This window comes from Vanellus vanellus, assembly GCF_965231255.1.
Source record: "Vanellus vanellus genome assembly, chromosome: 6".
Classification (NCBI taxonomy): Eukaryota; Metazoa; Chordata; class Aves; order Charadriiformes; family Charadriidae; genus Vanellus; species Vanellus vanellus.
Genome location: NC_138911.1, coordinates 57,161,320 through 57,230,768, shown reverse-complemented (window position 1 = coordinate 57,230,768; position 69,449 = coordinate 57,161,320). Strand labels below are relative to the sequence as shown.

General features: G+C 52.3%; 7 protein-coding genes across 7 annotated transcripts; all 7 read left to right on the top strand.

The window, feature by feature from the left end:
* Positions 1-3,401: 3,401 nt before the first annotated feature.
* LOC309673885 (inositol 1,4,5-trisphosphate receptor-interacting protein-like 1) lies at positions 3,402-4,901 on the top strand (the record flags this gene model as incomplete). The annotated part of the gene is made up of 1 exon (XM_082485767.1): positions 3,402-4,901. The coding sequence occupies one exon, from the start codon at positions 3,402-3,404 to the stop codon at positions 4,899-4,901; it is 1,500 nt and encodes a 499-aa protein (XP_082341893.1).
* A 3,820-nt stretch (positions 4,902-8,721) lies between these two features.
* LOC309673884 (inositol 1,4,5-trisphosphate receptor-interacting protein-like 1) lies at positions 8,722-10,221 on the top strand (the record flags this gene model as incomplete). The annotated part of the gene is made up of 1 exon (XM_082485766.1): positions 8,722-10,221. The coding sequence occupies one exon, from the start codon at positions 8,722-8,724 to the stop codon at positions 10,219-10,221; it is 1,500 nt and encodes a 499-aa protein (XP_082341892.1).
* Positions 10,222-14,015: 3,794 nt separating this feature from the next.
* On the top strand, positions 14,016-15,515 carry LOC309673883 (inositol 1,4,5-trisphosphate receptor-interacting protein-like 1; the record flags this gene model as incomplete). Its single annotated transcript, XM_082485765.1, has 1 exon — positions 14,016-15,515. One exon carries the CDS (start codon positions 14,016-14,018, stop codon positions 15,513-15,515), a length of 1,500 nt encoding a protein of 499 aa, XP_082341891.1.
* Positions 15,516-19,370: 3,855 nt separating this feature from the next.
* Positions 19,371-20,870, top strand: LOC309673882 (inositol 1,4,5-trisphosphate receptor-interacting protein-like 1; the record flags this gene model as incomplete). The annotated part of the gene is made up of 1 exon (XM_082485764.1): positions 19,371-20,870. One exon carries the CDS (start codon positions 19,371-19,373, stop codon positions 20,868-20,870), a length of 1,500 nt encoding a protein of 499 aa, XP_082341890.1.
* A 3,844-nt stretch (positions 20,871-24,714) lies between these two features.
* On the top strand, positions 24,715-26,214 carry LOC309673881 (inositol 1,4,5-trisphosphate receptor-interacting protein-like 1; the record flags this gene model as incomplete). The annotated part of the gene is made up of 1 exon (XM_082485763.1): positions 24,715-26,214. The coding sequence occupies one exon, from the start codon at positions 24,715-24,717 to the stop codon at positions 26,212-26,214; it is 1,500 nt and encodes a 499-aa protein (XP_082341889.1).
* Positions 26,215-30,069: 3,855 nt separating this feature from the next.
* On the top strand, positions 30,070-31,569 carry LOC309673880 (inositol 1,4,5-trisphosphate receptor-interacting protein-like 1; the record flags this gene model as incomplete). The annotated part of the gene is made up of 1 exon (XM_082485762.1): positions 30,070-31,569. One exon carries the CDS (start codon positions 30,070-30,072, stop codon positions 31,567-31,569), a length of 1,500 nt encoding a protein of 499 aa, XP_082341888.1.
* A 2,757-nt stretch (positions 31,570-34,326) lies between these two features.
* LOC309673878 (inositol 1,4,5-trisphosphate receptor-interacting protein-like 1) lies at positions 34,327-36,933 on the top strand (the record flags this gene model as incomplete). Its single annotated transcript, XM_082485760.1, has 3 exons — positions 34,327-34,404; positions 34,520-34,883; positions 35,915-36,933. 3 exons carry the CDS (start codon positions 34,327-34,329, stop codon positions 36,931-36,933), a joined length of 1,461 nt encoding a protein of 486 aa, XP_082341886.1.
* Positions 36,934-69,449: the final 32,516 nt, after the last annotated feature.

The window sequence follows — 69,449 nt, the reverse complement described above, 5'->3', positions numbered from 1 at the left end:
TGGGTGAGGTGGCTCTGACGCTGCGTGAGTGGGTAGCCCCGTGCACAGGGAACAAGTGCCACCACTGCAGAGCGGGGCTCTGGCTGCTCTGGCTTCCGTACGAGCACAAGACTCATTCTCCATACCCTCTCGTGACCTGCAAGCTCAGGTTGCCTCCACCTTAACACGGCAGACGTAACACGTGCAGCAAGCTTAAAGAAAGCTTTTGAGATGTCTCCAACTCAAGGCATGCACGTATGCCGTCCATGCCACCTTTATGAGAAGCAGTGGCCTGGCGGCAGCTCTGTGGCAGGAGACGTCCACTCAGGCCTCTATTTGGGACACCTCCAGTGGAAATCCAATGACGCTATATGGGCAAAGACTTGCCAGATCTTTGATAATTGGCACGTCAAAAGAACTGCCTGTGTTTGAGTGCTAAAGAAGCCCAGCAGTTGCCCACCGCCCGTCATCAGCCCAAGGGACGTGGCTTCTCTGGGCGCTCCAAAGGCGCTGGTGTTACAACACTGACTCTTGCCTTTTTTTGCAGCAGTCTGAGTTGGGGCCGCTCGTGCTCTCTGGCTCTCCTGGCACTGGGCTCTGAGCTGCCAATAACCTCTCCTCCAAGACCAATGCAAGAGCAAAGCTCCACCACCACTCAGTAGCACCCTACAGTCTGTAGCGAGAGGTGCAGTGGGTCACTGAGTGTCTGCCAAAGCCATCGCTGCCCGTGTTACACTGCCAATGGGCCTTCTAGAGAAGTGGCCACCTTCACAACTGCCTTGCACCAACGAGCCACCCAAACCAGCAGTCTGTGCCATCGCCATGAAGCTTCATGCTGGAACTCAGTCGCGTTGCGTGCAACTCATCTCGCAGACGGGCTTCAGCCACTGAAAGCCTGCCACAGCGATTGGCATACTGCTTCGCAAAGGTCTCTGAGCAGCACAGTCGGTTCCCTCTGCCGCCGGGAGGTACCAGGCTTGCGAGGTAGCCCTGGGGTGTGTCTCAGGGGTTTCTGTGCCCCTGACAGCCTTGGGCTGTATGTGGGAGGGACTGGGAGCAGCTTGGCAGGTCTTGGGGCAGCTGGGCGTTCCCGGCTGTCCCCGCAGCCACTTCCAACATGGCAAGTGTTCAGAAACTTTCCCACCTGGCCCGTGCCGACCCAGGAGAGAGGTGAGGATGCAAAGCACGGAATTACAAGAGTGATTCTTTATTTACGTGCATGAGGTGTCCTGTTGAAAGTGGGGCACCCCGGATCCACTTTCACATGAGGTTCCTCTACCTTCCTCTAGCGTCAAATTTGACCAGCACGATTTGACCAATCACCACTTAACACACACACACTGCAATTTACAAAGGAGCTATAATTCTGTAGTGTCACCAACCATCTGCTTCTTTCTTGATCTGAACAACCCTGAGTTGGGCTTGCTGCAGCTTCCTGTCTGTGCCACTCAATTGGAGGGTCACACAGGGGTGTTAGAGGGGTTAGGATGCAGACAAGATAGTCCGGCATTGGAGAATTCGGAGCACGGAAGCAACGGACAGGATCCAGGAAAAGTCAAGCAGGCAAACTTGGGCCACCCAGCCACCTGTGTCAGACCCCGTGCCCCCAGGAAAGCACATAAGGAATTAGCAATTGGACATTCCTGACTGAGAGGCACCAAAGCACCTCTTTCTTGTCGAGACAATTTCTGGAGAGCAGTGTGCAGCCCAGCAGGAGCTCACGCTCGTGGGGTCACTGAGAGGCTGCCAAGCCTGCTGAACCCTGCAGGTTACCATCCAGTCCTAATAGGCCATGTAGGGTCTAACGATACTGTGAGGAGGCAGCATAGAACCATCCAAAGAGACAGCATGTTCCTCACAGCAATGTTCTAAGGATGAGGAGCACAGGTGGTGTTCTCCTCTGTCCTCCCAGTCAGAAGAAGGGGTTCAGGAAGGAGGAGGCGGATTGAACAGGTGAATGCCTGGCTGCCTAGCTGCTACTCAGGGTTTTGGCTTCTGTGATTGTGGATGGACCCTGGAGAAGCTGGGCCTGTTGCAAGGTGATGGCATTCACCTGACCCCATACTGCAGGAAAAAACAGGAGAAGAATGTGGGGGAAGGGAAGGGAAGGGAAGGGAAGGGAAGGGAAGGGAAGGGAAGGGAAGGGAAGGGAAGGGAAGGGAAGGGAAGGGAAGGGAAGGGAAGGGAAGGGAAGGGAAGGGAAGGGAAGGGAAGGGAAGGGAAGGGAAGGGAAGGGAAGGGAAGGGAAGGGAAGGGGAAATCCCCACGCAGCAGCCCTCTGCCGAGAGCGGCAGCGTCTTCCTCTCAACGTTCTCCCCAATGCAGCAGCCAGTGAAGACCGTGGTGGCTACAGAGATGATTGTTGCACTGCTTTCCCTTCACAGTGTCGCGACCATGGTGGCGACTTGACATGGGTGGAGACATTCCCTGGCAGCTCTGGCTGGGCACGGACCAAGCGAGAGGCACCACTGATGGGCCTCCGTGTGCTCACTGTGTCCCAAACACTCCCCAGGGAGTTGGTACCTCAGAACAGAACGTGCTGGACACGGAGAAGCCGGTGCTGTCTCAGCAGTGGGAGTTGCCCACTGGGAAATCTCCACCCGCACCCCCACCACCACCCCTGGGAAATGTCTCTTGGGAAGCAATGTCCTTTCGCAGTGGCACAGCCGGAACAGAGATCCTGCCATGGACAGGCCCCGTCCCACCACCAGGATATACACCACCACCCACCCATGGGTCTCATGAAGGCACCAAGAGCACGCCCACGACCACAAGCTCACAGGCCAGCACCAAGGGAGCGGCTTCCATCTCATGGCATGGGATCTCCAGGAGCAAGCAAAGCATCCATGGGTCATATCAGCCCCATTTGCGGCTTGGTAAAGGTTTGGGGGGGCTTCTGTCGGCTTTGTAAAGACAGCCCCTGGGCACCCTGTCCTGCCGTCTGGGTCTGTACTTTGTGGGTGTCGGGGCTTTGGTTGCCGGGGGCAGCTGTGAGGCGCTGAGGCAGCGTGGGGCTGGTTGGCGGGTGTGCCTGTGATGCGCTCCGACCCCTGTGACATCACAGGGGACGTGTCACAATGGGGGCAGCTAGGAAAGGCGCCAGCAGGCAGCGCTGCCCCAGTAAGGCCTGAGCCAGAGGTGAGTACACATGCGGGGGGAGGCTGGGCTGGACCAGGGCCGGGGCAGAATCGCGGGCCCCCGGGGGGTGGGTTCTCACCCGGCATTAAGGGCCCTGCCACTCGTGGCAGCGCCTTGGGCCGGGCACGGTGCCACCGCCGCCAGGGCTGGAGCAGGCCTTGCTGCCCACCAGCTGCCTCGGCCCCTCTCCTACCTGTCCCCAGCTCCGCTGTCCCCACCGCCATCTATCTCCCTCCCTCCCTCCCAGCCCCACTGAACCCCTTCTCTCTCTCCTCCTGCAGGTCATGGATGCAATCAAATTCTTCATGTTGGTTGTGCAAAGCATCATCCAGCTCCCACAGAAGGTGGGCTATGAGCTGGATGAGGCCATGCGTGAGCGCATGCAGCAGCGTGCGCTGCAGCTGAGCCAGGAGGTGACTTGGCTGCTGCAGGAGCTGCAGCAGAGCTCCTCTGCCTGGAGAGACCTGCTCTTCGCTGCCTTGCAGCAGTGGCAGTTGTGGGCGGTTGCTGGAGTCCTGGTCCTGCTCTTCGGGCTCTGCTGGCAGCTCTGGAAAAGGAGCCGTCAACCAGCCAGCAGCGGTGAAGAGACAACCTCCAGCAGCAACACCGAGAGCGAGGAGCATGAAAGTGAAGGAGTAGGTTCTGATGATGTGAGCCGTCAGTTCAAGATTTTTTCAAAGCGCATCCAGTGGTCAGTGCAGAGCCTGGCCTACAGGAGGCGACTGGTGGAGCATCTGGTGGACGACCTCCTCTCTCTCCTCCAAGAGCGCTTGTCAAATAGTTTCTTCCCCATCCTGCAGCCAGCCATCGGGGTGGGCAGCGTCTTTGAAGGTTGGAGCCACCATGGGCGTGACACAGTTTACCGCCTTCTTGTGCCCCTGAAGCCCCCCCGTGGTCACGCCTTCCACCCGGAGCTGGGTGCTGCGGAGCACATGCCGGCAAAGGACTGCCGAGTCCGTGTGGAGCTGGAGTGTACCTGTGCAGGAGACCAGCTGGTGGAGGACATGCTGTGTTTCCTCCACCACCCCGCAGAGGAGGTGGTGAGAAACCCGGCTGCCACCCTCCTAGGCACCCTCTGCACCGGCTCCTACCTAGACGTGCATAAAACTGCCGAGTGGTTCCAGAACCTGGTGAGGTCAGCCTGGGGGGAGATGCTTCAGTCCTGTCGCTACGGGATGAATGTGCTGCCCTCCAGACGCTCCTGCAAGCTCCAACTGACCAATGCCTCCGGGAGAAGCCTCTTAATTGAGATGGTGTTTGGGGTGCAGCAAGGCGACTCGGACATCTTCCTGAGCAGCCAGCTTACAGAGGCCATCTTTACTCCGAGCACGATGTGGGCAGAGAGCTACGCTGTGGCAGAGGTGAAGTTCTTCAGGCATATTGCCATGCAGGCTCCACATGAAGGCTTACACCTCAAATGCCTGCAGCTCTTTGCTGGCATCCTGGGGGGCACAGGCTTTTCTACCTCTGTCTTGAAGACGGTTGCCATGCACCTCCTGAACACCATACCCCTGGAAAGCTGGAGCAGGAGGGAATTTCTGATGCGGCTGCAGGATATCCTCTGGTACCTGCGCAACTGTCTGGAGGAGAAAAGCCTCGACCACTTCTTCTTTGGCAATGAGAACATGCCCGAGGACATCATCTTGCCCCCAGCCTTCCAAACGGCGGAGCCGATCAACCTCTTCCAGCACCTGGTGCAGGACCCGGCTGCCCACGCCAAGGCAATGCGTGAATTCGACAAACTGCAAGATCGGCTCTTAAGACTGCTTTTCTACGGACAGTGAATGAGCTCCTCTTGCACAGAGCTGTGTTTTTCTGTCCCCTAGACTGCTCACGCCTCTTTGAGAGCGTCCATTCCTTCTGGGCGCTTTACTTTGTACAAAGTTGTCAATAAATGGTGTGTTTGAACAAAGGCTGCCTCTCTGAGTGCCTGTGCATCAGTTCAGGGGGGGAAGGTGGGCATAGGGTGCTGACCACTCAGCTGCCCCAGAGTCAGGGAGCGTTTGACTGAAGACCCGGTGGGCTCTGCTTTCACTGATTGTGTAGCTAAGGCTCCCCCTCCAGTCTGCGCTCCTGCACTGGGGCAATGGCAATAACTTGTCACCCTCCACAGCTGTGCACATTGCCTGCGTGGCTCTGTAGGTAGGGAGCCTGCAGTGGCTTCCTTGGGGGCCGTACACAAAGCATTGCCCTTGGGTGAGGTGGCTCTGACGCTGCGTGAGTGGGTAGCCCCGTGCACAGGGAACAAGTGCCACCACTGCAGAGCGGGGCTCTGGCTGCTCTGGCTTCCGTACGAGCACAAGACTCATTCTCCATACCCTCTCGTGACCTGCAAGCTCAGGTTGCCTCCACCTTAACACAGTAGACATAACACGTGCAGCAAGCTTAAAGAAAGCTTTTGAGATGTCTCCAACTCAAGGCATGCACGTATGCCGTCCATGCCAACTTTATGAGAAGCAGTGGTCTGGCGGCAGCTCTGTGGCAGGAGAGGTCCACTCAGGCCTCTATTTGGGACACCTCCAGTGGAAATCCAATGACGCTATATGGGCAAAGACTTGCCAGATCTTTGATAATTGGCACGTCAAAAGAACTGCCTGTGTTTGAGTGCTAAAGAAGCCCAGCAGTTGCCCACCGCCCGTCATCAGCCCAAGGGACGTGGCTTCTCTGGGCGCTCCAAAGGCGCTGGTGTTACAACACTGACTCTTGCCTTTTTTTGCAGCAGTCTGAGTTGGGGCCGCTCGTGCTCTCTGGCTCTCCTGGCACTGGGCTCTGAGCTGCCAATAACCTCTCCTCCAAGACCAATGCAAGAGCAAAGCTCCACCACCACTCAGTAGCACCCTACAGTCTGTAGCGAGAGGTGCAGTGGGTCACTGAGTGTCTGCCAAAGCCATCGCTGCCCGTGTTACACTGCCAATGGGCCTTCTAGAGAAGTGGCCACCTTCACAACTGCCTTGCACCAACGAGCCACCCAAACCAGCAGTCTGTGCCATCGCCATGAAGCTTCATGCTGGAACTCAGTCGCGTTGCGTGCAACTCATCTCGCAGACGGGCTTCAGCCACTGAAAGCCTGCCACAGCGATTGGCATACTGCTTCGCAAACGCCTCTGAGCAGCACAGTCGGTTCCCTCTGCCGCCGGGAGGTACCAGGCTTGCGAGGTAGCCCTGGGGTGTGTCTCAGGGGTTTCTGTGCCCCTGACAGCCTTGGGCTGTATGTGGGAGGGACTGGGAGCAGCTTGGCAGGTCTTGGGGCAGCTGGGCGTTCCCGGCTGTCCCCGCAGCCACTTCCAACATGGCAAGTGTTCAGAAACTTTCCCACCTGGCCCGTGCCGACCCAGGAGAGAGGTGAGGATGCAAAGCACGGAATTACAAGAGTGATTCTTTATTTACGTGCATGAGGTGTCCTGTTGAAAGTGGGGCACCCCGGATCCACTCTCACATGAGGTTCCTCTACCTTCCTCTAGCGTCAAATTTGACCAGCACGATTTGACCAATCACCACTTAACACACACACACTGCAATTTACAAAGGAGCTATAATTCTGTAGTGTCACCAACCATCTGCTTCTTTCTTGATCTGAACAACCCTGAGTTGGGCTTGCTGCAGCTTCCTGTCTGTGCCACTCAATTGGAGGGTCACACAGGGGTGTTAGAGGGGTTAGGATGCAGACAAGATAGTCCGGCATTGGAGAATTCGGAGCACGGAAGCAACGGACAGGATCCAGGAAAAGTCAAGCAGGCAAACTTGGGCCACCCAGCCACCTGTGTCAGACCCCGTGCCCCCAGGAAAGCACATAAGGAATTAGCAATTGGACATTCCTGACTGAGAGGCACCAAAGCACCTCTTTCTTGTCGAGACAATTTCTGGAGAGCAGTGTGCAGCCCAGCAGGAGCTCACGCTCGTGGGGTCACTGAGAGGCTGCCAAGCCTGCTGAACCCTGCAGGTTACCATCCAGTCCTAATAGGCCATGTAGGGTCTAACGATACTGTGAGGAGGCAGCATAGAACCATCCAAAGAGACAGCATGTTCCTCACAGCAATGTTCTAAGGATGAGGAGCACAGGTGGTGTTCTCCTCTGTCCTCCCAGTCAGAGGAAGGGGATCAGGAAGGAGGAGGCGGATTGAACAGGTGAATGCCTGGCTGCCTAGCTGCTACTCAGGGTTTTGGCTTCTGTGATTGTGGATGGACCCTGGAGAAGCTGGGCCTGTTGCAAGGTGATGGCATTCACCTGACCCCATACTGCAGGAAAAAACAGGAGAAGAATGTGGGGGAAGGGAAGGGAAGGGAAGGGAAGGGAAGGGAAGGGAAGGGAAGGGAAGGGAAGGGAAGGGAAGGGAAGGGAAGGGAAGGGAAGGGAAGGGAAGGGAAGGGAAGGGAAGGGAAGGGAAGGGAAGGGAAGGGAAGGGAAGGGAAGGGAAGGGAAGGGAAGGGAAGGGAAGGGGAAATCCCCACGCAGCAGCCCTCTGCCGAGAGCGGCAGCGTCTTCCTCTCAACGTTCTCCCCAATGCAGCAGCCAGTGAAGACCGTGGTGGCTACAGAGATGATTGTTGCACTGCTTTCCCTTCACAGTGTCGCGACCATGGTGGCGACTTGACATGGGTGGAGACATTCCCTGGCAGCTCTGGCTGGGCACGGACCAAGCGAGAGGCACCACTGATGGGCCTCCGTGTGCTCACTGTGTCCCAAACACTCCCCAGGGAGTTGGTACCTCAGAACAGAACGTGCTGGACACGGAGAAGCCGGTGCTGTCTCAGCAGTGGGAGTTGCCCACTGGGAAATCTCCACCCGCACCCCCACCACCACCCCTGGGAAATGTCTCTTGGGAAGCAATGTCCTCTCGCAGTGGCACAGCCGGAACAGAGATCCTGCCATGGACAGGCCCCGTCCCACCACCAGGATATACACCACCACCCACCCATGGGTCTCATGAAGGCACCAAGAGCACACCCACGACCACAAGCTCACAGGCCAGCACCAAGGGAGCGGCTTCCATCTCATGGCATGGGATCTCCAGGAGCAAGCAAAGCATCCATGGGTCATATCAGCCCCATTTGCGGCTTGGTAAGGGTTTGGGGGGGCTTCTGTCGGCTTTGTAAAGACAGCCCCTGGGCACCCTGTCCTGCCCTCTGGGTCTGTACTTTGTGGGTGTCGGGGCTTTGGTTGCCGGGGGCAGCTGTGAGGCGCTGAGGCAGCGTGGGGCTGGTTGGCGGGTGTGCCTGTGATGCGCTCCGACCCCTGTGACATCACAGGGGACGTGTCACAATGGGGGCAGCTAGGAAAGGCGCCAGCAGGCAGCGCTGCCCCAGTAAGGCCTGAGCCAGAGGTGAGTACACATGCGGGGGGAGGCTGGGCTGGACCAGGGCCGGGGCAGAATCGCGGGCCCCCGGGGGGTGGGTTCTCACCCGGCATTAAGGGCCCTGCCACTCGTGGCAGCGCCTTGGGCCGGGCACGGTGCCACCGCCGCCAGGGCTGGAGCAGGCCTTGCTGCCCACCAGCTGCCTCGGCCCCTCTCCTACCTGTCCCCAGCTCCGCTGTCCCCACCGCCATCTATCTCCCTCCCTCCCTCCCAGCCCCACTGAACCCCTTCTCTCTCTCCTCCTGCAGGTCATGGATGCAATCAAATTCTTCATGTTGGTTGTGCAAAGCATCATCCAGCTCCCACAGAAGGTGGGCTATGAGCTGGATGAGGCCATGCGTGAGCGCATGCAGCAGCGTGCGCTGCAGCTGAGCCAGGAGGTGACTTGGCTGCTGCAGGAGCTGCAGCAGAGCTCCTCTGCCTGGAGAGACCTGCTCTTTGCTGCCTTGCAGCAGTGGCAGTTGTGGGCGGTTGCTGGAGTCCTGGTCCTGCTCTTCGGGCTCTGCTGGCAGCTCTGGAAAAGGAGCCGTCAACCAGCCAGCAGCGGTGAAGAGACAACCTCCAGCAGCAACACCGAGAGCGAGGAGCATGAAAGTGAAGGAGTAGGTTCTGATGATGTGAGCCGTCAGTTCAAGATTTTTTCAAAGCGCATCCAGTGGTCAGTGCAGAGCCTGGCCTACAGGAGGCGACTGGTGGAGCATCTGGTGGACGACCTCCTCTCTCTCCTCCAAGAGCGCTTGTCAAATAGTTTCTTCCCCGTCCTGCAGCCAGCCATCGGGGTGGGCAGCGTCTTTGAAGGTTGGAGCCACCATGGGCGTGACACAGTTTACCGCCTTCTTGTGCCCCTGAAGCCCCCCCGTGGCCACACCTTCCACCCGGAGCTGGGTGCTGCGGAGCACATGCCGGCAAAGGACTGCCGAGTCCGTGTGGAGCTGGAGTGTACCTGTGCAGGAGACCAGCTGGTGGAGGACATGCTGTGTTTCCTCCACCACCCCGCAGAGGAGGTGGTGAGAAACCCGGCTGCCACCCTCCTAGGCACCCTCTGCACCGGCTCCTACCTAGACGTGCATAAAACTGCCGAGTGGTTCCAGAACCTGGTGAGGTCAGCCTGGGGGGAGATGCTTCAGTCCTGTCGCTACGGGATGAATGTGCTGCCCTCCAGACGCTCCTGCAAGCTCCAACTGACCAATGCCTCCGGGAGAAGCCTCTTAATTGAGATGGTGTTTGGGGTGCAGCAAGGCGACTCGGACATCTTCCTGAGCAGCCAGCTTACAGAGGCCATCTTTACTCCGAGCACGATGTGGGCAGAGAGCTACGCTGTGGCAGAGGTGAAGTTCTTCAGGCATATTGCCACTCAGGCTCCACATGAAGGCTTACACCTCAAATGCCTGCAGCTCTTTGCTGGCATCCTGGGGGGCACAGGCTTTTCTACCTCTGTCTTGAAGACGGTTGCCATGCACCTCCTGAACACCATACCCCTGGAAAGCTGGAGCAGGAGGGAATTTCTGATGCGGCTGCAGGATATCCTCTGGTACCTGCGCAACTGTCTGGAGGAGAAAAGCCTCGACCACTTCTTCTTTGGCAATGAGAACATGCCCGAGGACATCATCTTGCCCCCAGCCTTCCAAACGGCGGAGCCGATCAACCTCTTCCAGCACCTGGTGCAGGACCCGGCTGCCCACGCCAAGGCAATGCGTGAATTCGACAAACTGCAAGATCGGCTCTTAAGACTGCTCTTCTACGGACAGTGAATGAGCTCCTCTTGCACAGAGCTGTGTTTTTCTGTCCCCTAGACTGCCCACGCCTCTTTGAGAGCGTCCATTCCTTCTGGGCGCTTTACTTTGTACAAAGTTGTCAATAAATGGTGTGTTTGAACAAAGGTTGCCTCTCTGAGTGCCTGTGCATCAGTTCAGGGGGGGAAGGTGGGCATAGGGTGCTGACCACTCAGCTGCCCCAGAGTCAGGGAGCGTTTGACTGAAGACCCGGTGGGCTCTGCTTTCACTGATTGTGTAGCTAAGGCTCCCCCTCCAGTCTGCGCTCCTGCACTGGGGCAATGGCAATAACTTGTCACCCTCCACAGCTGTGCACATTGCCTGCGTGGCTCTGTAGGTAGGGAGCCTGCAGTGGCTTCCTTGGGGGCCGTACACAAAGCATTGCCCTTGGGTGAGGTGGCTCTGACGCTGCGTGAGTGGGTAGCCCCGTGCACAGGGAACAAGTGCCACCACTGCAGAGCGGGGCTCTGGCTGCTCTGGCTTCCGTACGAGCACAAGACTCATTCTCCATACCCTCTCGTGACCTGCAAGCTCAGGTTGCCTCCACCTTAACACGGCAGACGTAACACGTGCAGCAAGCTTAAAGAAAGCTTTTGAGATGTCTCCAACTCAAGGCATGCACGTATGCCGTCCATGCCACCTTTATGAGAAGCAGTGGCCTGGCGGCAGCTCTGTGGCAGGAGAGGTCCACTCAGGCCTCTATTTGGGACACCTCCAGTGGAAATCCAATGACGCTATATGGGCAAAGACTTGCCAGATCTTTGATAATTGGCACGTCAAAAGAACTGCCTGTGTTTGAGTGCTAAAGAAGCCCAGCAGTTGCCCACCGCCCGTCATCAGCCCAAGGGACGTGGCTTCTCTGGGCGCTCCAAAGGCGCTGGTGTTACAACACTGACTCTTGCCTTTTTTTGCAGCAGTCTGAGTTGGGGCCGCTCGTGCTCTCTGGCTCTCCTGGCACTGGGCTCTGAGCTGCCAATAACCTCTCCTCCAAGACCAATGCAAGAGCAAAGCTCCACCACCACTCAGTAGCACCCTACAGTCTGTAGCGAGAGGTGCAGTGGGTCACTGAGTGTCTGCCAAAGCCATCGCTGCCCGTGTTACACTGCCAATGGGCCTTCTAGAGAAGTGGCCACCTTCACAACTGCCTTGCACCAACGAGCCACCCAAACCAGCAGTCTGTGCCATCGCCATGAAGCTTCATGCTGGAACTCAGTCGCGTTGCGTGCAACTCATCTCGCAGACGGGCTTCAGCCACTGAAAGCCTGCCACAGCGATTGGCATACTGCTTCGCAAAGGTCTCTGAGCAGCACAGTCGGTTCCCTCTGCCGCCGGGAGGTACCAGGCTTGCGAGGTAGCCCTGGGGTGTGTCTCAGGGGTTTCTGTGCCCCTGACAGCCTTGGGCTGTATGTGGGAGGGACTGGGAGCAGCTTGGCAGGTCTTGGGGCAGCTGGGCGTTCCCGGCTGTCCCCGCAGCCACTTCCAACATGGCAAGTGTTCAGAAACTTTCCCACCTGGCCCGTGCCGACCCAGGAGAGAGGTGAGGATGCAAAGCACGGAATTACAAGAGTGATTCTTTATTTACGTGCATGAGGTGTCCTGTTGAAAGTGGGGCACCCCGGATCCACTCTCACATGAGGTTCCTCTACCTTCCTCTAGCATCAAATTTGACCAGCACGATTTGACCAATCACCACTTAACACACACACACTGCAATTTACAAAGGAGCTATAATTCTGTAGTGTCACCAACCATCTGCTTCTTTCTTGATCTGAACAACCCTGAGTTGGGCTTGCTGCAGCTTCCTGTCTGTGCCACTCAATTGGAGGGTCACACAGGGGTGTTAGAGGGGTTAGGATGCAGACAAGATAGTCCGGCATTGGAGAATTCGGAGCACGGAAGCAACGGACAGGATCCAGGAAAAGTCAAGCAGGCAAACTTGGGCCACCCAGCCACCTGTGTCAGACCCCGTGCCCCCAGGAAAGCACATAAGGAATTAGCAATTGGACATTCCTGACTGAGAGGCACCAAAGCACCTCTTTCTTGTCGAGACAATTTCTGGAGAGCAGTGTGCAGCCCAGCAGGAGCTCACGCTCGTGGGGTCACTGAGAGGCTGCCAAGCCTGCTGAACCCTGCAGCTTACCATCCAGTCCTAATAGGCCATATAGGGTCTAACGATACTGTGAGGAGGCAGCATAGAACCATCCAAAGAGACAGCATGTTCCTCACAGCAATGTTCTAAGGATGAGGAGCACAGGTGGTGTTCTCCTCTGTCCTCCCAGTCAGAGGAAGGGGTTCAGGAAGGAGGAGGCGGATTGAACAGGTGAATGCCTGGCTGCCTAGCTGCTACTCAGGGTTTTGGCTTCTGTGATTGTGGATGGACCCTGGAGAAGCTGGGCCTGTTGCAAGGTGATGGCATTCACCTGACCCCATACTGCAGGAAAAAACAGGAGAAGAATGTGGGGGAAGGGAAGGGAAGGGAAGGGAAGGGAAGGGAAGGGAAGGGAAGGGAAGGGAAGGGAAGGGAAGGGAAGGGAAGGGAAGGGAAGGGAAGGGAAGGGAAGGGAAGGGAAGGGAAGGGAAGGGAAGGGAAGGGAAGGGAAGGGGAAATCCCCACGCAGCAGCCCTCTGCCGAGAGCGGCAGCGTCTTCCTCTCAACGTTCTCCCCAATGCAGCAGCCAGTGAAGACCGTGGTGGCTACAGAGATGATTGTTGCACTGCTTTCCCTTCACAGTGTCGCGACCATGGTGGCGACTTGACATGGGTGGAGACATTCCCTGGCAGCTCTGGCTGGGCACGGACCAAGCGAGAGGCACCACTGATGGGCCTCCGTGTGCTCACTGTGTCCCAAACACTCCCCAGGGAGTTGGTACCTCAGAACAGAACGTGCTGGACACGGAGAAGCTGGTGCTGTCTCAGCAGTGGGAGTTGCCCACTGGGAAATCTCCACCCGCACCCCCACCACCACCCCTGGGAAATGTCTCTTGGGAAGCAATGTCCTCTCGCAGTGGCACAGCCGGAACAGAGATCCTGCCATGGACAGGCCCCGTCCCACCACCAGGATATACACCACCACCCACCCATGGGTCTCATGAAGGCACCAAGAGCACACCCACGACCACAAGCTCACAGGCCAGCACCAAGGGAGCGGCTTCCATCTCATGGCATGGGATCTCCAGGAGCAAGCAAAGCATCCATGGGTCATATCAGCCCCATTTGCGGCTTGGTAAGGGTTTGGGGGGGCTTCTGTCGGCTTTGTAAAGACAGCCCCTGGGCACCCTGTCCTGCCCTCTGGGTCTGTACTTTGTGGGTGTCGGGGCTTTGGTTGCCGGGGGCAGCTGTGAGGCGCTGAGGCAGCGTGGGGCTGGTTGGCGGGTGTGCCTGTGATGCGCTCCGACCCCTGTGACATCACAGGGGACGTGTCACAATGGGGGCAGCTAGGAAAGGCGCCAGCAGGCAGCGCTGCCCCAGTAAGGCCTGAGCCAGAGGTGAGTACACATGCGGGGGGAGGCTGGGCTGGACCAGGGCCGGGGCAGAATCGCGGGCCCCCGGGGGGTGGGTTCTCACCCGGCATTAAGGGCCCTGCCACTCGTGGCAGCGCCTTGGGCCGGGCACGGTGCCACCGCCGCCAGGGCTGGAGCAGGCCTTGCTGCCCACCAGCTGCCTCGGCCCCTCTCCTACCTGTCCCCAGCTCCGCTGTCCCCACCGCCATCTATCTCCCTCCCTCCCTCCCTCCCAGCCCCACTGAACCCCTTCTCTCTCTCCTCCTGCAGGTCATGGATGCAATCAAATTCTTCATGTTGGTTGTGCAAAGCATCATCCAGCTCCCACAGAAGGTGGGCTATGAGCTGGATGAGGCCATGCGTGAGCGCATGCAGCAGCGTGCGCTGCAGCTGAGCCAGGAGGTGACTTGGCTGCTGCAGGAGCTGCAGCAGAGCTCCTCTGCCTGGAGAGACCTGCTCTTTGCTGCCTTGCAGCAGTGGCAGTTGTGGGCGGTTGCTGGAGTCCTGGTCCTGCTCTTCGGGCTCTGCTGGCAGCTCTGGAAAAGGAGCCGTCAACCAGCCAGCAGCGGTGAAGAGACAACCTCCAGCAGCAACACCGAGAGCGAGGAGCATGAAAGTGAAGGAGTAGGTTCTGATGATGTGAGCCGTCAGTTCAAGATTTTTTCAAAGCGCATCCAGTGGTCAGTGCAGAGCCTGGCCTACAGGAGGCGACTGGTGGAGCATCTGGTGGACGACCTCCTCTCTCTCCTCCAAGAGCGCTTGTCAAATAGTTTCTTCCCCATCCTGCAGCCAGCCATCGGGGTGGGCAGCGTCTTTGAAGGTTGGAGCCACCATGGGCGTGACACAGTTTACCGCCTTCTTGTGCCCCTGAAGCCCCCCCGTGGTCACGCCTTCCACCCGGAGCTGGGTGCTGCGGAGCACATGCCGGCAAAGGACTGCCGAGTCCGTGTGGAGCTGGAGTGTACCTGTGCAGGAGACCAGCTGGTGGAGGACATGCTGTGTTTCCTCCACCACCCCGCAGAGGAGGTGGTGAGAAACCCGGCTGCCACCCTCCTAGGCACCCTCTGCACCGGCTCCTACCTAGACGTGCATAAAACTGCCGAGTGGTTCCAGAACCTGGTGAGGTCAGCCTGGGGGGAGATGCTTCAGTCCTGTCGCTACGGGATGAATGTGCTGCCCTCCAGACGCTCCTGCAAGCTCCAACTGACCAATGCCTCCGGGAGAAGCCTCTTAATTGAGATGGTGTTTGGGGTGCAGCAAGGCGACTCGGACATCTTCCTGAGCAGCCAGCTTACAGAGGCCATCTTTACTCCGAGCACGATGTGGGCAGAGAGCTACGCTGTGGCAGAGGTGAAGTTCTTCAGGCATATTGCCATGCAGGCTCCACATGAAGGCTTACACCTCAAATGCCTGCAGCTCTTTGCTGGCATCCTGGGGGGCACAGGCTTTTCTACCTCTGTCTTGAAGACGGTTGCCATGCACCTCCTGAACACCATACCCCTGGAAAGCTGGAGCAGGAGGGAATTTCTGATGCGGCTGCAGGATATCCTCTGGTACCTGCGCAACTGTCTGGAGGAGAAAAGCCTCGACCACTTCTTCTTTGGCAATGAGAACATGCCCGAGGACATCATCTTGCCCCCAGCCTTCCAAACGGCGGAGCCGATCAACCTCTTCCAGCACCTGGTGCAGGACCCGGCTGCCCACGCCAAGGCAATGCGTGAATTCGACAAACTGCAAGATCGGCTCTTAAGACTGCTTTTCTACGGACAGTGAATGAGCTCCTCTTGCACAGAGCTGTGTTTTTCTGTCCCCTAGACTGCCCACGCCTCTTTGAGAGCGTCCATTCCTTCTGGGCGCTTTACTTTGTACAAAGTTGTCAATAAATGGTGTGTTTGAACAAAGGCTGCCTCTCTGAGTGCCTGTGCATCAGTTCAGGGGGGGAAGGTGGGCATAGGGTGCTGACCACTCAGCTGCCCCAGAGTCAGGGAGCGTTTGACTGAAGACCCGGTGGGCTCTGCTTTCACTGATTGTGTAGCTAAGGCTCCCCCTCCAGTCTGCGCTCCTGCACTGGGGCAATGGCAATAACTTGTCACCCTCCACAGCTGTGCACATTGCCTGCGTGGCTCTGTAGGTAGGGAGCCTGCAGTGGCTTCCTTGGGGGCCGTACACAAAGCATTGCCCTTGGGTGAGGTGGCTCTGACGCTGCGTGAGTGGGTAGCCCCGTGCACAGGGAACAAGTGCCACCACTGCAGAGCGGAGCTCTGGCTGCTCTGGCTTCCGTACGAGCACAAGACTCATTCTCCATACCCTCTCGTGACCTGCAAGCTCAGGTTGCCTCCACCTTAACACAGTAGACATAACACGTGCAGCAAGCTTAAAGAAAGCTTTTGAGATGTCTCCAACTCAAGGCATGCACGTATGCCGTCCATGCCACCTTTATGAGAAGCAGTGGCCTGGCGGCAGCTCTGTGGCAGGAGAGGTCCACTCAGGCCTCTATTTGGGACACCTCCAGTGGAAATCCAATGACGCTATATGGGCAAAGACTTGCCAGATCTTTGATAATTGGCACGTCAAAAGAACTGCCTGTGTTTGAGTGCTAAAGAAGCCCAGCAGTTGCCCACCGCCCGTCATCAGCCCAAGGGACGTGGCTTCTCTGGGCGCTCCAAAGGCGCTGGTGTTACAACACTGACTCTTGCCTTTTTTTGCAGCAGTCTGAGTTGGGGCCGCTCGTGCTCTCTGGCTCTCCTGGCACTGGGCTCTGAGCTGCCAATAACCTCTCCTCCAAGACCAATGCAAGAGCAAAGCTCCACCACCACTCAGTAGCACCCTACAGTCTGTAGCGAGAGGTGCAGTGGGTCACTGAGTGTCTGCCAAAGCCATCGCTGCCCGTGTTACACTGCCAATGGGCCTTCTAGAGAAGTGGCCACCTTCACAACTGCCTTGCACCAACGAGCCACCCAAACCAGCAGTCTGTGCCATCGCCATGAAGCTTCATGCTGGAACTCAGTCGCGTTGCGTGCAACTCATCTCGCAGACGGGCTTCAGCCACTGAAAGCCTGCCACAGCGATTGGCATACTGCTTCGCAAAGGTCTCTGAGCAGCACAGTCGGTTCCCTCTGCCGCCGGGAGGTACCAGGCTTGCGAGGTAGCCCTGGGGCGTGTCTCAGGGGTTTCTGTGCCCCTGACAGCCTTGGGCTGTATGTGGGAGGGACTGGGAGCAGCTTGGCAGGTCTTGGGGCAGCTGGGCGTTCCCGGCTGTCCCCGCAGCCACTTCCAACATGGCAAGTGTTCAGAAACTTTCCCACCTGGCCCGTGCCGACCCAGGAGAGAGGTGAGGATGCAAAGCACGGAATTACAAGAGTGATTCTTTATTTACGTGCATGAGGTGTCCTGTTGAAAGTGGGGCACCCCGGATCCACTCTCACATGAGGTTCCTCTACCTTCCTCTAGCGTCAAATTTGACCAGCACGATTTGACCAATCACCACTTAACACACACACACTGCAATTTACAAAGGAGCTATAATTCTGTAGTGTCACCAACCATCTGCTTCTTTCTTGATCTGAACAACCCTGAGTTGGGCTTGCTGCAGCTTCCTGTCTGTGCCACTCAATTGGAGGGTCACACAGGGGTGTTAGAGGGGTTAGGATGCAGACAAGATAGTCCGGCATTGGAGAATTCGGAGCACGGAAGCAACGGACAGGATCCAGGAAAAGTCAAGCAGGCAAACTTGGGCCACCCAGCCACCTGTGTCAGACCCCGTGCCCCCAGGAAAGCACATAAGGAATTAGCAATTGGACATTCCTGACTGAGAGGCACCAAAGCACCTCTTTCTTGTCGAGACAATTTCTGGAGAGCAGTGTGCAGCCCAGCAGGAGCTCACGCTCGTGGGGTCACTGAGAGGCTGCCAAGCCTGCTGAACCCTGCAGGTTACCATCCAGTCCTAATAGGCCATGTAGGGTCTAACGATACTGTGAGGAGGCAGCATAGAACCATCCAAAGAGACAGCATGTTCCTCACAGCAATGTTCTAAGGATGAGGAGCACAGGTGGTGTTCTCCTCTGTCCTCCCAGTCAGAGGAAGGGGATCAGGAAGGAGGAGGCGGATTGAACAGGTGAATGCCTGGCTGCCTAGCTGCTACTCAGGGTTTTGGCTTCTGTGATTGTGGATGGACCCTGGAGAAGCTGGGCCTGTTGCAAGGTGATGGCATTCACCTGACCCCATACTGCAGGAAAAAACAGGAGAAGAATGTGGGGGAAGGGAAGGGAAGGGAAGGGAAGGGAAGGGAAGGGAAGGGAAGGGAAGGGAAGGGAAGGGAAGGGAAGGGAAGGGAAGGGAAGGGAAGGGAAGGGAAGGGAAGGGAAGGGAAGGGAAGGGAAGGGAAGGGAAGGGAAGGGAAGGGAAGGGAAGGGAAGGGAAGGGAAGGGAAGGGAAGGGAAGGGAAGGGAAGGGAAGGGAAGGGGAAATCCCCACGCAGCAGCCCTCTGCCGAGAGCGGCAGCGTCTTCCTCTCAACGTTCTCCCCAATGCAGCAGCCAGTGAAGACCGTGGTGGCTACAGAGATGATTGTTGCACTGCTTTCCCTTCACAGTGTCGCGACCATGGTGGCGACTTGACATGGGTGGAGACATTCCCTGGCAGCTCTGGCTGGGCACGGACCAAGCGAGAGGCACCACTGATGGGCCTCCGTGTGCTCACTGTGTCCCAAACACTCCCCAGGGAGTTGGTACCTCAGAACAGAACGTGCTGGACACGGAGAAGCCGGTGCTGTCTCAGCAGTGGGAGTTGCCCACTGGGAAATCTCCACCCGCACCCCCACCACCACCCCTGGGAAATGTCTCTTGGGAAGCAATGTCCTTTCGCAGTGGCACAGCCGGAACAGAGATCCTGCCATGGACAGGCCCCGTCCCACCACCAGGATATACACCGCCACCCACCCATGGGTCTCATGAAGGCACCAAGAGCACACCCACGACCACAAGCTCACAGGCCAGCACCAAGGGAGCGGCTTCCATCTCATGGCATGGGATCTCCAGGAGCAAGCAAAGCATCCATGGGTCATATCAGCCCCATTTGCGGCTTGGTAAGGGTTTGGGGGGGCTTCTGTCGGCTTTGTAAAGACAGCCCCTGGGCACCCTGTCCTGCCCTCTGGGTCTGTACTTTGTGGGTGTCGGGGCTTTGGTTGCCGGGGGCAGCTGTGAGGCGCTGAGGCAGCGTGGGGCTGGTTGGCGGGTGTGCCTGTGATGCGCTCCGACCCCTGTGACATCACAGGGGACGTGTCACAATGGGGGCAGCTAGGAAAGGCGCCAGCAGGCAGCGCTGCCCCAGTAAGGCCTGAGCCAGAGGTGAGTACACATGCGGGGGGAGGCTGGGCTGGACCAGGGCCGGGGCAGAATCGCGGGCCCCCGGGGGGTGGGTTCTCACCCGGCATTAAGGGCCCTGCCACTCGTGGCAGCGCCTTGGGCCGGGCACGGTGCCACCGCCGCCAGGGCTGGAGCAAGCCTTGCTGCCCACCAGCTGCCTCGGCCCCTCTCCTACCTGTCCCCAGCTCCGCTGTCCCCACCGCCATCTATCTCCCTCCCTCCCTCCCAGCCCCACTGAACCCCTTCTCTCTCTCCTCCTGCAGGTCATGGATGCAATCAAATTCTTCATGTTGGTTGTGCAAAGCATCATCCAGCTCCCACAGAAGGTGGGCTATGAGCTGGATGAGGCCATGCGTGAGCGCATGCAGCAGCGTGCGCTGCAGCTGAGCCAGGAGGTGACTTGGCTGCTGCAGGAGCTGCAGCAGAGCTCCTCTGCCTGGAGAGACCTGCTCTTCGCTGCCTTGCAGCAGTGGCAGTTGTGGGCGGTTGCTGGAGTCCTGGTCCTGCTCTTCGGGCTCTGCTGGCAGCTCTGGAAAAGGAGCCGTCAACCAGCCAGCAGCGGTGAAGAGACAACCTCCAGCAGCAACACCGAGAGCGAGGAGCATGAAAGTGAAGGAGTAGGTTCTGATGATGTGAGCCGTCAGTTCAAGATTTTTTCAAAGCGCATCCAGTGGTCAGTGCAGAGCCTGGCCTACAGGAGGCGACTGGTGGAGCATCTGGTGGACGACCTCCTCTCTCTCCTCCAAGAGCGCTTGTCAAATAGTTTCTTCCCCATCCTGCAGCCAGCCATCGGGGTGGGCAGCGTCTTTGAAGGTTGGAGCCACCATGGGCGTGACACAGTTTACCGCCTTCTTGTGCCCCTGAAGCCCCCCCGTGGTCACGCCTTCCACCCGGAGCTGGGTGCTGCGGAGCACATGCCGGCAAAGGACTGCCGAGTCCGTGTGGAGCTGGAGTGTACCTGTGCAGGAGACCAGCTGGTGGAGGACATGCTGTGTTTCCTCCACCACCCCGCAGAGGAGGTGGTGAGAAACCCGGCTGCCACCCTCCTAGGCACCCTCTGCACCGGCTCCTACCTAGACGTGCATAAAACTGCCGAGTGGTTCCAGAACCTGGTGAGGTCAGCCTGGGGGGAGATGCTTCAGTCCTGTCGCTACGGGATGAATGTGCTGCCCTCCAGACGCTCCTGCAAGCTCCAACTGACCAATGCCTCCGGGAGAAGCCTCTTAATTGAGATGGTGTTTGGGGTGCAGCAAGGCGACTCGGACATCTTCCTGAGCAGCCAGCTTACAGAGGCCATCTTTACTCCGAGCACGATGTGGGCAGAGAGCTACGCTGTGGCAGAGGTGAAGTTCTTCAGGCATATTGCCATGCAGGCTCCACATGAAGGCTTACACCTCAAATGCCTGCAGCTCTTTGCTGGCATCCTGGGGGGCACAGGCTTTTCTACCTCTGTCTTGAAGACGGTTGCCATGCACCTCCTGAACACCATACCCCTGGAAAGCTGGAGCAGGAGGGAATTTCTGATGCGGCTGCAGGATATCCTCTGGTACCTGCGCAACTGTCTGGAGGAGAAAAGCCTCGACCACTTCTTCTTTGGCAATGAGAACATGCCCGAGGACATCATCTTGCCCCCAGCCTTCCAAACGGCGGAGCCGATCAACCTCTTCCAGCACCTGGTGCAGGACCCGGCTGCCCACGCCAAGGCAATGCGTGAATTCGACAAACTGCAAGATCGGCTCTTAAGACTGCTCTTCTACGGACAGTGAATGAGCTCCTCTTGCACAGAGCTGTGTTTTTCTGTCCCCTAGACTGCCCACGCCTCTTTGAGAGCGTCCATTCCTTCTGGGCGCTTTACTTTGTACAAAGTTGTCAATAAATGGTGTGTTTGAACAAAGGCTGCCTCTCTGAGTGCCTGTGCATCAGTTCAGGGGGGGAAGGTGGGCATAGGGTGCTGACCACTCAGCTGCCCCAGAGTCAGGGAGCGTTTGACTGAAGACCCGGTGGGCTCTGCTTTCACTGATTGTGTAGCTAAGGCTCCCCCTCCAGTCTGCGCTCCTGCACTGGGGCAATGGCAATAACTTGTCACCCTCCACAGCTGTGCACATTGCCTGCGTGGCTCTGTAGGTAGGGAGCCTGCAGTGGCTTCCTTGGGGGCCGTACACAAAGCATTGCCCTTGGGTGAGGTGGCTCTGACGCTGCGTGAGTGGGTAGCCCCGTGCACAGGGAACAAGTGCCACCACTGCAGAGCGGGGCTCTGGCTGCTCTGGCTTCCGTACGAGCACAAGACTCATTCTCCATACCCTCTCGTGACCTGCAAGCTCAGGTTGCCTCCACCTTAACACAGTAGACATAACACGTGCAGCAAGCTTAAAGAAAGCTTTTGAGATGTCTCCAACTCAAGGCATGCACGTATGCCATCCATGCCAACTTTATGAGAAGCAGTGGTCTGGCGGCAGCTCTGTGGCAGGAGAGGTCCACTCAGGCCTCTATTTGGGACACCTCCAGTGGAAATCCAATGACGCTATATGGGCAAAGACTTGCCAGATCTTTGATAATTGGCACGTCAAAAGAACTGCCTGTGTTTGAGTGCTAAAGAAGCCCAGCAGTTGCCCACCGCCCGTCATCAGCCCAAGGGACGTGGCTTCTCTGGGCGCTCCAAAGGCGCTGGTGTTACAACACTGACTCTTGCCTTTTTTTGCAGCAGTCTGAGTTGGGGCCGCTCGTGCTCTCTGGCTCTCCTGGCACTGGGCTCTGAGCTGCCAATAACCTCTCCTCCAAGACCAATGCAAGAGCAAAGCTCCACCACCACTCAGTAGCACCCTACAGTCTGTAGCGAGAGGTGCAGTGGGTCACTGAGTGTCTGCCAAAGCCATCGCTGCCCGTGTTACACTGCCAATGGGCCTTCTAGAGAAGTGGCCACCTTCACAACTGCCTTGCACCAACGAGCCACCCAAACCAGCAGTCTGTGCCATCGCCATGAAGCTTCATGCTGGAACTCAGTCGCGTTGCGTGCAACTCATCTCGCAGACGGGCTTCAGCCACTGAAAGCCTGCCACAGCGATTTGCATACTGCTTCGCAAACGCCTCTGAGCAGCACAGTCGGTTCCCTCTGCCGCCGGGAGGTACCAGGCTTGCGAGGTAGCCCTGGGGTGTGTCTCAGGGGTTTCTGTGCCCCTGACAGCCTTGGGCTGTATGTGGGAGGGACTGGGAGCAGCTTGGCAGGTCTTGGGGCAGCTGGGCGTTCCCGGCTGTCCCCGCAGCCACTTCCAACATGGCAAGTGTTCAGAAACTTTCCCACCTGGCCCGTGCCGACCCAGGAGAGAGGTGAGGATGCAAAGCACGGAATTACAAGAGTGATTCTTTATTTACGTGCATGAGGTGTCCTGTTGAAAGTGGGGCACCCCGGATCCACTCTCACATGAGGTTCCTCTACCTTCCTCTAGCGTCAAATTTGACCAGCACGATTTGACCAATCACCACTTAACACACACACACTGCAATTTACAAAGGAGCTATAATTCTGTAGTGTCACCAACCATCTGCTTCTTTCTTGATCTGAACAACCCTGAGTTGGGCTTGCTGCAGCTTCCTGTCTGTGCCACTCAATTGGAGGGTCACACAGGGGTGTTAGAGGGGTTAGGATGCAGACAAGATAGTCCGGCATTGGAGAATTCGGAGCACGGAAGCAACGGACAGGATCCAGGAAAAGTCAAGCAGGCAAACTTGGGCCACCCAGCCACCTGTGTCAGACCCCGTGCCCCCAGGAAAGCACATAAGGAATTAGCAATTGGACATTCCTGACTGAGAGGCACCAAAGCACCTCTTTCTTGTCGAGACAATTTCTGGAGAGCAGTGTGCAGCCCAGCAGGAGCTCACGCTCGTGGGGTCACTGAGAGGCTGCCAAGCCTGCTGAACCCTGCAGGTTACCATCCAGTCCTAATAGGCCATGTAGGGTCTAACGATACTGTGAGGAGGCAGCATAGAACCATCCAAAGAGACAGCATGTTCCTCACAGCAATGTTCTAAGGATGAGGAGCACAGGTGGTGTTCTCCTCTGTCCTCCCAGTCAGAGGAAGGGGATCAGGAAGGAGGAGGCGGATTGAACAGGTGAATGCCTGGCTGCCTAGCTGCTACTCAGGGTTTTGGCTTCTGTGATTGTGGATGGACGCTGGAGAAGCTGGGCCTGTTGCAAGGTGATGGCATTCACCTGACCCCATACTGCAGGAAAAAACAGGAGAAGAATGTGGGGGAAGGGAAGGGAAGGGAAGGGAAGGGAAGGGAAGGGAAGGGAAGGGAAGGGAAGGGAAGGGAAGGGAAGGGAAGGGAAGGGAAGGGAAGGGAAGGGAAGGGAAGGGAAGGGAAGGGAAGGGAAGGGAAGGGAAGGGAAGGGAAGGGAAGGGAAGGGAAGGGAAGGGAAGGGAAGGGAAGGGAAGGGAAGGGGAAATCCCCACGCAGCAGCCCTCTGCCGAGAGCGGCAGCGTCTTCCTCTCAACGTTCTCCCCAATGCAGCAGCCAGTGAAGACCGTGGTGGCTACAGAGATGATTGTTGCACTGCTTTCCCTTCACAGTGTCGCGACCATGGTGGCGACTTGACATGGGTGGAGACATTCCCTGGCAGCTCTGGCTGGGCACGGACCAAGCGAGAGGCACCACTGATGGGCCTCCGTGTGCTCACTGTGTCCCAAACACTCCCCAGGGAGTTGGTACCTCAGAACAGAACGTGCTGGACACGGAGAAGCTGGTGCTGTCTCAGCAGTGGGAGTTGCCCACTGGGAAATCTCCACCCGCACCCCCACCACCACCCCTGGGAAATGTCTCTTGGGAAGCAATGTCCTCTCGCAGTGGCACAGCCGGAACAGAGATCCTGCCATGGACAGGCCCCGTCCCACCACCAGGATATACACCACCACCCACCCATGGGTCTCATGAAGGCACCAAGAGCACACCCACGACCACAAGCTCACAGGCCAGCACCAAGGGAGCGGCTTCCATCTCATGGCATGGGATCTCCAGGAGCAAGCAAAGCATCCATGGGTCATATCAGCCCCATTTGCGGCTTGGTAAGGGTTTGGGGGGGCTTCTGTCGGCTTTGTAAAGACAGCCCCTGGGCACCCTGTCCTGCCGTCTGGGTCTGTACTTTGTGGGTGTCGGGGCTTTGGTTGCCGGGGGCAGCTGTGAGGCGCTGAGGCAGCGTGGGGCTGGTTGGCGGGTGTGCCTGTGATGCGCTCCGACCCCTGTGACATCACAGGGGACGTGTCACAATGGGGGCAGCTAGGAAAGGCGCCAGCAGGCAGCGCTGCCCCAGTAAGGCCTGAGCCAGAGGTGAGTACACATGCGGGGGGAGGCTGGGCTGGACCAGGGCCGGGGCAGAATCGCGGGCCCCCGGGGGGTGGGTTCTCACCCGGCATTAAGGGCCCTGCCACTCGTGGCAGCGCCTTGGGCCGGGCACGGTGCCACCGCCGCCAGGGCTGGAGCAGGCCTTGCTGCCCACCAGCTGCCTCGGCCCCTCTCCTACCTGTCCCCAGCTCCGCTGTCCCCACCGCCATCTATCTCCCTCCCTCCCTCCCTCCCAGCCCCACTGAACCCCTTCTCTCTCTCCTCCTGCAGGTCATGGATGCAATCAAATTCTTCATGTTGGTTGTGCAAAGCATCATCCAGCTCCCACAGAAGGTGGGCTATGAGCTGGATGAGGCCATGCGTGAGCGCATGCAGCAGCGTGCGCTGCAGCTGAGCCAGGAGGTGACTCGGCTGCTGCAGGAGCTGCAGCAGAGCTCCTCTGCCTGGAGAGACCTGCTCTTCGCTGCCTTGCAGCAGTGGCAGTTGTGGGCGGTTGCTGGAGTCCTGGTCCTGCTCTTCGGGCTCTGCTGGCAGCTCTGGAAAAGGAGCCGTCAACCAGCCAGCAGCGGTGAAGAGACAACCTCCAGCAGCAACACCGAGAGCGAGGAGCATGAAAGTGAAGGAGTAGGTTCTGATGATGTGAGCCGTCAGTTCAAGATTTTTTCAAAGCGCATCCAGTGGTCAGTGCAGAGCCTGGCCTACAGGAGGCGACTGGTGGAGCATCTGGTGGACGACCTCCTCTCTCTCCTCCAAGAGCGCTTGTCAAATAGTTTCTTCCCCGTCCTGCAGCCAGCCATCGGGGTGGGCAGCGTCTTTGAAGGTTGGAGCCACCATGGGCGTGACACAGTTTACCGCCTTCTTGTGCCCCTGAAGCCCCCCCGTGGCCACACCTTCCACCCGGAGCTGGGTGCTGCGGAGCACATGCCGGCAAAGGACTGCCGAGTCCGTGTGGAGCTGGAGTGTACCTGTGCAGGAGACCAGCTGGTGGAGGACATGCTGTGTTTCCTCCACCACCCCGCAGAGGAGGTGGTGAGAAACCCGGCTGCCACCCTCCTAGGCACCCTCTGCACCGGCTCCTACCTAGACGTGCATAAAACTGCCGAGTGGTTCCAGAACCTGGTGAGGTCAGCCTGGGGGGAGATGCTTCAGTCCTGTCGCTACGGGATGAATGTGCTGCCCTCCAGACGCTCCTGCAAGCTCCAACTGACCAATGCCTCCGGGAGAAGCCTCTTAATTGAGATGGTGTTTGGGGTGCAGCAAGGCGACTCGGACATCTTCCTGAGCAGCCAGCTTACAGAGGCCATCTTTACTCCGAGCACGATGTGGGCAGAGAGCTACGCTGTGGCAGAGGTGAAGTTCTTCAGGCATATTGCCACTCAGGCTCCACATGAAGGCTTACACCTCAAATGCCTGCAGCTCTTTGCTGGCATCCTGGGGGGCACAGGCTTTTCTACCTCTGTCTTGAAGACGGTTGCCATGCACCTCCTGAACACCATACCCCTGGAAAGCTGGAGCAGGAGGGAATTTCTGATGCGGCTGCAGGATATCCTCTGGTACCTGCGCAACTGTCTGGAGGAGAAAAGCCTCGACCACTTCTTCTTTGGCAATGAGAACATGCCCGAGGACATCATCTTGCCCCCAGCCTTCCAAACGGCGGAGCCGATCAACCTCTTCCAGCACCTGGTGCAGGACCCGGCTGCCCACGCCAAGGCAATGCGTGAATTCGACAAACTGCAAGATCGGCTCTTAAGACTGCTCTTCTACGGACAGTGAATGAGCTCCTCTTGCACAGAGCTGTGTTTTTCTGTCCCCTAGACTGCCCACGCCTCTTTGAGAGCGTCCATTCCTTCTGGGCGCTTTACTTTGTACAAAGTTGTCAATAAATGGTGTGTTTGAACAAAGGCTGCCTCTCTGAGTGCCTGTGCATCAGTTCAGGGGGGGAAGGTGGGCATAGGGTGCTGACCACTCAGCTGCCCCAGAGTCAGGGAGCGTTTGACTGAAGACCCGGTGGGCTCTGCTTTCACTGATTGTGTAGCTAAGGCTCCCCCTCCAGTCTGCTCTCCTGCACTGGGGCAATGGCAATAACTTGTCACCCTCCACAGCTGTGCACATTGCCTGCGTGGCTCTGTAGGTAGGGAGCCTGCAGTGGCTTCCTTGGGGGCTGTACACAAAGCATTGCCCTTGGATGAGGTGGCTCTGACGCTGCGTGAGTGGGTAGCCCCGTGCACAGGGAACAAGTGCCACCACTGCAGAGCGGGGCTCTGGCTGCTCTGGCTTCCGTACGAGCACAAGACTCATTCTCCATACCCTCTCGTGACCTGCAAGCTCAGGTTGCCTCCACCTTAACACGGCAGACGTAACACGTGCAGCAAGCTTAAAGAAAGCTTTTGAGATGTCTCCAACTCAAGGCATGCACGTATGCCGTCCATGCCACCTTTATGAGAAGCAGTGGTCTGGCGGCAGCTCTGTGGCAGGAGAGGTCCACTCAGGCCTCTATTTGGGACACCTCCAGTGGAAATCCAATGACGCTATATGGGCAAAGACTTGCCAGATCTTTGATAATTGGCACGTCAAAAGAACTGCCTGTGTTTGAGTGCTAAAGAAGCCCAGCAGTTGCCCACCGCCCGTCATCAGCCCAAGGGACGTGGCTTCTCTGGGCGCTCCAAAGGCGCTGGTGTTACAACACTGACTCTTGCCTTTTTTTGCAGCAGTCTGAGTTGGGGCCGCTCGTGCTCTCTGGCTCTCCTGACACTGGGCTCTGAGCTGCCAATAACCTCTCCTCCAAGACCAATGCAAGAGCAAAGCTCCACCACCACTCAGTAGCACCCTACAGTCTGTAGCGAGAGGTGCAGTGGGTCACTGAGTGTCTGCCAAAGCCATCGCTGCCCGTGTTACACTGCCAATGGGCCTTCTAGAGAAGTGGCCACCTTCACAACTGCCTTGCACCAACGAGCCACCCAAACCAGCAGTCTGTGCCATCGCCATGAAGCTTCATGCTGGAACTCAGTCGCGTTGCGTGCAACTCATCTCGCAGACGGGCTTCAGCCACTGAAAGCCTGCCACAGCGATTGGCATACTGCTTCGCAAAGGTCTCTGAGCAGCACAGTCGGTTCCCTCTGCCGCCGGGAGGTACCAGGCTTGCGAGGTAGCCCTGGGGTGTGTCTCAGGGGTTTCTGTGCCCCTGACAGCCTTGGGCTGTATGTGGGAGGGACTGGGAGCAGCTTGGCAGGTCTTGGGGCAGCTGGGCGTTCCCGGCTGTCCCCGCAGCCACTTCCAACATGGCAAGTGTTCAGAAACTTTCCCACCTGGCCCGTGCCGACCCAGGAGAGAGGTGAGGATGCAAAGCACGGAATTACAAGAGTGATTCTTTATTTACGTGCATGAGGTGTCCTGTTGAAAGTGGGGCACCCCGGATCCACTTTCACATGAGGTTCCTCTACCTTCCTCTAGCATCAAATTTGACCAGCACGATTTGACCAATCACCACTTAACACACACACACTGCAATTTACAAAGGAGCTATAATTCTGTAGTGTCACCAACCATCTGCTTCTTTCTTGATCTGAACAACCCTGAGTTGGGCTTGCTGCAGCTTCCTGTCTGTGCCACTCAATTGGAGGGTCACACAGGGGTGTTAGAGGGGTTAGGATGCAGACAAGATAGTCCGGCATTGGAGAATTCGGAGCACGGAAGCAACGGACAGGATCCAGGAAAAGTCAAGCAGGCAAACTTGGGCCACCCAGCCACCTGTGTCAGACCCCGTGCCCCCAGGAAAGCACATAAGGAATTAGCAATTGGACATTCCTGACTGAGAGGCACCAAAGCACCTCTTTCTTGTCGAGACAATTTCTGGAGAGCAGTGTGCAGCCCAGCAGGAGCTCACGCTCGTGGGGTCACTGAGAGGCTGCCAAGCCTGCTGAACCCTGCAGGTTACCATCCAGTCCTAATAGGCCATGTAGGGTCTAACGATACTGTGAGGAGGCAGCATAGAACCATCCAAAGAGACAGCATGTTCCTCACAGCAATGTTCTAAGGATGAGGAGCACAGGTGGTGTTCTCCTCTGTCCTCCCAGTCAGAGGAAGGGGATCAGGAAGGAGGAGGCGGATTGAACAGGTGAATGCCTGGCTGCCTAGCTGCTACTCAGGGTTTTGGCTTCTGTGATTGTGGATGGACCCTGGAGAAGCTGGGCCTGTTGCAAGGTGATGGCATTCACCTGACCCCATACTGCAGGAAAAAACAGGAGAAGAATGTGGGGGAAGGGAAGGGAAGGGAAGGGAAGGGAAGGGAAGGGAAGGGAAGGGAAGGGAAGGGAAGGGAAGGGAAGGGAAGGGAAGGGAAGGGAAGGGAAGGGAAGGGAAGGGAAGGGAAGGGAAGGGAAGGGAAGGGAAGGGAAGGGAAGGGAAGGGAAGGGAAGGGAAGGGAAGGGAAGGGAAGGGAAGGGAAGGGAAGGGAAGGGAAGGGGAAATCCCCACGCAGCAGCCCTCTGCCGAGAGCGGCAGCGTCTTCCTCTCAACGTTCTCCCCAATGCAGCAGCCAGTGAAGACCGTGGTGGCTACAGAGATGATTGTTGCACTGCTTTCCCTTCACAGTGTCGCGACCATGGTGGCGACTTGACATGGGTGGAGACATTCCCTGGCAGCTCTGGCTGGGCACGGACCAAGCGAGAGGCACCACTGATGGGCCTCCGTGTGCTCACTGTGTCCCAAACACTCCCCAGGGAGTTGGTACCTCAGAACAGAACGTGCTGGACACGGAGAAGCCGGTGCTGTCTCGGCAGTGGGAGTTGCCCACTGGGAAATCTCCACCCGCACCCCCACCACCACCCCTGGGAAATGTCTCTTGGGAAGCAATGTCCTTTCGCAGTGGCACAGCCGGAACAGAGATCCTGCCATGGACAGGCCCCGTCCCACCACCAGGATATACACCACCACCCACCCATGGGTCTCATGAAGGCACCAAGAGCACGCCCACGACCACAAGCTCACAGGCCAGCACCAAGGGAGCGGCTTCCATCTCATGGCATGGGATCTCCAGGAGCAAGCAAAGCATCCATGGGTCATATCAGCCCCATTTGCGGCTTGGTAAGGGTTTGGGGGGGCTTCTGTCGGCTTTGTAAAGACAGCCCCTGGGCACCCTGTCCTGCCGTCTGGGTCTGTACTTTGTGGGTGTCGGGGCTTTGGTTGCCGGGGGCAGCTGTGAGGCGCTGAGGCAGCGTGGGGCTGGTTGGCGGGTGTGCCTGTGATGCGCTCCGACCCCTGTGACATCACAGGGGACGTGTCACAATGGGGGCAGCTAGGAAAGGCGCCAGCAGGCAGCGCTGCCCCAGTAAGGCCTGAGCCAGAGGTGAGTACACATGCGGGGGGAGGCTGGGCTGGACCAGGGCCGGGGCAGAATCGCGGGCCCCCGGGGGGTGGGTTCTCACCCGGCATTAAGGGCCCTGCCACTCGTGGCAGCGCCTTGGGCCGGGCACGGTGCCACCGCCGCCAGGGCTGGAGCAGGCCTTGCTGCCCACCAGCTGCCTCGGCCCCTCTCCTACCTGTCCCCAGCTCCGCTGTCCCCACCGCCATCTATCTCCCTCCCTCCCTCCCAGCCCCACTGAACCCCTTCTCTCTCTCCTCCTGCAGGTCATGGATGCAATCAAATTCTTCATGTTGGTTGTGCAAAGCATCATCCAGCTCCCACAGAAGGTGGGCTATGAGCTGGATGAGGCCATGCGTGAGCGCATGCAGCAGCGTGCGCTGCAGCTGAGCCAGGAGGTGACTTGGCTGCTGCAGGAGCTGCAGCAGAGCTCCTCTGCCTGGAGAGACCTGCTCTTCGCTGCCTTGCAGCAGTGGCAGTTGTGGGCGGTTGCTGGAGTCCTGGTCCTGCTCTTCGGGCTCTGCTGGCAGCTCTGGAAAAGGAGCCGTCAACCAGCCAGCAGCGGTGAAGAGACAACCTCCAGCAGCAACACCGAGAGCGAGGAGCATGAAAGTGAAGGAGTAGGTTCTGATGATGTGAGCCGTCAGTTCAAGATTTTTTCAAAGCGCATCCAGTGGTCAGTGCAGAGCCTGGCCTACAGGAGGCAACTGGTGGAGCATCTGGTGGACGACCTCCTCTCTCTCCTCCAAGAGCGCTTGTCAAATAGTTTCTTCCCCATCCTGCAGCCAGCCATCGGGGTGGGCAGCGTCTTTGAAGGTTGGAGCCACCATGGGCGTGACACAGTTTACCGCCTTCTTGTGCCCCTGAAGCCCCCCCGTGGTCACGCCTTCCACCCGGAGCTGGGTGCTGCGGAGCACATGCCGGCAAAGGACTGCCGAGTCCGTGTGGAGCTGGAGTGTACCTGTGCAGGAGACCAGCTGGTGGAGGACATGCTGTGTTTCCTCCACCACCCCGCAGAGGAGGTGGTGAGAAACCCGGCTGCCACCCTCCTAGGCACCCTCTGCACCGGCTCCTACCTAGACGTGCATAAAACTGCCGAGTGGTTCCAGAACCTGGTGAGGTCAGCCTGGGGGGAGATGCTTCAGTCCTGTCGCTACGGGATGAATGTGCTGCCCTCCAGACGCTCCTGCAAGCTCCAACTGACCAATGCCTCCGGGAGAAGCCTCTTAATTGAGATGGTGTTTGGGGTGCAGCAAGGCGACTCGGACATCTTCCTGAGCAGCCAGCTTACAGAGGCCATCTTTACTCCGAGCACGATGTGGGCAGAGAGCTACGCTGTGGCAGAGGTGAAGTTCTTCAGGCATATTGCCATGCAGGCTCCACATGAAGGCTTACACCTCAAATGCCTGCAGCTCTTTGCTGGCATCCTGGGGGGCACAGGCTTTTCTACCTCTGTCTTGAAGACGGTTGCCATGCACCTCCTGAACACCATACCCCTGGAAAGCTGGAGCAGGAGGGAATTTCTGATGCGGCTGCAGGATATCCTCTGGTACCTGCGCAACTGTCTGGAGGAGAAAAGCCTCGACCACTTCTTCTTTGGCAATGAGAACATGCCCGAGGACATCATCTTGCCCCCAGCCTTCCAAACGGCGGAGCCGATCAACCTCTTCCAGCACCTGGTGCAGGACCCGGCTGCCCACGCCAAGGCAATGCGTGAATTCGACAAACTGCAAGATCGGCTCTTAAGACTGCTTTTCTACGGACAGTGAATGAGCTCCTCTTGCACAGAGCTGTGTTTTTCTGTCCCCTAGACTGCCCACGCCTCTTTGAGAGCGTCCATTCCTTCTGGGCGCTTTACTTTGTACAAAGTTGTCAATAAATGGTGTGTTTGAACAAAGGCTGCCTCTCTGAGTGCCTGTGCATCAGTTCAGGGGGGGAAGGTGGGCATAGGGTGCTGACCACTCAGCTGCCCCAGAGTCAGGGAGCGTTTGACTGAAGACCCGGTGGGCTCTGCTTTCACTGATTGTGTAGCTAAGGCTCCCCCTCCAGTCTGCGCTCCTGCACTGGGGCAATGGCAATAACTTGTCACCCTCCACAGCTGTGCACATTGCCTGCGTGGCTCTGTAGGTAGGGAGCCTGCAGTGGCTTCCTTGGGGGCCGTACACAAAGCATTGCCCTTGGGTGAGGTGGCTCTGACGCTGCGTGAGTGGGTAGCCCCGTGCACAGGGAACAAGTGCCACCACTGCAGAGCGGAGCTCTGGCTGCTCTGGCTTCCGTACGAGCACAAGACTCATTCTCCATACCCTCTCGTGACCTGCAAGCTCAGGTTGCCTCCACCTTAACACAGTAGACATAACACGTGCAGCAAGCTTAAAGAAAGCTTTTGAGATGTCTCCAACTCAAGGCATGCACGTATGCCGTCCATGCCACCTTTATGAGAAGCAGTGGCCTGGCGGCAGCTCTGTGGCAGGAGAGGTCCACTCAGGCCTCTATTTGGGACACCTCCAGTGGAAATCCAATGACGCTATATGGGCAAAGACTTGCCAGATCTTTGATAATTGGCACGTCAAAAGAACTGCCTGTGTTTGAGTGCTAAAGAAGCCCAGCAGTTGCCCACCGCCCGTCATCAGCCCAAGGGACGTGGCTTCTCTGGGCGCTCCAAAGGCGCTGGTGTTACAACACTGACTCTTGCCTTTTTTTGCAGCAGTCTGAGTTGGGGCCGCTCGTGCTCTCTGGCTCTCCTGGCACTGGGCTCTGAGCTGCCAATAACCTCTCCTCCAAGACCAATGCAAGAGCAAAGCTCCACCACCACTCAGTAGCACCCTACAGTCTGTAGCGAGAGGTGCAGTGGGTCACTGAGTGTCTGCCAAAGCCATCGCTGCCCGTGTTACACTGCCAATGGGCCTTCTAGAGAAGTGGCCACCTTCACAACTGCCTTGCACCAACGAGCCACCCAAACCAGCAGTCTGTGCCATCGCCATGAAGCTTCATGCTGGAACTCAGTCGCGTTGCGTGCAACTCATCTCGCAGACGGGCTTCAGCCACTGAAAGCCTGCCACAGCGATTGGCATACTGCTTCGCAAATGCCTCTGAGCAGCACAGTCGGTTCCCTCTGCCGCCGGGAGGTACCAGGCTTGCGAGGTAGCCCTGGGGTGTGTCTCAGGGGTTTCTGTGCCCCTGACAGCCTTGGGCTGTATGTGGGAGGGACTGGGAGCAGCTTGGCAGGTCTTGGGGCAGCTGGGCGTTCCCGGCTGTCCCCGCAGCCACTTCCAACATGGCAAGTGTTCAGAAACTTTCCCACCTGGCCCGTGCCGACCCAGGAGAGAGGTGAGGATGCAAAGCACGGAATTACAAGAGTGATTCTTTATTTACGTGCATGAGGTGTCCTGTTGAAAGTGGGGCACCCCGGATCCACTCTCACATGAGGTTCCTCTACCTTCCTCTAGCGTCAAATTTGACCAGCACGATTTGACCAATCACCACTTAACACACACACACTGCAATTTACAAAGGAGCTATAATTCTGTAGTGTCACCAACCATCTGCTTCTTTCTTGATCTGAACAACCCTGAGTTGGGCTTGCTGCAGCTTCCTGTCTGTGCCACTCAATTGGAGGGTCACACAGGGGTGTTAGAGGGGTTAGGATGCAGACAAGATAGTCCGGCATTGGAGAATTCGGAGCACGGAAGCAACGGACAGGATCCAGGAAAAGTCAAGCAGGCAAACTTGGGCCACCCAGCCACCTGTGTCAGACCCCGTGCCCCCAGGAAAGCACATAAGGAATTAGCAATTGGACATTCCTGACTGAGAGGCACCAAAGCACCTCTTTCTTGTCGAGACAATTTCTGGAGAGCAGTGTGCAGCCCAGCAGGAGCTCACGCTCGTGGGGTCACTGAGAGGCTGCCAAGCCTGCTGAACCCTGCAGGTTACCATCCAGTCCTAATAGGCCATGTAGGGTCTAACGATACTGTGAGGAGGCAGCATAGAACCATCCAAAGAGACAGCATGTTCCTCACAGCAATGTTCTAAGGATGAGGAGCACAGGTGGTGTTCTCCTCTGTCCTCCCAGTCAGAGGAAGGGGATCAGGAAGGAGGAGGCGGATTGAACAGGTGAATGCCTGGCTGCCTAGCTGCTACTCAGGGTTTTGGCTTCTGTGATTGTGGATGGACCCTGGAGAAGCTGGGCCTGTTGCAAGGTGATGGCATTCACCTGACCCCATACTGCAGGAAAAAACAGGAGAAGAATGTGGGGGAAGGGAAGGGAAGGGAAGGGAAGGGAAGGGAAGGGAAGGGAAGGGAAGGGAAGGGAAGGGAAGGGAAGGGAAGGGAAGGGAAGGGAAGGGAAGGGAAGGGAAGGGAAGGGAAGGGAAGGGAAGGGAAGGGAAGGGAAGGGAAGGGAAGGGAAGGGAAGGGAAGGGAAGGGAAGGGAAGGGAAGGGAAGGGAAGGGAAGGGAAGGGAAGGGGAAATCCCCACGCAGCAGCCCTCTGCCGAGAGCGGCAGCGTCTTCCTCTCAACGTTCTCCCCAATGCAGCAGCCAGTGAAGACCGTGGTGGCTACAGAGATGATTGTTGCACTGCTTTCCCTTCACAGTGTCGCGACCATGGTGGCGACTTGACATGGGTGGAGACATTCCCTGGCAGCTCTGGCTGGGCACGGACCAAGCGAGAGGCACCACTGATGGGCCTCCGTGTGCTCACTGTGTCCCAAACACTCCCCAGGGAGTTGGTACCTCAGAACAGAACGTGCTGGACACGGAGAAGCCGGTGCTGTCTCAGCAGTGGGAGTTGCCCACTGGGAAATCTCCACCCGCACCCCCACCACCACCCCTGGGAAATGTCTCTTGGGAAGCAATGTCCTCTCGCAGTGGCACAGCCGGAACAGAGATCCTGCCATGGACAGGCCCCGTCCCACCACCAGGATATACACCACCACCCACCCATGGGTCTCATGAAGGCACCAAGAGCACACCCACGACCACAAGCTCACAAGCCAGCACCAAGGGAGCGGCTTCCATCTCATGGCATGGGATCTCCAGGAGCAAGCAAAGCATCCATGGGTCATATCAGCCCCGTTTGCGGCTTGGTAAGGGTTTGGGGGGGCTTCTGTCGGCTTTGTAAAGACAGCCCCTGGGCACCCTGTCCTGCCGTCTGGGTCTGTACTTTGTGGGTGTCGGGGCTTTGGTTGCCGGGGGCAGCTGTGAGGCGCTGAGGCAGCGTGGGGCTGGTTGGCGGGTGTGCCTGTGATGCGCTCCGACCCCTGTGACATCACAGGGGACGTGTCACAATGGGGGCAGCTAGGAAAGGCGCCAGCAGGCAGCGCTGCCCCAGTAAGGCCTGAGCCAGAGGTGAGTACACATGCGGGGGGAGGCTGGGCTGGACCAGGGCCGGGGCAGAATCGCGGGCCCCCGGGGGGTGGGTTCTCACCCGGCATTAAGGGCCCTGCCACTCGTGGCAGCGCCTTGGGCCGGGCACGGTGCCACCGCCGCCAGGGCTGGAGCAGGCCTTGCTGCCCACCAGCTGCCTCGGCCCCTCTCCTACCTGTCCCCAGCTCCGCTGTCCCCACCGCCATCTATCTCACTCCCTCCCTCCCTCCCAGCCCCACTGAACCCCTTCTCTCTCTCCTCCTGCAGGTCATGGATGCAATCAAATTCTTCATGTTGGTTGTGCAAAGCATCATCCAGCTCCCACAGAAGGTGGGCTATGAGCTGGATGAGGCCATGCGTGAGCGCATGCAGCAGCGTGCGCTGCAGCTGAGCCAGGAGGTGACTTGGCTGCTGCAGGAGCTGCAGCAGAGCTCCTCTGCCTGGAGAGACCTGCTCTTCGCTGCCTTGCAGCAGTGGCAGTTGTGGGCGGTTGCTGGAGTCCTGGTCCTGCTCTTCGGGCTCTGCTGGCAGCTCTGGAAAAGGAGCCGTCAACCAGCCAGCAGCGGTGAAGAGACAACCTCCAGCAGCAACACCGAGAGCGAGGAGCATGAAAGTGAAGGAGTAGGTTCTGATGATGTGAGCCGTCAGTTCAAGATTTTTTCAAAGCGCATCCAGTGGTCAGTGCAGAGCCTGGCCTACAGGAGGCAACTGGTGGAGCATCTGGTGGACGACCTCCTCTCTCTCCTCCAAGAGCGCTTGTCAAATAGTTTCTTCCCCATCCTGCAGCCAGCCATCGGGGTGGGCAGCGTCTTTGAAGGTTGGAGCCACCATGGGCGTGACACAGTTTACCGCCTTCTTGTGCCCCTGAAGCCCCCCCGTGGTCACGCCTTCCACCCGGAGCTGGGTGCTGCGGAGCACATGCCGGCAAAGGACTGCCGAGTCCGTGTGGAGCTGGAGTGTACCTGTGCAGGAGACCAGCTGGTGGAGGACATGCTGTGTTTCCTCCACCACCCCGCAGAGGAGGTGGTGAGAAACCCGGCTGCCACCCTCCTAGGCACCCTCTGCACCGGCTCCTACCTAGACGTGCATAAAACTGCCGAGTGGTTCCAGAACCTGGTGAGGTCAGCCTGGGGGGAGATGCTTCAGTCCTGTCGCTACGGGATGAATGTGCTGCCCTCCAGACGCTCCTGCAAGCTCCAACTGACCAATGCCTCCGGGAGAAGCCTCTTAATTGAGATGGTGTTTGGGGTGCAGCAAGGCGACTCGGACATCTTCCTGAGCAGCCAGCTTACAGAGGCCATCTTTACTCCGAGCACGATGTGGGCAGAGAGCTACGCTGTGGCAGAGGTGAAGTTCTTCAGGCATATTGCCATGCAGGCTCCACATGAAGGCTTACACCTCAAATGCCTGCAGCTCTTTGCTGGCATCCTGGGGGGCACAGGCTTTTCTACCTCTGTCTTGAAGACGGTTGCCATGCACCTCCTGAACACCATACCCCTGGAAAGCTGGAGCAGGAGGGAATTTCTGATGCGGCTGCAGGATATCCTCTGGTACCTGCGCAACTGTCTGGAGGAGAAAAGCCTCGACCACTTCTTCTTTGGCAATGAGAACATGCCCGAGGACATCATCTTGCCCCCAGCCTTCCAAACAGCGGAACCGATCAACCTCTTCCAGCACCTGGTGCAGGACCCGGCTGCCCACGCCAAGGCAATGCATGAATTCAACAAACTGCAAGATCGGCTCTTAAGACTGCTTTTCTACGGACAGTGAATGAGCTCCTCTTGCACAGAGCTGTGTTTTTCTGTCCCCTAGACTGCCCACGCCTCTTTGAGAGCGTCCATTCCTTCTGGGCGCTTTACTTTGTACAAAGTTGTCAATAAATGGTGTGTTTGAACAAAGGCTGCCTCTCTGAGTGCCTGTGCATCAGTTCAGGGGGGGAAGGTGGGCATAGGGTGCTGACCACTCAGCTGCCCCAGAGTCAGGGAGCGTTTGACTGAAGACCCGGTGGGCTCTGCTTTCACTGATTGTGTAGCTAAGGCTCCCCCTCCAGTCTGCGCTCCTGCACTGGGGCAATGGCAATAACTTGTCACCCTCCACAGCTGTGCACATTGCCTGCGTGGCTCTGTAGGTAGGGAGCCTGCAGTGGCTTCCTTGGGGGCCGTACACAAAGCATTGCCCTTGGGTGAGGTGGCTCTGACGCTGCGTGAGTGGGTAGCCCCGTGCACAGGGAACAAGTGCCACCACTGCAGAGCGGAGCTCTGGCTGCTCTGGCTTCCGTACGAGCACAAGACTCATTCTCCATACCCTCTTGTGACCTGCAAGCTCAGGTTGCCTCCACCTTAACACGGCAGACGTAACACGTGCAGCAAGCTTAAAGAAAGCTTTTGAGATGTCTCCAACTCAAGGCATGCACGTATGCCGTCCATGCCACCTTTATGAGAAGCAGTGGCCTGGCGGCAGCTCTGTGGCCGGAGAGGTCCATTTAGGCCTCTATTTGGGACACCTCCAGTGGAAATCCAATGATGCTATATGGGCAAAGACTTGCGAGGTCTTTGATAATTGGCACGTCAAAAGAACTGCCTGTGTTTGAGTGCTAAAGAAGCCCAGCGCTTGCCCACCACCCGTCATCAGCCCAAGGGACGTGGCTTCTCTGGGCGCTCCAAAGGCGCTGGTGTTACAACACTGACTCTTGCCTTTTGTCACAGCAGTCTGAGTTGGGGCCGCTCGTGCTCTCTGGCTCTCCTGGCACTGGGCTCTGAGCTGCCAATAACCTCTCCTCCAAGACCAATGCAAGAGCAAAGCTCCACCACCACTCAGTAGCACCCTACAGGCTGTAGTGAGAGGTGCAGTGAGTCACTGAGTGTCTGCCAAAGCCATCGCTGCCCGTGTTGCACTGCCAATGGGCCTTCTAGAGAAGTGGCCACCTTCACAACTGCCTTGCACCAACGAGCCACCCAAACCAGCAGTCTGTGCTGTCGCCGTGAAGCTTCATGCTGGAACTCAGTCACGTTGCGTGCAACTCATCTCGCGGATGAGCTTCGGCCATTGAAAGCCTGCCACAGCGTTTGGCATACTGCTTCGCAAAGGTCTCTGAGCAGCACAGTCGGTTCCCTCTGCCGCCGGGAGGTACCAGGCTTGCGAGGTAGCCCTGGGGCATGTCTCAAGGGGTTTCTGTGACCCTGACAGCCTTGGGCTGTTTGTGGGAGGGACTGGGAGCAGCTCGGCAGAGATACCAGGCTTGCGAGATAGCCCCTTTTGAAAAAAGTGTTTGAACAAAGGCTGCCTCTCTAAGTGGCTGTGCATCAGTTCGTGTGGGAAGGCGGGCATCGGGTGCTGACCGCTCAGCTGCCCCATTGTTGGTGATGGTTTCACTGAGTGAGTCTGCCGAAGCCATGGCTACTCGTGTTACACTGCCAATGGGCTTTCTAGAGAAGTGGCCACCTTCGCAAGTGCCTTGCTTCAATGAGCCACCTGAACCAGCAGTCTGTGCCGTCACTGTGAACATTCTTTCTTTCTATGGATTTTGGGGAATTTTGCTGTGAGGAAAAGGTGTACTAGTCTTTTGTAAGAAAAGGATGGCTTTAGTTTGTACCATGTATGTGAGGATTCTTTTTGTATTCATGGTACAGGGAAGATAAGTAGTCATGTTTATATGGAGCATATAAGTTGTTGTTGATTTAAGTAATTGTCTCTGGAAATCACCCCACCCCCTACAGGTTCTTGAATAAGCCACTTCGCAAAGCGTAAAATAAGGCAGCAAATATATAACAGCATAGAAAGTCACTGTGACATCTGTCTTGCCTGTAAGCTTATGTTTTGTTTCTGATCTGTGAGGTTTTCAGGCGCAAAATGACTAAATTTCAACAAGTTCAAATCATGCTTCATATCATCCTGTACAGGAAGTTGTTTACCCACTATGGTGCAGGCAATAATTTCAATATTGACAGATTGGCTTAAAGCCAGATTTTATATGCTGCTATTAGCATATTTTTACTGTTTCTGTTCTTACAAAGGAACCAGAATGTTCACTGGCAGTCACGGCTAATCAGTATGTAAATCATGATCTATGCTTATAGGCACGCTCTTTTTTGGTACATGAATCAGTATGCCAATTTGTCACTCCCCTTTCTGATCAGAGATAAACAGAGCTACAGGGATTAGGGTGACAGATAATTTCTCCTGAAAACTGCATGGGCTTCGAAACACGCAGATTTGTGTTTAGTCCCCACTACTCTGCACAGTGGATTTCCTACAGGAGAAGATACTCACCAAAGGGCTAGTACACAGTCTCCATGCTAGAATATATGAACCTATGAGGCCTTCTACTTTCTTAACTTCACTTTTAAGCTTATGTCTTCAAGAGGTAAGAAACAGCTTTGTATCTAATGATTTTAGGGCCTGAAAGGAGATTTGCAATACTAAGGGATCTGTATGAACCAAGAGCATATGAAACAAGATCTTAGCACAATCAGTGATCATAGGTAGCATGCATATATTTCTAAAGCTCACATATTATCTATCTTTGCGCTCTTCAGTCATGACTATCTCAGTATGATGTAACACATTTCCTTAGTAGCTCACATCTCTTGAGTATCCCTTCCAGACTACTCCTCCTTGTATTGCCGAGCTCTGCCACATGAACCTGTGTGACTGAAGCATTGCTTTGTCATATAAGGGAAATGACATCACCTTTCATGTTCTTTCAGTGCTGCTTTTTAACTGTGGGACAACTATTCATTTTCTTCAAAAGAGCTCATTTAGAGTGGACTTATAAAAACCAGTGAGGCATTTAGACATTACAGCAGTGGAGGTCACTGGAGCACATAAAGAGACAAAATTATGCTGGAAGGTACTAAAGAATATCAAAAGGAAAACTTAAAACTCCTTTCGTGTTGCAGGTATTTCTTTCTCTCTGCCTCAGCCAGTCCATCATGTCTCACTAGCCCTTTGTTATCTGCACCTGACTTCTCTCTACTTACAGTAATAGCTGCTGTTTAAGTCCCAAGGTATAACTCTTTTATCTCAACTAACTCCTTTGAGAGCATCAGCCAAAGGGCTGCTAAGTGTCATCCCTGTTGAATGTAAATGAGAGTCTCTTCTGTGTTTGAATATCAATGTATTTGATCTTGAGTCAGGCCACGTAGAAGATGATTTAGGAGCTTCTTTGTGTGTGCTGTTGCTGATAATTCCTTTTATAATTCTTGTTATTTTCTTCTCACTTGGAGAGCTTGAACACGCAGCTTGCTTTCTGTTGCCCATTTTTGCCTAGAGAAATAAAATGAGCTTACTTTGTTCTCTTTTCCTGGCCTACTTGGGTTAGATGTAAGCCTTACTTGCCACTTTTGGAAACCCTCTGAACTCACTGGAGAAACAGCCCGTAGAGCAACCTAGTTGTAGTATATTAACAAAACCAAAAATAACTAGCGCACAGGAAGCTCTGAAGTTCCCTGCACCCCAGGGGAATGCCAGCTCAGACGATGCATCTTTAAAAGCCTTATATATGTTTCCAGCTGCCAGGGTCTTGCTGAACATCTGGCAGGAACATGTGCCATCTCAGGACCATGTGGGACCTCACACAACCTTAATTGTCTGGTGTGATTTGTTCAATTGATGAAGGTCTAATCTTGGATTTAGGAGTTCGGACCTCAGTTTTCTGCTGTGTGACAGGTGTATGGGAGCTAATAATTTAATCTCTGTGGGCTCCATTTCCCTTCTCTGAAAAGGGTGCAATTTGTACCTGCTGTGAGCATAGGTAAAGAAAGTAAAGCACTCAGATACAACTTAAGGCAATAAAGGCACCTTATGCTGGAAAATTTTTGAAGGGAAAAAGTGAAAACCCAAGAGAAATGAGAAGGTAGAGTTCTTAACGAAGAAATAGAAGAGGAGCTTTTGAAAAACAAAAACAGAAACCAAACATGCAAAACAATGCCCACTGCTACAGAATAAAAAAAATATGTTAAGAATGGATTCCATCTGTGGAACTGTGGGCTAATATTCAGATTTATCACATGTCCCTTAGATACATGGACTCCTTGTTCAATCAAAATATTAATAAATGGCCTTATAACGGAGTTTTGTTGCTCCTTGTGCTTTTTACAAATATTCACAGTAAAGTTTACAGCAAACTACCCAGATGACTCCCTAAGCAAAATAATCACATCTTGGCTGGTCTCAGGATGTTAAGAGTTGATAGAAGGTGGTCAGTGGCATAGACCCAAAACGTGGCCTTGACTACATGTCAACTGCACTTAAAGAGCAGCCTTCAGAACACCCCTAAGCTGGGAGTCCTTCACAGAATCATAGAATGGTTAGAGTTGGAAGGGACCTTAAAGGTCACCAAGTTCCAACCCTCCTGCCATGGGCAGGGAAACCTTCCACTCTACTAGGTTGCTCAAAACCCCATCCAACTTAGCCTTGAACACTTCCAGGGATGGGGCATCCACAGCTTCTCTGGGCAACCTGTTCCAGTGCCTCACCAGCATCAGAGTAAAGAATTCCTTCCTGATATCTAATCTAACTCTACCCTCTCTCAGTTTGAAACTGTTATCCATCATTCTATTTCTACACTCCCTGATAAAGAGTCCCTCCCCATCTTTCCTGTAGGCCCCCTTTAGGTACTGGAAGGCTGTTATAAAGGTCTCCCCAGAGCCTTCTCTTCTCCAGGATGAACAACCCCAACTGTCTCAGCCTGTCTTCACGGGAGAGGCACTCCAGCCCTCTGATCATCTTCATAGCCCTCCTCTGGACGCACTCCAACAGGTTCATGTCCTTCTTATGTTGGGGGCTCCAGACCTGGACGCAGTGCTATGGGTGGGGTCTTGCAAGAGTGGAGTAGAGGGGAAGAATCACCTCCCTTGACCTGCTGGCCATGCTTCTTTTGATACAGCCCAGGATACAGTTGGCCGCCTGGGCTGCAAGTGCACATTGTTGGGTCATGTGGAGCTTCTCGTCAACCAACGCCCCCAAGTCCTCTCCTCAGGGCTGCTCTCAATCCATTCTCTACCCAACTTGTCTTTGTGCTTGAGATTGCCCCAACACTCATGCAGGACCTTGCATTTGGCCTTGTTGAACTTCATGAGTGGCCCAACTCTCCAGTCTGTCCAGGCTCCCCTGGATGTCATCCTTTCCCTCCAGTGTGTTGACCACACCACACAGCTTGGTATTGTTGGCAAGCTTCCTGAGGGCGCACTCACTCCCACTGTCCATGTCACTGACAAAGGTGTTAAAAAGCACCGTTCCCAGTACCAACCCCTGAGGAATGCCACTCGTCACTGGTCGCCACTTGGACTTCAAGACATGTACAGCAACTCTTTGAGTGGGGCTGTCCTGCCAATTCTTATCCAGTGAGTGGTCCATCCATCAAACCCATATTTCTCTAACTTAGAGACAAGGATGTCGTGTGGGACAGTGTCAAATGCTTTACATACGTCCAAGTAGATGATGTCAGTTGTTCTTCCCTTATCCACCAACACTGTAATGCCATCATAGAAGGTCACCAATTTTTTCAGGCACGATTTGCCCTTAGTGAAGCCATATTGGCTGTCACCAATCACATCCTTATTTTCCATGTGCCTTAGCATGGTTCCTAGGAGGATCTGCTCCATGATCTTGCCAGGCACAGAGGTGAGACTGACCAGTCTCTAGTTCCCCAGGTCTTCCTCTTTTACCTTTTTAAAAATAGGGATTGTTTCCCCTTTTCCAGTCAGTGGGAACTTCACCAGACTGCCACAACTTCTCTAATAGGATGTATAGTGGCTTGGCAACTTCATCCACCAGTTCCCTCAGGACTTGCGGATGTATTTCATCAGGTCCCATGGACTTGTGGACCTTCAGGTTTTTAGATGGTCTTAAACCTTGTCTTCTACAGTGGGCGGTAGCTCATTCTTTCAGTCCCTGACTTTGCCTTCTGCGACTTGAGTAGTGTGGCTAGAGCTCTTGCCAGTGAAGAACGAGGCAAAAAAGTCATTAAGCACCTCAGCCTTGTCCATGTCCTGGGTGATCATCTCCCATTTCCTTTCAGAGAGGGCCCACATTGTCCCTAATCTTCCTTTTGTCACTGATCTACCTATAGAAGTTTTTCTTGCTGCCATTGATGTCACTTGCCAGATTTAACTCTATCTGGGCTTTAGCTTTCCTAACCTGACCCCTGGCTGCTAGGACAATTTCTCTGTATCTTTCTCAGGCTTCCACCCTCTGTAGGCTTACTTTTTGTGTTTGAGTTTCTCCAGGAGCTCCTTGTTCATCCATGCAGGCCTCCTGGCATTTTTGCCCGACTTCCTCTTCATTGGGATGCATTGCTCCTGATCTCGGAGGAGATGATCCTTGAATATTAACCAGCTTTCCTGGCCCCCCTCTTCCCTCCAGGGCTTTATCCCACAGTACTCTACCTAGCAATTGCCTGGCAGAGGCCACAGTCTTCTCTCCTGAAGTCCAGGGTAGCGAGCTTGATGTGGGCCCTCCTCACTGCCCCAAGGATCTTGAACTCCACCTTCACATGGTCACTACAGCCAAGGCTGCCTTTGAGCTTCACATTCCCCATCAGCCCCTCCTTGAGGTGAGAACAAGGTCCAGCATAGCACCTCTCCTCATTGGCTCGTCTATCACTTGGAGAACAAAGTTATCATCAACAAATTCCAGGAACCTCCTGCTGGATTGCTTATGCCCTGCTGTGTTGTCCCTCCAACAGATACTGGGGTGGTTGCAGTCCCCCATGAGGACCAGGGCTTGTGAATGTGAGGCTGCTCCTATCTGTTTATAGAGGCCTTCATCTGCTCGGTCTTCCTGGTTGGGTGTTCTGTAGCACATCCCCACAGTAACACCACTTGTCACTGCTCTACCTTTAATATTGACCCATAAGCTCTCGGTTGGCTCCTCATCCATCCCCAGGTGGAGGTCCATGCACTCCAGCTGCTCATTGACATAGACAGAGACACCCCTTCCTTGTCTGCCCTCCCTGTCCTTCCTGAAGAGTCTTTATGCTTCCATTCCAACACTCCAGTCATAGGAGCCATGCCACCATGTCTCCGTGATGCCAATAAGATCACAGCCCTGCAGGCGTGCACACATCTCTAACTCCTCTTGCTTTCTGCCCATGCCACATGTGTTTGCCTAGAGGCATTAAGTTGGGCCCCCAATGAAGTTAACTTACCGGCTGGAGTGGCTAGTATTCCTTTGTGCTGCACTGCAGGTGCTCTCCTGTTGACCTGCGACCCTTCTCCAGATTCTGGGCATCTATTATTGCTATTGGCATCATACTGGTAGGAGTGCAATGGATTGAGGTTTCCCTCTCACGGCGACTCTAGTTTAAAGCCCTCTTCACAAGCTTGGAGAGCCTCTGACCAAAGATGCTCTTCCTCTTTTCTGAGAAGTGGGCCTCATAAGGCCCCAGTAGACCAGGTTTCTCAAACCAAGTCCCATGGCCTAAGTAGCCAAACCCCTGAATGTGGCACCAGACCTGTAGCCATTTGTTGATTTGCCAGATTCGACTGGCTCTATCAACCCCCTTTCCTTTGATCGGGAGGACTGATGAAAAGACTACCTGCTCCCCAGAGTCTTTGATTGCTGTTCCCAGAACTCTATAATCTTCCCTGATAGGCTTCAGGCTGCTCCTGGTTGTACCACTGGTGCCCACGAGAAACAGCAGCAGTGGATAATAGTCAGAGGACTGTATGAGGTAGTCTCTCGGTGACACCCCTGATACGAGCCCCCAGTAAGCAGCACACCTCTCTAGAGAATGCATGGGGTCAGAAAATGGGTGCCTCCATACTTCTTAGAAGAGAGTAGCCTACTGCTATCACCCATTGCCTTTTCTTAGTTGTGCTGGTTGTTATATGGGGAGAAGATCCAGTTGGCTTACCCAGCTCCAGTGCCTCTCCTGATGCAGTGGGTCTTTTCACTCTAAAGAGATGTGAAGTGGTTCTGTAAGGGCATCTCAGGCTTCAGGGGAAGTCTCTTCCTCCTGTTGGTCTGTGTCATTACAAGCTTCCATTCTTCCATGTTACTGGCCCCCCTTCCCTTCTGTGTGTGCCGGTGTGGGAGTTTTTGACTGTTCGGCCAGGGGCTGAGGATCCACAGCAGACTGCACTTGGAACCAGCTATCTATCTCCTTCTCAGCGTCCCCGATGTTACACAGCCTCCTCACCGCCTCCTGCAGCTCAGCCACCTGCTGCAGGAGGTCCTCCACCTGGGCACACATTTTGCAGGCAGGTGTGCTACCTATCTCTGCCCCAGGAGAAAGATCTGGGCACCTTCTGCAGTCTGAGGTCTGCACTGCGGCCTCTCCCTTCAGAAGCTCCGTCTGGGTGGAGGCGTCAGCTACCACTGGGGTGGGTGGTGCAGAGCCCCCAGCCAGAGCTGCAACCTTTGCTCTCCAACAAGTGCCCTCCATTCTGCCTCAAGGGGCAGGTAGGATGAGTGCCCTTGACCCCTGCAGATGGTCACAGGACAATGCCTGGTGCTTAACCAGTGGAATGCTCCTCCTCACATGCCCTCACATGCGCCCTTCTCACATGCCCTTCCACGTGAACTGCCACGCCATGGCCTGGCTGACGACACTCCATGGCCTGGCTGACACCCCATGCCCTATTTGCCTGTCTGTGGGCCGAGAACTGCCTCTCCACTGAGGGTCAGGCCGGGTCCGAAGCAGCTACCCTCAGTGACTGACAGTTTCCACTACCCCCCGTTTAAATCTCCCACTCCAGGCTTGTCAGTATCTCCTGCGAAAGCTGCCAGCTCCTAGCGGGTCTCTCTGCTGCCCTGACATCCCCTTACCTTAGAAAAACCACCTGTGCACCGAGCTCTGCCGCTCCGCTGCAGGTCTGGCCAGCTCTGGAGCAGCTCCCCTCAGCGACTGACCATGTTCACGTTCATCTCATTCTCCACCCAGCCGCCCCTGCAAGCATGGCTGAACACGACTGCTCAGGCACAGTCTGAGCTCTCCAGACAGTGTACTCTCCTCCACTCATGCTTACAGATTAGGTATAGAGAGTCTAGTTTTGGGGCCATCTTGCCAGGCAGTATAGACATATTCTATGGCTTTTAATTCCTATAGAAATATTTCCAGTGGACTTCAGTGGGCTCTGGAACTGAATGCTAATCCCTTCCATAGCAGGTTGCATTGCAAGCAGCACAGAAGAGCACATCTACATCTATATTTTGTTACACTGTGTCTTGCAGAGATGCTGGGAAGTGTAGAATCTCCACTGCTGGAAGGAAGAAGAAAGAGGGGGTTAGACATCCACACTGAGATTTAAAAATGGGGACAACACATTTCCTGAAGGCTCCTACCTTGCAAAACACTCACTACTCATGAGAACGTTGGTTTTCCAAGTGATAAGTCAAATCCTGAGGTAAGTGCCAAGGCTTCTGATGAGAAATTGTATTCAATACTTAGGCCATTGGCCACACAATAGGTACCATTTTGTCAGAGTGGAGCTTCTATTTCTGCCAAAGGTCTAACTGTACTGGACAATACACGGGCTCAATATCAAACAAAGTAACCCCTGTGCAAGTTAAGCACAAGACAAATAAGCAGTCTTTTGCCCTCAAAGCAAAGGTTAATTTTTCACAGTTCACCTGTCACAGCAGGTAAGAGTATTCTCCATCTAAGTCCTCCATTTGTACGCACACTGTGGAATATTGCTACGCAAAGAATTCCTGATTCAGCAAAATATTCCCCCCCACACGCTCAGCTTTGAACATGCCTGAGGAAGTATTTGCTGTAGCAACAGAAAAATGCTAGTTCATTGAAGCAACAGTAAGCAAAAGCAGGATTTCGCTTTGAAATCAAACAAAACCAAACGTTCCCTTGCTTGAATGGGAGCAGCCTTGTATGGACTGGATTGGGCACCTGCTCCAGAGGAACTGTGTGATGAGAGGCAATAAGTAGCAGATCTGAGACCTCTTATGTGATGAGCTCCTAAACTTACATACAGAAAATGCCTGTTACTAGTAGCATATGGTCCCCAGAGGCTCTATTGCTCCTCACAGTTGCTGCTATTGCTGGCTGAACACCACAGAGCAAGAAAGGGCAAATGTTCCTTAGAAATGTTACTCCCAAGTGGCTATTGCTTTTAAAAGGTGTTTCTGTTAGTCATACTGAAAGCGATTGGGCAAAGCTTTTAGAAAGCATTTTTACAAAGCAAAGATTATCTGTGTAAATATGCAGTGCAATTTTAAATCTCAACTAAGGCTGGAAACAATGCAGAAATTTACCTGATATACATTTAAACTGCAGGGAAAATACATCTTTTGGTAAAATTATTCTCTTGTTTGCCTGTAAAAGGATCTTCTTCCTTGTCTGTAATATGAACAGCTTCTACAATTTCATCTTAAGGCTTCTCAAATCTTCAAAGTCCTGGAACATATTTTGTCATACATCCATAATGACCCACAGCTTAGGCAGAAAGAAACACAGCTGCCTCTAGCCCACTGGCCATGAAATCATTCTTCAGTGATTCCAATCTCTTATAGCCTTGTTAAATTGCCCAGGCCAAATCAGACTTAGGTATTATTTTATGCTCTTGTCAAATGACATCCATATCTGACAGCAGCATTTAGTGTCCTGTATTTCTCCAAACCCAAACTAGAAAACAAAGCCACCATCACTGCTAGAGATGGAAAGTTACTGTAGTGAATTTTACAAGGGCTAAAATTCACATGTGTGGGCTCATTAGTTCTGTCCAGTGTTTCCTTTCAATGTCCTCTGGATCCAGATATCTCGATCAAGAATATTTCGTATATTTTTTATAGGGGTCAGCTGCAGAATGTGGACTTGACCTTTTCCTAATTACATCTGCATTTGACTGTAAGAGATTTGAAACTATGCCACTGCTGTTTCTTTTTTCTTTATTTCCTCTTTTTTTTTTCCCACTTACTAGCAGAAAGAGTGTAAATAAATGGGAAAGCAACCTAAATACCAGAGCACATTTCTTCCCTAGTTGAAGTACTGAAAATCAGTATGCGCTTTACGGCATGAAAGCAATTGGATTTCAGATAGCTAAACATTGCACTAAATGGTGCCAATGCTTGTTGAGCAATAAAGCTGCTCTGCTGCCACTGCTCCTTCAGAAGCAGCCTCCAGTTCCTGGTACAAGAACCAGCCATGAGCAGGGAACACTGGAGATCCTAAATGATTTCACATCAGAAGTTGTCTAATACTTCATCTGGAAGCCTGCTTCCCTCTTCTTTTCCCATGTTAAGGGTCATGGAACCTTGGAAACATGTAGACATTCCTATCTTTAAACAAGTCTCATTTAGTGCAAATGCAAAATGGAAAAGGTGAAATGCCCGTGTAAGCCTTCCCAAGATGAAATTGTAGCCTTGCTGCAGTCAGTCTCCCACTGACTCTGCTGGACTTAGAACAGCAGCTGGGTGTGTTAAGTCGCAGGTTTCAAAATATTTTAAATGCTCTCTCAAAAGTCCTTTTGTCTAGAAAAAAGAGTCAATGGTAGAAGAAAAACCCAAACCCCTGTGCAATCACACACATCTGCAGCAAATCTGCATTACCCAGCAGCCAGAGTGGGTGTGTGGTGCTAGGCAGCAAGCCACATGTAACAGCATCTCTCCATACGCCATGTTCCGCAACCACCAAAACTTACGCATACGGCTTTCTAAAAATAAGCCCAAGAAGCACAAATGAGCACAAATAAGCTGAGCGCACCACTCTTCAGCTGCTATGTCATGTATTCCTGCCTTCCGATAGTTCTGCCCTGTATTTAGGAAGCATCTCCCAGCTGGTGATCTCCAAGCAACTCGAAAACACTCACGAATTCAGGACTGCAGAAATCTCTTGGTGCAGCTAAGTATAATTACTCTGCCGCTGCCTTTTCCTCTTTCTTCTCCAACTACAGAAACAAAGGAGACAAGTTAATCACCAAGTTCTGCCACCTTTATTTAAGTTGAACAGCTATTTTGTCCCTGAATAGTCATCTGGATTCCTCCCGGATGAATACTGTACTGCGTAATTTGGGAAAGAGGAGCAGATGCAGGTGTTAAATGATTTGCCTCAAGATTTGATAAAGCAGACAGAGACAAAAGCTACTGGCCCTCAATTTGCTAGTCTGAAATTGTTGTTAGAGTAAGTAAACCATCCAATGGGACTTTTCTGCTGGGCATTGGCAGTAGTATGCTCGGCGGCATTTTATACCATTTTCACAAATCCACCTTGTTAACCCAATCCAGAGAAAATTCAGGCTTTTTTGGTGCATTGGTATTTCATTTTGAAACTCATTATGATGAAAAGAAGCTTGTGTGTATGGCTTAAAGAAAGGAAACTTAAAGAAATGGTACTGTTGAAATCTCTGTGGTTTATCACTATTTCCAAAGCTGGAGCCCTCTTTCTCCCAATACCATCTCCAGTACTGAAAGTGGTGCAAAGGAAAGACAATCTTTTGCCTGTGATGAGTTACTAACATCGACATATAAGTTGGTGATGGTTTTGGTGGTTTTGAAGGATTTTGTCCTCCTCAAATCTATAAGCCCTTATTAATACAATAATACATAATATACAAATAATAAAAGCCCTTTCCCCACAAATGTCTAAACCAAAGGTATCTTTTTCTACCGAAAGTGCTCCCCTGGAAGAGCTATGCTTTTTCACGGATTTTCATGGATTATGCATTCGCCTTGATCAACTTCCCCATTTCTCCCTCAAAATGCATTACAAAACGGGGGAAAAAAGGTGTTCCCAATAATATGCAGGAGCGCATTATTCTTGCTCAGTGCTGCCTAACAATTAGTGTCACTTGGCATGTTACTGTCTTTTTCCTTCTAGAAGCAAATTCAATAGCTGTTTCAACAGAACGGGGGTGGTTTTGGCAGCTCTGTGACCCAGATACAAGCCTCCGTTTGAGTGTATTTTCAGCATTGCTAACTTGGCTTATCTCAGGGTTGGGAATATGAAGCTCTCTGTAAGCATCCAGCTGCAGTGGAGTTAGACAGCTGGAGTCCTGGCTGCTGGCTTAGGGCAAAACGTTAAGGGCCAAGCTGCATAGAAAATGCCCTTGGCAACTGCTCAATGGAGGGAGGAGGGGAGAGAAGGCAGTCCTAGTGGGTAAAACAGATCCTGGAAATAAGGAAGAAAAGAAGGCTTTGCTGCACCTGAGCTGGGGAGGTGCTCGTATTACGGGGGCAGGGTTATCTGACTAAAAGGGTTTGGTTTCCAGCTTTGCTTTGGGATCCCTCTCAGCTCAGCAGAGTGCAGGGCAAACTTGCATAGCATAAATCTTCTTTCTGCTCTCAGTCCCGGAGAAGGGAACTCTGCAAAACCTAGGATGGATTAAGGGGGATGTTCATACGGGGATTCAAACCATCCTGCTTATTCTGGGGAACGGCAGTGCCCTGTCAGAAGGTGATTTAGAGCAGGGCTGGGTGCTGCCCTGAATCTCTGCGCTCTGCTGTGCCCACAGAGGACTCCACAGGAACACGTGCCAGCAAGTCAAGTGCCTCTAATGGGGAAGTGTGTTCATTCTCCTGCCTCCAACTGCTGCCTATTCCAAGGATGTGCCAGCGTGCTACACAGCCTGCCTTATCCTCTCCCTGGCTTGCTCATTATATTGAATTTTGTAGGCTGGCGGAAAGGTGGCTGTGCCAGCTTGTTGTCACCTAAGAAAGCTCCTGTGTCGTGGGGGGTCTTTGACAGCTTCATTTGGGCAGCTTTGTTTATTCTCTGTGCCGTATTAGCAGCACAAATGGGTGGAAACTGGACCAGCTGTCCAACCTCCAACATATGATCTGGGATAAGCCAGTTACAGTAACATTTCCCCTGTATTTTGTGACCCCTGCAGGAGGTGGGGGTTGGCATGGCTTAGTGCCACCTGTGTTTTCTTTATTGTGCTGTGGATTGTGTCCAGCAAAGCTGGGGAGGAAACCCAGCAAGTGACGACAGCGCAAACAGATTGAGAGGATGACTGTGGAGCTGGAAAACATGACAGGTTTTTCCAAATCCAATTGTCTGCACTTAAACAAATCAGTCACGATGACTGGACCAAGAAACCCTGTTGGATGCTGGCTGGTGGTTCTTAAATGCAGTTCTTACTGTCCCTCTCTGGGACACTTTGGGCAACTCTTACCATGTTCACAGGGGCTCTGGATGAAGAATGCACACAGATGAAGAGCACAAAGCAAGTATTTACTATCTAACACATGCAACTGATAGCAATAAAGTGCATCCTATCCAGCACGGACCTTAAACAGGAAAGCCCTACCTGAGGGATGGCTGAATTTAGGTGTGTGTTGCCTCTGAATGGTGCATTGCCAGGTACACCTTTACAGGAAAGCAATAGAGGCTTCATCTGTCAGCATCCGACAGAGCTGTCTCCATCCTGTTAAACTTTCATTGCCCTGATTATTGCAGTGCACAGAGTAGTTAGCCGGTTAGAAAACGTGCATATTGTGCAAGCCATAAAGAATGATTTGTACTTATTCATAGCTCCTAACCGATGACTTCAAACCACTGTGAATGAATGAATGAATGAATGAATGAATGAATGAATGGAGTTTCCAAAATCTGTTAGGCAGAAATTTACTGTTTATCTTCTTACTTTCTCTTGTTTAAGCGAATGGGGAGAAACAAACCATAAAGTGTCCAGTTCTGTTGAAGAAGTGTTTAGTCCCAGAAATTGAGAGTATTTTAAAGAGAACATGGTCCCATCAGTTCAAAGAAAATATCACTTATGTATATGGTTGATACAGATAAAACTTGTGCATATATATGCATACTGAGAACTCTTTTCCAGCTGCAGGTTCTCGTTAGATTTCCCCAGCTCTGTGACACCAGCTTCCATGCTCTCCCTTTTCTGCATCTGTGTCAAGCACATGAATAGATTTACTTGCTTAAAGTGAAGAACACTTAAGATGCATAAAGTGAAGCACATCCTTCAGGCTTTTGCTGGACAAAGGCCAAAGATGTGCAGTGTTGCTCCTGTCTTATCACATGCATGAGACATCCACTAATAAACAAATAAAACAAGTTCTGTCATGTGCTGATGGCATTTTTTCCCCCCTAATTTGCTAGCCTACATGTTTTCAAGTGCAGATGTTTTTGAATGCAAACAAGGAGAAAACAGCACTAATGTGGTCAACATTTTGGTTTTCACTTCATTCCAAAATTTCAATTTTAAGAATGATTTCCCCTTAAATCTTGCATCTGTGTGTGCCTTGGCACCTGAAATGGCACCATTTGTGGAGCCCTGAAAGGAGCAGAAATGCTGACACATACAGCTTCACTCCAGCTATGGGAAAGTGCCGTTATAATTAACTCCAGGGACGCTCTTCTTTGCCAGTAAAATTATGTATTTTCCCCCTGTAACCTGAAAAATAGGTCTGGGTTGAATTTTTGTCCCAACCCTTACTTTTCATTTCACATGTATTAAAAAATAAATACATTTTTTTGAACTTTGATCCTCTGCCAAAACTTGTGTAAGCAGCAGTTCATGAAATAATACGTTTCTCCTAATTTATGAAAAGAATGGGAAGGCATTTGCACTGACGCTACAGATGGCTGTGCCCTGTCTGTAGCAGCCACATAAACACATTAGTGGAGACCCGAAACTTCTGCACTCTTATAACAGAGCTACAGCACCTAACAGCTCTATTGGTCTCAAAACAATGGTTCTGCCACTATGAGAAAACCTGATGGACAAACTATTTCTTTTATGTTACTGTTATGTTTTCGAAAGCACTTTAGAAGTCAATGATGCACGAACCTTGGCCACTGCTGAGAAAAGCTGCTGAAAATCCATACGAATTGTATGTTGAATAACCCTGTTTTTCTGAGCATGCCTCCCAGGCTGCCCTTGTCAGGCGCATCCTGCACTACAAAAGATCACTAATATTAGCTCCTGTCCCAAGTTAAAACGATCATCTGTAAAATTAGGCAACAGCCTGTATCCACGTTGAGGGGGAGGGATGGCTGTGCAATCAACAGGCATCTTTCCCCTGGGACCAGCAAGCTTTGGATAAAGCCTTCAGCTACCAGGAGATGCCCGTGGCCATCGATCGCACTTCTGAGAGCACGCAGGGCTCCCTTGAAGGCTGTCCCAATGGAGAACACATTGGACCATTCAAGTCTAAAGACAACAGGGTTGCATCATGACAGGCATAATACAACAGACATCCAAAACGCAGGGGGATGAGCAGCTTAGCCAGCTGCTTTGTGAAATGGCTCTTCGTGCTATTCATTCCTCTTCAGCAGAAGCTCTAACGATTTTCTTCTGGTGCTTGAACAGATATGTATTAAAAAGATCAACTGAAAATGACCACTGAAGACCCAATGATCTGAAAAGGCTCCATCATCATGCAGGATTTGAACATACCTCTCCCCCACCTCTAAAACAGTTGCGGTTGCATCGAGTGTTACAGCATCTTGGGTGGGTGCATGTGTCTCTGGCAGGCTCAGCAGCTAAGCAGTGTCTTTCATGAGCAGATACCGGCTGCTTGCTTGAGCATATTTCACTGGATGAGAAAGCACAGGTTTGCATAAAACATCTGCAGAGTGTCTCTGGGTTAGTCACTGATAACCCGTGTTTCAGCCCATTCCTCCTGCTGTTTGGAGCACGCCTGCTCCATACGCTGTAAATAAGGAGCCCACTTATGTGCAGAGAACAAGGGGTCTGATGAATGGCAAAGAAATATAATTTATAGGGAAGTAACCTGAGAAACTGCACTGGAATCTTTTCTCCCATAAATGGTGTACCTTTTAACCTGATGTTGAGCATCCAAGTCTTGCGCTGAAGCATCTTACAGTGAAATTCCTCGCTCTCTTACCTGGGTGGACTTCACACAATGGAGACAATCCAGGCTGTGTAATGGCTTTGGATGGAAATGCAGAACTGAAATACTGAAGAGCACCACTTTGTTGAAAACTGCTGTTCAGGAAACGGCCAAAAAAGCTTAGGCTAAAGCAGAGGTCCTGTGGGACTTTCTGCCCTGGGCCTGCTGTTTGTCAGAGCTCATGGCGACGCCCTGGGGTTATGAGCTGCCCAGACCTCACACCCTTCCAAGCCCTCTCTTCTGCTGTTTATTAATCTTCTTTTGTAAGGCGCTTCCCATTTATAAGCTCCAGCTCTGGCTTCTCATTAATTGCCACTTAAGAACTGGACCGGTGGTTTGTACAATTAATAGCCTAAAAAGTGAAGGAGCCTTTCACCTCTGAGTTGGAAATTCAGACCCAATGCACAGCAGTAGTCTGGTGAAGTCATAAGCACCAGATGGCTCATCGGCAGCCAGCTGAAATGTGGCGGGAACTCTCTTTCCCCTTCTTTCTGCACAAGGTGCCTTATCACTAGCTACCATGTCCCCTGTGCTCCCACGGCCGCAGGGGAGCAGACTGATCCAGGCAATGAAACGGCTCCTCAGCCCTCCTAGGTTGCATGGCACCACGATGCCCAATGCTGGGGGTGACACCAGCTTGTTCCTGTCTTGCACTTGAGAAGAACTCTCTGAGTCCTGCAAGTATCTGCAGGCCAGACAGACTGACCCAGGCTCGTGCCCAGCGTGGACTGTACTCGAGGTGGATGGACAGGGTCAAGGTTTTGGCTGCCCACCCAACCACCCTGGACAAGTTAAAAAATCATTTGCCTGCCGCGCTCATATTCAGACCAAAGTCTTATTTCTTATGCAGCTTAAATTACATTCTAGCTTGGTGTTACTTATTCTCTGTGACACAAATTAATGTCTCTGTTTTAATTATCTCTGTCAGACTGAGTGCAGAGAGAACACAACGCTGGTTGGATTGAAGTTGTTGAATTCACAGCATTAGAAACGGAAACTGCTGCAGAGCCACGCACCCCTCATCTGCCCCTAGCCAGGGTGGGGGACGCTGCTTATGCCAACCCCATGAGCCAGTTCATGTACATATTGTCTGCGGATGCTGCGAATAACGGCTTGCAATTTTTCTTGCACCTACAATGCCAGACACGTGGGAAAGCAATGAAAAATTCAATCATCGTCTCAAAGTCCAATTCATATTTAAAACGCATTTCCAATCTGCCCTCTGCACTCCGCACAGCTAACTGCAGGTGGCTGCGGGAAACCCACACCTGTATTTCGCAGGCAACTGCTCCCCTCAGTATTCAGGTCTGCTCACCAAAGAGATGCAAAAAAAAAGCCCAGAAAGGTCCTGGTAAGCCACGCTTTTTCAGTGTGTGGGCACCTCTGTGCAGATGGAAGTCCCACTGGTAAATTCCCAAGTGCCCTCTGCACCCCTCTGCCTGAGTTAGTGGCCTTGCAGCAGAAAAAAATGCAGGTCTTTTTGCCTCAATTCACAGAGCAGTTTTTTAGAGCAAACCTGTCATCAACAGTGTCCTAAGCTAATACTGTGGACAGTGATGAGGATGGAGAGGTTAAGATAAGGACATCCGTTTCATTCTATTTCTGGTACAAGCACAATAACTGCCGGTCAAGGGAGAGGGCAGACAGTTCGGCATGGTAGCATCTCTAAATGCTGCGGCTAAATCTGACTGGGCTCATGAGTCAGACGTCTTCCAAGCATGGCATCAGACAAATATCTGAACTGCAGTCCACAAAGCATCCTTTGTTTCTATTTTAAGAGCTGTGTGAACAGAACTGGAATACTGCAGCTATTTTCCATTATGATTTATCTCTCCACACACTTAGAGTCCACCCTGATCGTGCAACGAATTCCCAGGGTAGGAAAAATCCTCTTCTCGTGATCTGTGACTTCTGGTGAGAAATCCCAAAGCAAGGAAAAAGTGTGAAAAGAGAACAGAAGTTGGTGGTGCAGGGAGACAGAAAAAAAGAAAAGGCAGCAGGTAGAGAAATCAATGCAGGAGATGTGCCCAAATTCATCACTGAAAAGGAAAGAAGATAGCAAGATGTGCAATTGCAGAAGGAAGGAGATTTGGAAAAAAAACCTGAGACTGGCTATTTGAGCCCTATATATTTGATATAAAGGGTATCATATAGCCCTATAAAAGAGGCTGGGAACGAATGACGGTATGACTTCAAAAGAGCTCATGGTGCTCTTTAGATCAGCTGGAACTGACATGGCCCAACCTCAACGGCAAGGTGCCTCTGGCCCTAAAGAGAAAGGAGCTCCAGGTTAGACCCAAAAGTCTCTTTGGTAAAACCTCCCTCCCAGAGCTGTGTGTCTGCTCCCTCAGTGTCAAATATCTCCTGGATCCATCGGAAATTCAACCAGCCTGAGGGAAACGAGGTCTTCTCCACCAGCAGCCTGCCTGACTCCAGAGCTTCTCTGATTCTGTTACAGAAACAAGATTTTTCCTCAGGCCAGGCTGAAAACCAACAGGTCTCTCTCTTCCTAACCTCTGAATTTTATGAAGTCACTTAAGAAGTTCAGAGTCTCTAATGCCGTTTCCTGAGGCAAGGCATTTAATTCTGCAGCACAATAGTCTTTTGAAGAAGATAGAGTCTGCTGAAAAATGACCCATTCTGCTTTAAAGGCAGGAAATAAAACTTCAGGTGTCAAATCGTGGTACTTTCATTCACTGAAAGCGGACAGCACATTTCAAAAGATTCACAATAAAGTTCAGCAAATCATTTTCTCAGAATTTACCCATAATTGACTGAATTCCAGAAGAGAAAAAAAGATGATGAGAGGCTGCTCATCTCTTGGCCTAGACCGGTAGCAATGCTGTAGGCTGTATCTAGGCGAGCAAATCGCAGCAGCCCTGTCCCTCCAGGGCTGGATTTTAAGTGTTAAACTCACGCAGCTCTGCCACTGCTGGAGCACACCCATGGGGCCTTGTTCCAAATTTTTGCAGCGTGTCATTTGCCCCTGAGAGAGTATTTCTTGTTTATGTTTCAGAGAAAAAGTTAGTTTTTTTCCCTCCCAATCAATTCACTAACATAAACGTCCTCAGTGCAGAATTTCTAACATTGACAATACTGTACATCTTTACCTCTCCAGGGTATTGCTCTTTTCTTTGCAATAAAACAGGTCTGCTGCAGTGGGAAAATTCTCAACCTTAACTTAGACACAGCGGCTCTCTTTTTTCTTGGGAAGCAATAGAGAAATACACTCGCAACTGTTCCCATTCTCCGTATTTATTTTATTATTCACACAAGTGTGAATCACTAATCAGCCTCTATCTTAAATCACCATAAAATTCCTGAGTAGCTTGCTTTGTCTTTTCTCTAGGCAGCCAGCCCAGCTGGTTCCCATAGGCACCAGCAAAATAAAGCCCTGAGAGAGATATCTAACATTTGATTGTTGCAAGCAAAAGCTTCTAGTATTACATCCTGATAAAGCATCAGTCAGTGCCTGGCAATGTTCCTTTCTTCTGCTGCATCAGCCCAACCCCTCTCTGATCTGCACTCCCGCCAGTGGGTAGGAACCTCATTGAAATATTGACCAAAATAAAAAACATTCACATCAATACATACTGTTACCATGAGCTATAATTTTGTTCATTCATTGTTACGCACAGTGACAGCCTAAGCCCAGTGTGAGTAAAGGGCTGTGGTGGCAGTCTTCAAGGCTGGCCTGTCCCTTTCCACAGGGTTTCTGTACTCACACCGCATGTAGAAAGAGGGCCACATTAGCCGGAAAAGCTCCATTGACAGTAATGGTACCGCATCGATTTTGACTAGCTCAGCTCCTACTTCCTAATGTTTAAAGGGATGTTGTTGAAACCTGTATTGCATAACTGGGGCTCCATTTGCTTCCCTCTTCAAGTCATAATTAGAGGCAATATTTGTCCCTAATTAAAAAATGGTGCACAAGCCTCTTAAATGTATTCACCTGGCTTTTCTTGGAGGGTAAAGTATTGCTCTAAGGGCAGGAACTGGAAAGTGACTGGTGTGTGGAGCCCATCCCCATCGCACATGTTTTATATGTGACAGAGAAAAAATCTGGTCTGGCATAGTACTTTCTGGTAGAATAAGGTATTAGTTACTCTTCTCTGGGACCAAAGGGCCTTTGAGAGAAAAGAGTGACTGTGGGCCAAATTACATACCATCTACTTCTGCTCCTCTTGGTTTGCCTCCTGAGTGGGCCTGAATGAAGTGTCCAAAAAATGATTGACACCAAGACTGGAAGGGAAAAAACAGACAATGGGATCCAGAATAGTCTGCTGCCGCATCTGACATCCAGGGAGTGCTGCGCCACGCTCTGCAGGCTGTGTCAGCTCCAGATGAGTAGCTACGCCTTAGTGAAACAACAACCTTTTCACCTGCGTCCCTTGACAAAAGGGATGAATATCAATAAACGCAAGAAGGAGCAGCAGTCCCTCAGACTCCTGGCTGGAGCCTGACAAGCCGCTAAGTGCCAGTTTAGGTGTCCTTTTGGCCTTTTCCAGACGGGAGCAACTGAGCATGTTAAGATGCTGCAGAAGAAGGCCATGTCGTGCTAAGTGTCGTACATGCAGGGAGAGAGGTGGAGGTTTGAATGCACCTGGATCCAGAAGAGGAGGTTGCAGTGAAGAGGAGAGTTACTCAAGGACTGCTGTGGGTTTTAGTTATCTGGGCAGCACCACCAGGTAGCTGCAGAGTGAGTCACTCTGTGCATAGCAGAACATATAAAAAGTTGGAGGTTATCACTAACAGGAGTTGTTGGTATAAAAACATTGGAGGAAAGAAAGGAGGGGCAGAGCTACATGTCTTTGCGCAGTGAACGCAGATCAGCAAAACTGAATGACCCGGAGAGGCCCGGCAGGCTGCTGCACTTCAGCTCAAACACCGCAGGAACAGAAAATCAGAACCAAGTAGCTCAGGTGGTGTGAAGAAGGATGCTGATGCCTGCTGGGACAGACTTGTAGTGGCAGGGGTGGTATCCCAGCGGATTTAGCTCACAGCAGAGTACACACTGCAGACTGCCGTACTATGGTTCCCTCCAACCTGTGTATAATTTCCCCCTTCAACCCTTTTAAAGCCAGGAACGAGTGAGAAGCGTAACCCATCTGGCTTCTGTCCTACTTTCTTATACTTCCTTTTTGACAATGTTAATATTCTGAACGCTCTGGATGTTTGCCACAGCCTTTGTTTGGCCAGAATATGCCATTAGTTACTTTTGCTACTATCTTAATGAAATGGGTTTTTGCCGTTCATTTTAAAGTGTGAAGGACAAATTCAGGAAGAAAGAAATACAAATGGAGGAATAAAAGGGCAATCATGTGCTTATGAATAGGAGTTCCGATGTTTTACAAGTACTGTTAGAGACACGTATAATGCAATTTATTTCACCGAATACAAATAACCGTACTTTTGAGTACAAAACAAGCGAAGTTAAAGCAAGACTGTGGGTGCAGCAGATGGCGTGCTGGACTTGGGTCAAGAGACTTGTCTTTCCTCTGCAGGGCTGCCACCAACCTGCTGCATGAGCTGCATGAGCTCAGGCACGTCCCTTACAGCGCAAAGCTGCAATGCTGTTTGAGCATTGCTGTGCTGAGCCCTGCAATGCTAAAATGACACGGTGCCCTCACGGGTGAGCCCTGATGGTTTTAGCAGAGGCAGATCCTTACTCTCAGCATCTGTCCCCCACCTCTGCCAGTGGTCTGTGTCTTTGGCAGGGGTGGTGGGGATTGCTCTGCTGCTGAAGTCCCAAACAGAGGTAACTGAGATGTGGATGCACATCCCAACCTACCATCCCAGCTTTGGGACCAGCACAGTCAGCAGCCAGGGTAAGCGAGTGGCAGAAGCTGGTAATATCTCAAATGGCTGCAACTTCACTTGCAAGAGCTCACCTATGAAAAGCATAAGCAGGGACATCAAAAGTGATAGACAGAGCCAAGACTTCCTTAATAGCCTGCAGGATGCAGGCCCCTGTGGACCAGGGTTTGAAAGGCATTTAAGATCCTAATAAAGGAACTTAGTTATTTCCAAAATATCTTTCTCCGTATGAGGTATTACAAGGCCTAAGCACCTTTCAAAAGATGACATCCATTTGTTCATCTTTGCTGCATGTGCTCTCAGAGCAAGCACTGCGATGCCACAAGCACAGCTCATCCTGATGGTGCCCTAATCCCATCTGTGCACTGCTGTAACAGCAAGTTGTATAGTATTATCATGAGGGTCCAGGTTTACCTCTTCCCATCCCTTCTCCCACCCCCAAAATCTTATCAACTACATTTTAAAAAGAGTACACAGGTTTTTTGGTGCAGGACACTGGGAAAACACTGTCTTTTCAAGCCATATCATAGACCAATATTTTTCTTCTCACAGTCATTGAGCCATTTGGGAAGACACTTTACCACTCACTTTCTTCTAGAGTGTGGATGTCTGATTATCTATTTAATTTACAAGCTTGTTTATCGTAATCTTATAAAAGATTTTTCAACAAGCAAAGGAGCAAAATCATTAGATGTTTCAATAATCACTTCACTAAAGAAAAAAAAAAATGTGGCACAAAGGCTTTCTCTGTGATTGAAGAAGAAAGATGTAGAAAAAAAGTAGGTTGGTAGTTCTTGAAGAGTTGAGGCAATCTCCAGGAGTCTAATTAGCAGAAAAATATGCCCTTTCATTGACTTTTCAGTCAGAAGAAATGCATAAAGATCTGTCTATTCAGGATCACAAATGGGACATAAGTAATGTTCTGCACATATTCCTTGGAGCATTCTGGATTATGCACGGTTCTTCAGGACTTTACCAAATCTGCATATTTTTGGCCTTTAGCAAGATAAATTATGAGATGGTGAAGATTGTACATTCTATCCTGAAGTAAAATATCTACTCTGTCTCTTAAGAGTGACTTTATTTTACAACTAAAATGAAGACTGCAGGTTCAATCAGCACAGGCAGATTTTGCAGCTGGAACCATCACTGAAAGAATATTTACATTTTTCATCTGGTTGTGGAAAATACCTAGAAAAACTGCTCTTTGATAACAGTGTCAGGTTTCAGCACAAACCATGACACAGCAATAAAAATTCATCCTTACTAGTGTTCTTTTTTTTTTTTTTGCCACACAGCACACAATGAGTACTTTATAACCCCAACAAGCTGTGCAGAATTAACATGACTCTAAAGCTTTATTTGTTCAAGGAACAGGCACAGGGCTGAGGGCCCAGAATTGGCAAATTTGACTTCCGTGGTTAATTGTATTATCACTTTGTGTTATCACAGCAATTTGAAAGCACTGGCTAATTGGTTCCTACAATGAGACTGTTATATAGGTAAATACACCCTTCCTCACGATCTGCTTCTGCTACCCCGACTGCACACCTGCGCATAGCTGTTTTAAGCTGGTCCAAGTTTTGAACGCCCCTGAAAAGAGCAGCTCCCCATCTCTGTCCCTACTTGCTCCCCCCCCAGCTGCAAATGTCGGTGCAGCTGCATGGTGGGAGCAGAGCCAGAGGAAACCTCCTTCTCCCCGTCCGTGTGCTCCCTGGTGCACCCCACAACTCCCGAGAGATGGGGCCAGCAGACCAAGGCACGAGGATCCCATCACCCATCCCCAGCAGCACCTCCATTTCTGCAGCAGCAGCCGACAGAGATGGGGAAGATGCTGGGCAGCAAATACTTTAAGAATCACGGTTCCTCCCTGCCGTGTCGGGGTGCAGCCAGGGCACCCAGGGACCCCACAAACCAGCAAGCCCGTGTGGGCCTGCAGCTTGCACAGGCTGCGAGTGGGAAGGGTTTGTTCTCAAGGTTCGTGGAGACATCAGGCTCTGGATGCAGCCCAGAAGCAGGCTCGGCATGGGCACACGTGCGTTTGTGTGCTTGCTGTTCTTCCTGGTACCCTGCAGCACGTGCACTTTCGCTAGCTCCCAGCAGCGGGCAATATCGACTTCAGCAGGCTTGGAAATGAAACAGAAATTACTCTTGGATAAATTATTCAAATATTTGTTTCTATTTAAAGGGACTTCATGGACTTCTCAGTTAAATAAAACATGAAAGTGGCATGATAAAGCATGTAAGCATCCTTACCCGAGTTGGGTGGGAGCAGGGGAACAGGGCTGAGTTTAACAACCTTCCCTTGCTTATGGTTACAGGCTGGACACCAAATCCCATACTCTTGCCCCAGGCAAAAGGCTTTGTTTTGTTTTGTTTTTTCCCTCGTAAAGACAGCACGATGAGAGTGTTTTCAGGAGTATCAGCAGCCTTCTCCTAGCTGTTGATTTGGGGCTAAGTCTTAGAAAAAAAACTTAGAAAAAGTTCCAAATATTGATATGGGTACCAGTGTGCACCAAGATGACAGTGATGGGACACTTCAAACAACACGTGCTCATTTGCTTCCTGGCGTGGTCCAGCCTGCCCAAGGAAGCCTCTCCCAGCCCCTGCCCAGCCACAGTTCGGGGCTGCACAGTGGGAGACATCCCATACTCAAATGCCACCTGGAACTGTGTTTGGAGAGAAAAGAAATTAAATGCATGGGCTTGAGCTGTGCGTTTTCCTCAGACCCAGGGAAGGGGCTTCAGCCTATTTTATTTCCTGTTATAGAAATAGCCATCACCTCTTCACCCATCATCTCCTCACACATAAAAGGGGAATAAGACTGTTTCATCTTTCCACGTTTAGCTGTGAGCAGGAAGGGCACCTCATCTGGTCTCTTAGCCTGTGAAGATCCAGCATCTCGTACACCACCCAATTTCTCTTACAGCTGGTAGACATTTCTGCAGTTTTATCAGCAATATATTTAGTTCCACAAGGCCCAGTTTTCACAAATGTGGCTGGCTTGGCTCTGGTTCATTCTTTGTAAAAGGAATTAGCTAAACTGCTGGTGGTTTTCATTCACATCCTATTTTTCTCTCTCACTAACTCTCTAAGCAGAATGTCTTGGGTTGTGTTTTGTTTTTTGGTTGGGTTTTGTTTTTTGGGTTTTTTTTTGTGCAGGAATTTATATCAACACCCCACCCTCCCATAAATATTGTTATCTGTGATTAAGAGCATATGTTTCATTCTGGTACATCCAATGCTGTTACAGAGTTATTTCCTAATTGTTCTCTTGCAGTAGAGCAGAGAATAGGATTTTAAATGTGAGGTCATGAGGTGAGCTTGGTTAGCAAACCTGGGTAAACAAAATTAGTTGGTTTTTTGTTATGATTTTGAATGAGACATTTATTTATGTCTCATGAGATATTTTTTTATCTCTTACTGGAGAAGTCTTTTATCTCCTAGAATGTGTGGCTACTTGGATCAAGGCTGTATATCAGCTTTTTTGCGTAACTGATGCTGGACCCTTTCTCTTTAGGGGATTGCAGATATTCTTCTGTAGCATCATGCTGGAGCTTTATGTTCCTCAATCTTTCCACATTCAAACATTTTAAAAACTGCAGGTTGCGTCTCAATATTACTGCTAAAAATCAGAACTGAAATTTTTTTAATAAAAATGCAAAGGATGTTAAACCTCTCCCTTGCAAATCAGCCTACAAAATCTCAGAGTCTGTAGCAGGAATTCCTATGGGAGAAGGATTTGCAAAGGTCTGAGAGCCATCACCTGCCATAGCTGAGAGAGTCAGGGAGAAAGAAGATGGCATCTCCTGGGGCCAGAGACCTGTCCCTGCCTATGAGCGTGGCAACTTCTGTCCAATTTTGCATTCAGAGCCACCCTCTGAGAGGCTTTTAAAAGACACACAAAATCCAAACACCAAATTTCTGGTTATACCCTAATTAGCGTGCCCTTATCCATCAAATTTCTTCCTCTGTAATTGGCTGTGCTCCTCCTGATTAATTAATTCGCCCTACAACCAGTTTTATTCATCGCTACAGACAGCTACGTGGCATTGCACCCACTGGCTTTGTGCAGAAGGGGCGAGGAACCAACCCTAGATGTGAAATTGCAGTGTTGGATCCCCCTTTTGGATGTCATCCAAAGCACCTCAGTCTAGAGACCTAAATCCCTGTGTATAGTTGATGGAGAGGGGCGTTTTTCACTAGAAGTCGAGTCAGCATCCCGACAATTACCCAAAGCTGTGCGTGTCTCCCATAAGACCACTGCCGTATCTCAGCTCTCCAAATGGAGACAGCAGCCGGGAGCAGAGCTGTATTCCAGAACAACTAAAGGCTCCAAGATCATGGTTGTAAGTCTCATGTTTTCTGCAGCAAGAGGGTTAAAGGATGTGAGGGAAAGCACTTCCCAGGGGCCAGAGGGACTTGGCTGAGTGCAAGCCTGGAAGGAAGGATGCGGTGGGCAGACAGAGAGACGCAGCTATAAATTCTCTTTTTTCTGCTTTGCTTTACCGAGTGCCTATGTACTTTCTGTATTTCAGAAGCCAAGCATTTAGTTTATGTTCAGTAAAACCTGGCTTTCCTGAGTTGAAAAGCCTTATTTCATTTTAAGTTCCGACATAAAGGAAGGTCTGGGTATGTTCACTGTGAGACCCCGGCCGGTTTGGGGTTTGGGGTCCTGTCACGCACACAGACCCCAGCAACCCCAGCATCTGCTTTGCAGAGAGAAAGGCCTTGATTTTGCAGCTCCTGTGCCTGCATGAGGCTGAGACAAACCTCCCTGCATAGGGATGAATCTCCCTGCATGCAGGAGACCACAGCCATAGTGTTATTTTTCTCGAGGGAGGACTGTGGGAGCAAACCTTAACCAGACGATGAGTGTGTGAAGCCAACAGTAGGCATGGTGGTCCTGGGGTACGAATGCTTCAGCTGAAAAGTTCTTGAAGCCAGGCAGCCATGCTGGTAGTTTGCATGCCCCTTAACAGGGGAAAACATGGGGATGTCTGGGAAATTGCCAGCTGCCAGTGAGAAGTGTGTGAGATGGGGAGAAAGATGAGCAGGAGCTTTATGCTCCCCAGCTGAGCTCCAGGATGGAGCTACCTTCCCTCTCCTCACAGGTAGCTGAAATAAAATTGGAGAAATCTACTCTTTCAGAAGACTCAGGGAGATGGGACTAGTACCCTGGCTGCTGCTGTGGCTGCACAGCTTCTCCCTGCTGAAGGCAGCAGCAGAGCTGCTTGCACTCTTTGTGTGGCAAGGGAGAGAGACAACAGAGGGAAGGAACATGACCAACCCCTTGGTGATTTATCCCTCATGTATGACTTCGGGGTTAGAATATATGTCCAGGTGCCAAAGAAAAGGAATAATGTAAGGATGTATAAGGAATAAACTCCTGCTTTAGCTGCACACACAAGGAATCTACCTGTTGTTCTCGCAGGGGCATGTAATTAAGCAAGGCAGGTACTAGGGAAGGAAGGAAGCAGCACCAAATATACGCATCAGAAACCTGCACAGAATGTCGAGGAGCTTATTGCATGGCTGTTGAGAGCCTTGCAGGCTCATTAACCTCTTACCTCTGCTTTTTCCCGAAGTCCTTTTGAATCCCTGTCCCCACTGCAGCAATCATCCCAGGCTCTCTAGGGAAACAGGTGAACTCCGCTTGATTGCAGCCTTGTGCTGGTTCAGCCCACTCCGCCCCCACCACACCCCGTGGAAAGAGGTCGTGTGAAATCAGAGAGAGAAAAGCACGCCAAGGTGCTGCAAATGAATTTGGCATCATCTGTCAGCTCTGCTTTGATGCGCTCGTGTTTCCTTTTCTCTTCTGTTCAGTGCCTGTCTGGGCTCTGCCAGCTGTGCCACACAGCAGCAGTGTTTTGCTGTTAACCATGGCCATGTACCCTATAAGCTGAGGGCTTTACATCAGGACCTTCAAAGAAACAGAAATCCCCAAAACTCTCAGATTAAGGCGGGCAGAATTTGGCCCTGTGAAGAAAACAACTGCACCCAAAACATTCTCCATAGACAGTTGTTGCTGTAAAGGATCATATACTTTTGTGTCTTAATTTTTTTCAGTCACTCATAACTCAGCAGTGGGAGCTTATTTTTCATATATCTTGCCCAAGTAGGGTGTCAAGCTTATTTTATTACAATTCTCAGAATGTGTAAATAAAAGCAGGGAAAAAACTGACACTGTTGAGGCCATTTGGCCTTTGGGGTTTTAAATAACCATTAGAGTGGTATCTGAAATTTTCTGCTGGGTACATCCAGTGTTATTTTCACCAGGGCCCCCTAAGAGTTCTTGCTCCATCCAGTTTTGTCAGTCAGGGAAGCAAGAGAAAAACCTCTCTATATGTACTTCAGGAAACCTGAATAGGGAATAAGGGAGAAAAGAATGGAAATTCGCAGTGACTGCTCTGGATATTTTTTCCCCTTGTTTCTCATCAGCAAATTATGGAATTTTGACCAGCTCATTTAATGCATAAAAAAGGCCTTTTTAAGCTTTAAAGTATCCAAGATACTGTAATAATACTAAAAAACCTCACACAATAGTAGACAGAAAAACGGATAAGAGCTTTTAATATGGAATCATACAAAGCCAATGGACTGTGCACAAAAAGGCATTTCAGCACGAAGGCACTCTGTCCATCACTGAGGCGATCAGCCCTACGGCTATTTGTTCTGATGACAGCGCCAATGAAACGAGGGCTTTTTGGGAATCTGTGATTCTTGCCATTGACTCCAGCAGAGCTACGGTTCGGCTGCTGAAGGTCTGAGGCTAATGGGAATGAGAGGTGAGCAGCAAAAGTGGGAAGGCATCAGTTGGCTGGGCGGATTAAAGCAGCCAGAAAGAGGAGGTCAAAGCATCTCTCTGCCAGCACTGAGCAATTTGGGATGGCAGAAGCAGAGGTCCATCTGGATGGCACAGGGTGTAGGGCTGACTAGTGCCAAGGGGAGCCCAGCTGAGGGTCAGCAATATCTACCCGATTCCTCAGGTATGGCTGTTCTCATGCACTTCCTTCTGCAATGACCTCTGCATCTCTAATGAGACTACACATAAGCATAAATGCCTTGCTCAAAGGTCCATTGCTTTTTTAGCAGTCTGAGATGTTTCTGGAGCTTTGAAAAGGCCAGAAGTTCCCCTTGCAGAGTCAGGCTCAGCTCAGCTTCACTCGTCTCATGTTGTCCTTTATCTTGACTGAACGGCTTGTTCTACTCTGAGCTCTGCGAACTCGTCACAAATGTGCACATGGGCTTGCTTAGCTACAGCAGGAAAAGAAGGACTTTGGGTTGAGTGTCAAAAACGGTGAGTTCACAGGAGGCTTCGGTCATCAGACTCATGTAGTCAATCAAAAGCTGGACTTGGAAAGGCTTATGGGAAGGATGTGTTGATAAAAATGTGGAAGGAGGCAGTGGGAGTGCAAGAGGGGAGGAAAGAATTGATTTATGATGAAGCCAAGGCAGCTGATCTGAAAGAGATAATTATTCTTCTATAACTGGCCAGGGAATGGGGGAGCCATTATGTGGATGAATGGAGACAGCAGAAGCAATTTGTCAGCCTGACTTGTTTGAGTGAGTAACTTCAATTCCTCCTTGTCTTCTTGTAAGTGATTTTTCTTTCATTGTCACATAGGAATGTGTTTTACATTTCAAACTCTCCTGATGCTTGCCTGAGTGAGGGAAAAGAAAAAGGAGGACTTCTGCACGAATATCAGCCATGTTTTTTTGCAGCAGTACCCGCTGGCACCACTGAAACTACATGCAACTGTATCAGTTATTCCTAGTTTGGGGAGATTTCAGACTTGGCTGGAAAAGATTCCTTCCTGAGGAAAATTTGGAATTCAAAAGACACAGCCCAGGAGCAGAATAGCTCATCTCTCTTTTTCTGTGGGTATTATTTATTTGTATTTTTGATGGAGTGAACAAAAGTTGTTTCTTAAAGCTTTCACTTTACAAGCCTAAATCTGCATGATATGTGCTTGTCATGCATTACTCTTAAGAACTCCAAAATGGCTGTGTTTTTTTTCTGAGGTTCATTTGTGGGGACAGCTTATCTGTATTCTACGGTGCTAAATTCTTCCACTTTCTTTTAAGAAGCGAGAGCCACTCCAGGATTGGGGATGAAAGCCAGACATGTGACTGGATGGATATGAAGCATAGGGATGGAGGTCGAGCATAAGAAGAAGTCCTTTGGCTCTGCACCTAAACACCCCTTTCCCTGTGCACTACCCCTGATGGCAACCAACCCCAAAGGTGTCCCTTTTTAAATGTTTTAAATTGGCTGAATGTTATGAAAAAGGTCCTTCAGGGAAGATGTTTACAGAGCTCATCAGCACGGTGTCTCTCATATACTGAAGGCCCATAAGGATTCAAAACCAGTTTTTTCCTTAGACCTACTGGGGCTGGTGGACATTTGCTGAGCAGGCCTGGCACACATGGACAGCTCGGGCTCCAGATGTTGGCTCCCTTCCTGACTGTAGACTTGTGGTTAGTCGGCTCTCTAGGTGAGGGATCTCTACTTAATTCCTCCTTCTGCCCAAGCAGGTACAGACCAACATCCCCAATTTACAGAAGAGTGTTTTGGCTGCCAGCCAACATTCCCTCGCATCCCGGTTTTTGGAGGATGGATCTGTCCCTGTGGCTAGGGCTCCTGCTTGCAAGGTGGAAAAGAGGGGCTTTGACCACCTCAGGTACAGAGCAGAATTGCTCCTGGTTGTCCTGCTTTGGAGGTGCATCCTTTAAGACTATTATGTAAAAGTCTAGAGAGCGATACAAGGGAAAAGCATTTTTCCTGGTTATGTTTTTGTCCTGGTTCCAGCAGGGATGGGGTTAATTACCCCAAGGATCCGGCAGGGGACACAGGTATTCCATACTGTGTAAGCCATTCCCAGGCTATAGGGGGATCTGGCTGGGGTAGGGGGCGGGAAGTCGACACTTGGAGTGGGCTGGGGCTCCCCAGGTCGGGTGGGTGAACGGTGGTACCATAGTCATGTTTGTGCATTCCTCTGCTGGTGTTATTGTTGTTTTTCTCTTTTCTTTGCTGTTCTGTCAAACTGCCTTTATCTCAGCCCACGAGTTTTGCCTTTTTCTTCTGATTCTCCCCCACTTCTGTGGGGCCATATAGGTTTTTTATTGCTGGCTGAGGGCAAAACCACAACAGTTTTAGAAGAAAAGAGGAAACTTTGCTCTTCACTTTGAATGAAAGAAGTCCTCAGGGGGACTTTCTGGCCTTAGGAGAACAAGTGACCTTCCAGTAGCCCTGAGAGAGGGGAAGAGGATTTAGGATTTGTCCTTTTCCTCATTGGTTCCTTGTTGTCTGGTTTGAGGTAGCTTCCTGCTCAACATCTGGGGTGATTTGGACCTTTCTCTGAGAGCCCTCACCATCCAAAGGTTCTTCACAAGGCTCTGGGTCTGCTCTTCTGTGGACACCAAGCATGTAAAAGCCAGCCACTGCAGTGCCTGATTTTTCACTGCTTCAGTCTTTTTGTGACTTAGGGGTTAGTGAGAATTTTAAGAGCACCTGAAGTTATGGCAGCTTTTGGAAAACGTCCCCTCTGACATAAGCCTGTCTTTAAGCAAGGGGAGAGCCTGTCCTGCTCTGGAGACCACATACAGCCATGCTGCATAGTCACTTTCCAATGACCCCAATGAGGAACTGTAAGTGCTTTCTTCCAACTACTTTCAATACCTGCTCCTTGATACAT